Below are 72089 nucleotides of genomic sequence, written 5' to 3' on the forward strand. Positions count from 1 at the left end.
AGGCCGGACTTAGTACGCCGTATTAGTACGCTGAAAAAGTGCCGTGTGTGGGCAAGTAGCCCGTTCGGAAAGTCCGATGGACAGTCTGGCGGGAAGTCCGCCAGACTAAGTACGTCGGACAGACGGCTACGTGTGTACGCGGCTTTATATGCACATTGAATTTTGGTGGAAGATTTACGTTACTTATCTATGGACAATCACATTTAAAGTTTTTTTCTACACATTTGGAGTTATGGACAATCACATTTAAAACTTTCTTTTTTCACTTCTGTTTTTTATGGACGATCATATTTAAAACTTTTCTGTAGCGCTGCACTATTGGACTTTATTCAATAGCCAGTAGCCAATAGCCTCCATCTTGTAGTTGAATCTGAGCATGTGTGAGTTTTTGTGCATCGGAATTGCATACACACAAATGCATTTTCGGATAGGAACTTTTTCCGACCGAAAAATTTAGAATACGATCTCAATATTTTGCAGCCCGAAATTCGGCCAGCAAAATTCCGATGGAGCATACACACAATCACATTTCCAAACAAAGGCTCTCTTCAGTCTTTTCTTGGCCGAATTTCCAATCGTCCTTAGTGCATGTTTTACATTTTTCGGTCGGAAAAATTTCCTATCCGAAAATGCGTTCGTGTTTATGCATTTCCGACATGCAAAAACACACACATGCTCAGATTCAACTACGAGACGGAAGCTATTGGCTACTGGCTATTGAACTTCATTTTTCTAGTCCCATCGTACGTGTTGTACGTCATCGCGTTCTTGACGGTCGGAATTTGGTGTATGGTGTGACCGTGTGTATGCAAGACAGCTTGAGCGAAATCCCGTCGGAATTCCAATGGGAAAACCATCAGAGCTTTATCCGACCAAAATTCCGATCGTGTGTATGCGGCATTAGAGTCTTGGATGGGATGGGATCTCCAACCCTGTGTCCGGGGTCTTGTGTACAGCCAGCAGGGTGTGTGCCCAGGTGAACACAGCCAATATAATGAGGGGCTGGTGAGAGCAGAAGGTGGAGTGTAAGCAGCTTGCTGCTGATGTTTCAAGACAGACCCCTGTCAGGAAGACTGACTACCCTGTGGGAGACTGCAGCCCTTGTAAGGAGGATTGGGAAAGGTTGGCCAGCTTTGAGAGTCTGGGAGACTAAGGAAGCCAGTGAGTCCAGGGGGCTGGAAAAAATCATGTCTGTTGGGAGCAAGCAGAGGAACTGCTGACAAGAGAGAGTCTGGTGGCTCGATATGTTTTCATTTATGTTTGAATGAAGTTTAAACCCATGCGTGGGATTCCTGGATGGATTTGATTTATGTTTTTCTGTTTAGGCTGGGTTCACACTAGTGTGAATTGGATGTGGGTTCCCTGCCTTCAATTCACAATAGCAGGAGATTGCGCTTGGCTCTCTATGGAGCCGGTTCACATATCTCTGCTGAATGAATGAATGAAATACTTGTATAGCGCACAATGCGAACTGAATCGCCTCTAGGCGCTGCTGTGGCTCCAGTGTGAATTTGCACCGGTCCTGTGCTTTTTTTGGTCCATTTCAGGTCCGAATTCAGCCGAATTCAGGCTGAATTCGGACCTGAAATGGTGAAGGGGGATGCACCGGACCCCTGCTGTGGGCTGCATTCAGCTAAGATGTGAACCCAGCCTTAACCACTTATGGATAGAGCCTCGTTTTGAGATTTGGTGTTTACTGGTTTAAAACAGGTTTTTTAGCTAGAAAATTCCCAAACAATTTACATTCTTTTTTTCAAACACCCTAGAGAATAAAATGGCAGTCGTTGCAATACTTTCTGTCACACCGTATTTGTGCAGCGGTCTTACAAGCGCACTTTTTTTGAAAAAAATACACTTTTTTGAATATCAAAATAAGACAACAGTAAAGTTAGCCCAATTTTTTTTATATTGGAAAAGATGATGTTATGCCGACTAAATTGATACCCAACATCTCACACTTCAAAATCGCCCCCTCTCGTGGACAAATAAACTTTTACCCTTAAAAATCTCCATAGGTGATGTTTAAAAAATTCTACAGGTTGCATGTTTTGAGTTACAGAGGAGGTCTAGGGCTAGAATTATTGCTCTTGCTCTAACAATTGCGGTGACATGTGTGGTTTGTACACGGTTCACATATGCGGGCACTACTTGTGTATCACGTATCTTCTGCATGCAAGCTCGACGGGACAGGGCGCTTTAAAAAAATGTATTTTATTTTTTTCTTAATTATTTTACTTTTTATTCTTTCTTTTTTTTTATTGTGTCACTTTTATTCCTATTACAAGGAATGTAAACATCCCTTGTAATAACAAAAAACGCATGACAAGACCTCTTAAGTATGAAATCTGAGGTCAAAAAGATCTCAAATCTCATATTTACACTTAAATGCAATAATCAAAAAAAATTGCTTCTGCCCTGTAATGGTAAGGAGCCAGGTGGGGGCTCTCTGCCCCTCACTCGCATCCATACCAGACACGGAGAAGGATCCAATCGCCTCCGCCGCTACCGATAGCTCTGGTAACCAGAGGGCACCAGAAATTAAAGTGATCTTGCGGCAAATCTTAAAGTGGACCGACCGCTGAAGAAGAGGATATTAGGGTTATGGCAGCTAGTCACTTCTTAAAAGTGCTGATGTATAACGGCGGCGACGGTCGGCAAGTGGTTAATAAACGCGGGATACCAGGCTCTTAACTATAACGCCTGTCTGACGTGGACTCACCACACAAAAACTAAACACTCCCAATATCACAGTTTATATAATCAAATAGATGTACTCCAAATAATGAGATTGGCATTCTAATCAGCTTGTGCATGTAAGACAAATTGACTACACAACTGTTGAATGACATGCTGTGTCAGTTGCAGAACAACCTCTTCTGCCACACTTAAAAGATGCACTGTGTACTGGAACAGGAGAAATTATGTGAACTTATTTAGAAACATAGAGTGCTGTCTATGTCTGGGAACAAGTAGAAAAAGCTTTTAACATATTTTTAACAATGCTGAAGAAGACAGAGTATAAACCTGATTTAATTAGAACTTATGGAGCATCCTTTGCATTCTTGACATAACATAGTTTAGGGGTGGGCTGGTAAAGTTTAGTCTCATGGGCTATCTTTATCATCAGACCCAAATATGAGGTAGGATTAATGATTTTCTATAAGAATAGGACATGCCCAAAAGGAACTGTTTCAGGAGACTAAGCACCCAATAAAAAATTGATTGGCATACACAGATGTTCACTATGTGAATTCTCATGAAGGATATGTACAGTAAATGAAAACAATAAATCAGTAGGGGTTGATCAGAACAAGGTATAACTATCCATTTTAATCAGTTTTAAAGAATAGCCATTGGTTTCATTTGGTTAAAGTGCTACTAAACCCAGCACCCTGCATTCATTATATCTGGTCTCCCACAGTATGCAGAACATCAAAATGCAATAGTTTTAGTACATATAAACTCATAAATACCTTTTCTCATCAGCAGTAGTGTAGTCTTATGACTTGTATCATATTTGCTTCATCATCATCATATGCTTAAAGCTTGCAGAAGGAGTTTTCATTTTCCCCTGACCCTCTGTCTGGACAGCGTTGATGGGCCCTGTGCTGATCACATGCACTCTCCAAAGAAAACAAAAATCTCTCTAGCAATACCCACCAAATTGAGCATGTGCAGCCTGTCCCCTAATGCTCTGTTCTATCAGGAAATGGTCTGGAGTCAGTGGAAAAAGGGAGGATCAGAGAGACAGGATCGCACAGCCTTTTTACACAATGCGGAGGATTAACCCCTTAGTTTCCAAAGTGAGTATAACAAGCCTGCTTTACTGTATACACAGACTGATTTTACTCTTGCGGGTTTAGTAACACTTTAACATTCACAGGGACCACTCTAAAAGAAAATGTGTGTTTAGGTCCTGACATGCATATTAAAATTCATGCAACAATGAATAGTTTGGAGCGATGTTATAATAATGAATTCAACAACAGAAACTCATCTGAAAATATGGGCTCAATAGACTCTAGTGAATTCAACCTATGTACAAAAAGGGTAAGTGAAGCTTATCACAAAGCTTACAAATTTTATTGAACATGCAACATGCTAAAAACCCAGGTCAATGTTTAAAAATGTTCCACTGACCTGCTCTTATTGGTAGGAAAAATTGTATTTCAGCAAAATGTATCACATTCATAAATTGAGACATATGAACTCAAAGCCCCTGTACACACGGTCGGAGATTTCAACAACCAAATCCGTCGGATTTTGTCCGTCGGATTTTGTCCGTCGGATCTTGTCCGAAACTGTTGCATACACACGGTCGGACTAAGTTGTCGAAAAATCAGATCTTTCAGAACGTGATGACGTAATTTCGTTACGATGGGACTACATTCAGGCTAGTAGCCAATAGCTTTGATGTAGGAATTTGATCTGAACATGCGTGGCACTTGGTCCGATCAAAATTCGCTACACATGATCGGAGTATGTCCGAAAGGCCCAGATGGTCGGGAAATATTTCCAACATGTTGGAAAATTGGGTCGGACGGATATTCCGACGGAATCAGTCCGATGCATACCACACACAGTCGGATTATCCGACGACACGGTCCGATAGGACACATTCCGACGGATTCTCCGACCGTGTGTACAAGGGCAAAGGATTGCTGGTTACATCGACACCCTTTAAAATTATAGCCAGCTAATCATTTTACATAATGCATCAACATCCACAAATGTAGGACACTCAACATTAGAGGCAATGTATTCTTCCAAATCAAATACACTTCTGCACCCTAGTACTGACTAGTATTCACGTGTTTCTCTTCTTCCTCAGTTTTTCTCCATCACTCAGCTAATGTGACCCCAGAGCTGACAGAGAGAGGCAGGGGAAAATTAAACAAGGATGCTCTGCAAACAACCAGCATCCTCCTTTTCCACTGATGATGTCATTGGTTGTTAGGATGCCTGGCAGCTAGAATGTAGTAATGGTGCACAATGAAAACTTGTGGCTTTGTGTAACTAAAAGGCAGGCTTCATTCACCCGCTGGCTTATATATCATTTTTGGGCAATTTGTAGACATTTTACTAAGGCACCCCTGGTTGGGTTAAATAGTAGCACATGCAGCATGAAAGGTAGTAGCATATAGAACTGTGCTCAATATTGTACAGTATCACCCAAAGTCTACATCCAATATACTTTTTTGGGACTCAGTCATACATGGTTGTAGGTGGGGTGCAGCATGGTGTGGAGACAATAACTCACACAGGCAGATGCAGACAAAACTTGTATTAAAGTAATGCAGTAACAGTTCACAACAAACCTGGTGCGAAGGCCTCCCAGCCGGGTACAATCACAGATCCAGGAGCATGACAAGAGCAGATTCCAGCCGGATTGACAGCATCTGTTGAGGAAGGCAGAATGGGGCCTGGCTGTGCAGAGCCCAATCAGGAAGATGTCCAAAGAAGGGGAGACTCTACTCTTTCCCTCCTTGCCAGGAACCTTTCCCTTACTCTAGAACAGTCCTAATAGGCGTGGTATCTGTCCCCACTTTGTCTACTTGCAAAATGCGCACCAATCCAGGAGCTAGGGCCTTAAATAGGCTCTGCCTAACACAAGATGGCCACTTGAGTCAAATCCGATAGCAGCATCCAATAGGATAGCTCCCCCAGTGACACAGGAAACCATAGACAAACCTTGTTCCTCCTGACTCCCTCTCCAGCAACAGCACCCCTGAGGTGAGCGCCACCTGCTGTGGAGAAAATAGACTGCAACTGCCTACATACTGACACAAGAATGGCAGCACATTCCAATAATCCAACTGGAATACAATCCTTAGATTTAGACTTGTTACAGTTCAGCATCTAATTGAATTAAAATCCAATCTGGTCTGGCCAGCCGATGATGGCGGAATACATGACCATCAATGCCCCATGAGAAATCACAGTAATCCGAGGGGTAGAAGATATGGCAGACATACCAGAGAATAGCAAAGTACATATATCATTTCCATGTAATTCTGCAAATAATATATCCTGTATCTGCCAACACAAGTATCTTCAAACTGGTATCTGCTAACATAAGTATTTTTTAAGGTTTGCTTGACTCCATCATATCACCAAGTATGAACTCAACTTCTGAAAATAAAGTGTATACCTTCATGGATACATAGAGAAAGTAGCATGGATATCTCCCCCTAGAGAGCCACTGTTAAAGAGACACTGCAGTATACACTTGTTCCGATGGCAAGCACCAGTTATGTGATGAACTAAAGAGCATGAAAATTGTCTTCCAAGAATGGTTGTAATTCATGCAGCTGTCCCCAAATCGGTAAAGTATACTCGCAGCCACATTCATGGCACAATAGGGGTGAGTTACAACTTCATGTCTTGTAAGCAGACATTCATTGCCTCTGCTGAATCAATCACAGGTGTGTTGTCCATTCAACAAGTGTATATTGCAGGGGCTCCCTTGGAGAAATACCCATCCAATGTACCTAAGAAGGAACACATGTTGCTGGGGAGGGGCTTGAAAGTGAACCTATTACTTTTCACCTGCATGGGAAATGCAAAGGTTCACTTAAAAAAAACATCTAGAGGTCTGAGAAGTTCAGGAACCACGAAGTGGCTTTTGAAAGTGATAATTATTGTGCAATAATCTAGCACATTTTTTGCAGTCGTTCCACCACTTTTTAAAGCCTCATGCATACTGGACCCTTTGGCCACCTGTCCTAGACTCTTTTACTCCTAGCAGCAGCGTTTATGGCCAAAAAAACGCTTGACACTTGTAAACACATGTAATGCATTTAGGTGAATTTAGGTGCTTGGGCATCAATTCATTATTTTGGGAAGAATAATAGTTTATTCTGGTCATTGAAATGAATTAATGCTCAAGCACTAAACGTGCTTAGTGTTAACACACATTGGGATGCGTTAAGGAAGAAAAACAGTGTGAATTGACGAATGAGCTTTTTAAATATAAAAAAGTACGAAATTTTAAATCTGAAGAATACATCATCAAACTGACCATTTTACCCCTCAGTGTTAGCTGAGAGAGGAATGTGTCCTAAGCCAGGGTGTTAAGCAGCTTTCTATTATTGCATAGTGAACCCCACTCATCACATTAGGTATGATCAAGGAGGAATCTAGCTTTGCTTGAGGATGCCAGAACTCATACGTGTTAGCAGTGTATTTAGACTGCTTTAACGCTTGCAGCATGAAATATGGCAATGTACATATGCAGAGAAGTGTAAACAGCGTAGAGCGTCCCATGGCACTGGTTTTTATCAGGCCTGTGCTGTAAATCAAATTGCTTTTCCAAACTTTTCTAGCTGCCATTCTATAGAGTTTAGTAATTGTTCTGTATAACTTAATGTGATGTGAAAAACATTCCCTGTGAATAACATAAGATGTGGCTGCTCTCGGCACTTCAAAACAGGGCAAAGTTTTTATACCAGTATTAACCTTATCTAGTAAAAAACCGAAAAGTATTAAAGTTAATCTCTTGTAAAAGAAAATACTAGAAACCAGCTCATGCCTAAATAACAATATTGCCTGTTTAGTGCCCTCCTAGTAAAGTTGCTAGTTAAATTTAGTTTTGGCTTCTGTTGTAATCACACGAGCAGTGATTGTTTGGTTTGGTCTGCTCAGAGCTTCACAGTTTGAGAGTTTGATTACTCACCCCTGCCTATAGAAGAAGTTTCTTGTCAGAAACCATGAATCAGACCGAGACAGAAGTACAATTAAATAACAATTGTTTATTTAATAAAAATAAAAAGGTAAATAGAGAAAGTGTAGTCAAAGCATAGCCAGAGTCCAGTAACCGGATCGAGTAGTCAGCCAGGACAGAGTTCAATAACCAGATCGGGTAATCAGCTAGGCCAGAAGTCAGGGATCCAAGTGGAGCAACAGCAAGCAGGATATGGAGCCAGAAGGGATGTCAGCAAGCCAGTCTTTAAACAGAACGGCAGGAGATGGTTTCATGTGATGTGACCAAGGCGAAGTCAGAGATGAAGTGAGCTGGACAGCTTTAAGTAGGCAGGTCAGACAAGTAGAATCAGCAACAGCTGGTAACTGTGGAAAGAGATGAGAGCTGGCAATTAGTCGACAGCTGAGCAGCCAGCCCAGACAAGGAAGGGCTAAGCCAGCCCTGACATTTCTAGAGCTTAGGGCAGAAGGATTAAAATGTCCGGTCTGATTATTTAGCAGGGCCTACCCAATCCCTGTGAAGGTGTAACCAGATAGAGCTGGATTGCTGTTAAATAGTCTGGAGCCCTGTGGAGATTGTCCTTTTTTCCCCTGTGGGGATGGAACTGTAAGCTGAGAGGACAGAGGCTTCCAGACCCTGGAGCCCTATGGTCTCTCTGCATACCAGGATCCAGTGATTAACCCCCCTGGCGGTATTCCCGAGTCTGGCTTTGGGTGAAAATTCAGAACCATTAGCGGTAACCCTGAGCCAGACTCAGGATCGCATCGCAGGATCCAGGATGAGTATGCTTACCTTGTCCCCTGGATCCAGCGATATCTCCCCACAGTGTGAGCGGCTCATCCTCCGCTCGATCTATCACGGAGCCAAGCTCCGTTCGCTGCGACACACGGTGACGGAGAACGGCGCCAAATTCAAAAAGTGAAACATACACATTACATACAGTATAATGTAATTATTACAGATTACATTGCTGTATGTAATTATTTCACATCCCTTTTGTCCCTAGTGGTCTGCCCAGTGCCCTGCATGTAGTTTTATATTATAAAAACTGTTCTTTCTGTCTGGAAACTGAAGATTGTCCATAGCAACCAAAACTGTCCCTTTACATCAAAAGTGGTTTTGGACCAGCTAGAAAACAGCCATAATAAATTAGAATCACTCGCAGAATTGAGCGATAGTGATTTGTGGGGAGATCCGTCATCAAATACCGAAAAGAAAAGTAATGACAGGGACAATTCTGCAACTGAGCAAATTTCAGTGTTTTTTATTTGATTACATTATTGAATATTTTTTATTATTATTATATTATTATTTGGTATAATTATTTATAGTTATTTATTATATTTTAATTTATGATTTTGTTCTTAAAATTTTATCATACCCGGGATGTCTACTAGACTCTGGTTTGGACAGATTTAAGTGCGTTATTCCTAAGAATTACAGGCCTACAATATAAAACGCAAAATTTCCATGCAAAACATTGTACCGCTTTCAGCAACTAAAATCTGACATAATCATACCGCCAGGAAGGTTAAAGCCTTTACTTGTGCTCATGCTACTTCATGGTCCTTCATGGTCAATGATACACATTGAGGAAAGCCTTGCTGTGTGGGGTGCAGCCTTGCCAGAACTATTGCGATTGGTTGATGTTTTCTTTCATCTGACCACATGTGTAAGTTTAAAAAATTCCCAGCACCTCTTTGAATATGTTGTTTTGGATTATCTGCAAAGAGACCACTGTGCTTGCACAGAAGGCTAGAGTCCTTCTTTGCAGTATGCTGGCAGGGGATGGGCTTTCCTACACAGGTTATGGCTAATTTTAAACAAAGGAACTGTAGACTTTTTTTTACAATTTTATTTTGATGCACTTGGAATGTATTTAGCTAATTTAAGCTAAAAGTTTAGTTGAGCTTTAACGTGGTGTCAACAGACTGCTAGTGTTTGCTATTAACAGCATCTCCCTTTGTGGCTACTGCAGATAGCATGTGTCACAATGCAATAACAAAGTCTGCTAACTTAAATCCATAGCCAACCACAGAAAAGTCTGTCACATTTTATAAATACATCTGCTCATGTCTGGATTTTTTTTGCTAAGTTACTGTAGTGCCCCTGGAGCCCTAGTGAAAGGGAGGCTTGACTGTTGGAAACATTGCATTTTAAAGGGGTGTGCACACTTTATGGCTATTAAAGGCATTTACAAATAAAAATGATCTATTTAGAACTGGGGTGTGAGGGCTGGTGGGCCTGTAAGTCAATTTAGTGTATGTGCTGGGTGCATGCACTGGCCTTAAAGATTCACAGCCATCAGATGAATTTTCCACCCTCTCTAGAAAGCATTTGTTTGTCCCAACTTTACTGGTGATTGTTACCTGGCCAGCATTTGCGTTTATGCCCTCATGGTGAAGTATAATGCCTGTCCAGTATCAGGAATAAACATTAACGCTAGTATTTATTGTTCATATTTTACCTTGTGACTGGCACACATTTATGCTACTGGACATAATAAGCTGCATTGGGTTAAGATGGCCATAGATGGATCAAAATTTGAGCGGTACAACAAGGACGGACTGAATTTGGATCCGTGTATGGCCGTTCTCATTCAAGAGAAGTTGATCTAACGATCGACTTCTCTCTAGTGGGAATGTTGGAAATTTTTCATTTGATCAGTCCCTGCAGCCAATTGGCCAGCTTTTTACTGTTAATCTACGCAATTTTAATAAAGGTGTAGCCTTGCCATTAGGGGCGGACTGACAACTCATGGGGCTCCCAGGCAATAGGAGATTATGGGGCCCCCGGGTAATAGGAGAAGATTATGGGGCCCCTGGGCAATAGGAGATTATGGGGCCCCAAGGCAATAGAAGATTATGGGGCCACACAGTATACACACACACACATACAGTATACACACACAGACACACAATATACACACACAGTATACACACATACATACAGTATACACACACACAGACACACAATATACATACAGTATACACAAACAGAATACACATACACACACGAAAAGATACTGGAGAGGCAGGGCAGCTATAATCTTGGGATTTAAAAAAAAAAACACAGGTTTTTACATACTGCCCCTGGTTTTATTGAGGCTGGCAACCCTGATGGGGCCCCTTAGTGGCATGGGGCCCCTCGGGCAGTGCCCGAGTGCCCGAATGGCCAGTCCGCCCCTGCTTGCCATCCAAAAAGTGAACCTGTTTTTATGTAATTGTTGGGCATGGCTACTGTTGATGACAAGGTATCATGTTTATGTATCTCATTACTTACCTTTCTATATTTGATTCAATTTATTTTTTTATGTTTTAAATATGGATATTTTCTATGGTGGCTATTATTATTATCATTATTATACAGGATTTATATAGTGCAAACAGTTTGTGCAGCGCTTTACAATGTGAGGGCAGACAGTACAGTTAGAATACAATTCAACACAGGAGGAATCAGAGGGCCCTGCTTCTTAGAGCATACAATCTAAAAGTAGTTAATCACATTTAACTGGACCTGTTCTGTAATGTTGAAGATGTTACTCTGTTTATCCGTGAAGTTTCTGGGGTACCTTAAACGTCTGCTTGCATAACCAAGCAAACTTCTACAGAACATGTCCAGTTAAATGTGACCAACTGCTGCTATTTTCTGTATATCGCCATGACCTGGATAAATGAGAACCGTCACAGAGTTTTTTGCAGTGGCATCTTTGCAAAACTGTTCAGTGGAATTGTCTTTACCAATGCAAAAACTTTATTTTACATTAAAAAAAAATATTATCACTTAATTCCTTTTTTCTTTGTATTTTATATTCTCATGCAAAATAATAATAATATTATTGCAGTCATCACTCCCTACGGTATGTTGTTTTTAGTATTTTTTTTTTAATCATTTCTATTTTGACTTTTAAGATTAGCATATATTTTGGTGTGGAAATATATTTTATTTTCCAAGGAAATCATTTGTAATTATTTGATATTTACTCATGTTAGCCTATATAAATATATTTTTATGGGTGAAATTACCTGAATGACCTGATTTCACATGCAAAACCAATTTTATTATGCAGCTATTTCCCTTGTATTAAACTTTCCTAAGTCTATTTGGGTTCCCACAAATGAATTCCAGATACAGCTGGTTCCCTGTGAATTCCAGACTAAATTATTTACAGTGTAAATTCTTCAGCAAAGTCAAATAATGCGGTACCAACCTGTACCAGCAGTCCCATAGACCAGTAGAATCGGCTCTGTCTAAATATGGGACTCTGATAATGGCCTGTCATTGTTAGGGGGGAAATTAAACATGTGTTTGTGATCTTCTGAATGGATTCATTCACACATCAGTCTAAATTTACTTGAAGGAGTGTTGTACTCTCGGTTAAAAAAAATGTAGCAATAAATGTAAAAAAAAAAATAGCAAAAAAATAAATAAAAATAAAAAGTATAATGAATACATTTTTTGTTAGTCATTTAAATAGCTTAGGTAAGCATTTTAAAAGCCAAATTGTTCCTTTTTTTTTAGTTTGGATAGAGTAGAGAAGGGTTAATATTTCTGTCTCTGTTGTTGATTACGTCACTTCCTGCCTCTCTGGAACAGCAAGTGAAGGTAATTCTTTCCAAAGTATACACAGACCAGAATTGAAAACCCTTGTTTTAGTAGGAGAGAGTAAGATTAGGAGCTCTGTAAGGTTTCTCCATACTTTCTATCCTGAGGGAACCCTGTTATGTTAGAATTGGATGGGTTGTCATTTAAATAGTACATAAGGGAAAAATTGCCTCAAGGGAAACACAGCAATAAAAAAAAAAACCCATATGGCTGGACTTTAATTCAAAGACATCATTACCTAACCTATTTATGAGGAGCACAGGGCAGCAATTTGCAAAATACTGCCTTATAATTCTCACCATACATGTTACAATCATAGTTACATAGTTAGTCAAGTTAAAAAAAGACACACGTCCATTTAGTTCAACAAAAAGAACCCCCATACAATCCCATATACACAATCTTATCCACAGTTGATCCAGAGGAAGGTGAACAACCCCAGCAAAGCATGCTCCAATTTGCTACAGCAGGGGAAAAAAATTCTTCCTGATCCCCCGAGAGGCAATTAGATATTCCCTGGATCAACTTTACCTATAAATGTTAGTACCCAGTTATATTATGTACATTTAGAAAATAATCCAGGCATTTTTTAAAGCAATCTACTGAGCTGGCCAGAGCCACCTCTGGAGGGAGTCTATTCCACATTTTCACAGCTCTTACTGTGGAGAAACCTTTCCATATTCGGAGATGAAATTTTTTCTCCTCTAAACATAAAGAGTGCCCCGTTGTCCTCTGTCTTCAAAGACTTTGGCTTTCTGATGATGCGTGCATGTACAAAATGCATTGAAGTGCAGGCATGACATGCATTGACTGGAGCCATCCCTAGTGTCACTTCCTTTAGATGGAATGCACGCTGAGTCTAATCTCTGGATGACGGTGCAGGATCTATCGGCCGGGAAGCAGTACATGTCTTATGCCTATATCCCCTACGTGTACAGGTGAGTGGACACACTTGTGATTTTATTGTGTTATTTTGTTTTATATATGCTCCTCTCGTGGTCCATTTTAGAGCCTTTCATTAGGGCTCTTTCACACGGGTCGGATCAGTGATGATCCGCCCCATGGATATCCGCTTGAGCAGGAAGATGACAGGTCTGGCTCTACACACTGCGCAGGGATGGACCTGTCAGAGTGCTGCTCTCCCCTATGGGAGATCGGATGACGACGGACCGCACAGTCCGTCGTCACCCCATCCGATCCGATGACGGATGGAAAAGTAGGTTTTTCCTCCGTCACACTTTTTCGGATCGGAGCGAGTCAGATGTCAGTGGACATATCACCGCTGACATCCGACGCTCCATAGACCTCTATGGAGCATCCGTTCAGGTCCTCCAGAAAAACTGACAGGTGGACCTGAACGGATCGGCTGTGTGAAAGAGGCCTTACAGTGCACCAACTGGGGAAGAGGAGAGTGGATATCTATTGGAGGAACTGCCCTGCATCTGTAAGAAGGGGAATTTATTAAGATATATACCTAATGGTTACGTGGTGGCCGAATAGTTCTGGTGACCGCATATTGATTTGTTGCACTTTGGATGGAGCACTTTTTGAAGATTTTGGCACCTTTATACATTAAATTTTTTTTTTTTTTTTTTTTTTAGGAACACGGTGATTGGACACTTATTTCTGGATATATTTATATATTTTTTTCTTTTTTACCTTTTATTTATTTTTCTCTTTTATGTTCTCGCCTCACTAACATTGCTTTTTGTATACATTATGATGTGATATATTGTATTGATCTATGTGCACTTCGTTTTCACTCAATTATGTTGCAATTTGGAGGTAGTGCCCTTTGTTACTCCCTAATTAAATAAATAACATAATACAAAACACCACCATATACACAATCCTATACAAGAAAGGGACCTCACTCCAATAAAGAATGGGCCAATTTGATTCAGCAGAGGAAAAGTAAATTCCCTCCTTATCCCCCAGAAGGCAATTGGATATTCCCTGGACCAATCATCTCTGGTGTTATTACCTATAAATGTTATTATTCAGATACATTTTGTATATTTAGGATTCCATCCAGCTCCTTTTTGCAACAATTTACCAAGCTGGTCTTAACCAGTTCTTGAGGGAAAGCTGGACAAGGAGCCAATAGAATAGGCCGCTTTGACAGCTGCGTTGGAAGGCAAACTACTCTGAGCCTAGGTGTCAGAGGGTGAGGAGGATGGGTATGGCTTTGTTATCCATGCCACCAACTCTTCTGCATGTTGTGGCTCAATAACATGGCCAGCAGCAGAAAAAAAGGACAAGTGTGCCCCGCGGCCATTTGCAGAGGATGCACCATGTCCACGACCACCACTGTTGACTGTAGACACAGAGGATGCTTGCCCTCTTTTAGTGGTGTGTAAGCACCTGCCTCTCCTTGGTGGCCTTCTAGACAAGATGTATTTTTTGTTTTGCAACACCAAACTAAACTGTATTAGATACTGTGTACACCGCCTGAAGTGTATTAGAAACTGAACACACTGTATTAGATACTGTATACACCACCAGAAATGTAGTAGAAACTGTACACACTGAATTAGATATTGTGTACACCGCCTGCACTGTATTAGAAACTGTACAATGGCTGCACTGTATTTTATACTGTGTACACTACCAGAAGTGTAGTAGAAATTGTACACACTGTATTAGATACTGTGTGCACCGCCTGCACTGTATTAGAAACTGTACTTCGGCTGCACTGTATTGTTTACTGTGTAGACCACCAGAAGTGTAGTAGAAACTGTACACATTGTATTAGATACTGTGTACACCGCCTGCACTGTATTAAAAACTGTACGCACTGTATTAGATACTGTGTACACCGCCTGCACTGCATTAGAAGCTGTACAATGGCTGCACTGTATTGTATACTACGTACACCACCAGAAGTGTAGTAGAAACTGTACAAACTGTATTTGATACTGTGTACACCACCAGAAAAGTTGTAGAAACTGTACACACTGTATTAGATACTATGTACATTGCCTGCACTGTATTATAAACTGTATTACAGCTGCACTGTATTGTGTATTGTGTACAGCACTAGAAGTGTAGTAGAAACTGTACGCACTGCATTAGATACTGTTAACGCCGCCTGCACTGTATTCGAAATTGTACTACAGCAGCACTGTATTGCGTACTGTGTATACCACCAGAAGTGTAGTAGAAACTGTACACACTGTATTAGATACTGTGTAAACTGACTGAAGTTTATTAGAAACTGTACACACTGTATTAGATACTGCATACACCGCCTTCACTGTATTAGAAACTGTACAACAGCTGCACTGTATTGTATACTGTATACACCACCAGAAGTGTAGTAGAAACTGTACACACTGTACTAGATACTGTGTACACCCCCCAGAAAAGTAGTAGAAACTGTACTACAGCTGCACTGTATTGTGTACACCACCAGAGGTGTAGTAGAAATTGTACACACTGTATTAGATGCTGTGTACACCACCTGAAGGCATTAGAAAAAGTACACCACCAAATGCACTGTAGATATAGGCTACACTGGATGCAGGGTATATATATATATATATATATATATATATATATATATATATATATATATATATATATATATATATATAGTATCTCCCAAAAGTGAGTACACCCCTCACATTTTTGTAAATATTTTATTATATGTTATCTTTTCATGTGACAACATTGAAGAAATGACAGTTTGCTAAAATGTAAAGTAGTGAGCATACAGCTTGTATAACTGTAAATTTGCTGTCCCCTCAAAATAACTCAACACACAGCCATTAATGTCTAAACCACTGGAAACAAAAGTGAATACACCCCTAAGTGAAAATGTCCAAATTGGGCCCAACGTGTCAATATTTTGTGTGGCCACCATTATTTTTCAACACTGCCTTAACCCTCTTAGGCATGGAGTTCACCAGGGCATCACAGGTTGCCACTGGAGTCCTCTTCCACTCCACCATGACGACATTACGGAGCTGGTAGATGTTAGAGACCTTACGCTCCTCCACCTTCCATTTGAGGATGCCCCACAGATGCTCAATAGGGTTTAGTTATGAGACATGCTTGGCCAGTCCATCACCTTTACCCTCAGCTTCTTTAGCAAAGCAGTGGTCGTCTTGGAGGTGTGTTTGGGGTTGTTATCACGTTGGACTACTGCCCTGCAGCCCAGTCTTCGAAGGGAGGGGATCATGCTCTGCTTCACTATAGCTCCCTAGTGCTGGCAGCACTCATGCAGCCCCAGACCATGACATCCCCACCATGCTTGACTGTAGGCAAGACACACTTGTTTCTGTACTCCTCACCTGGTTGCTGCCACACACACTTGACACCATCTGAACCAAATACGTTTATCTTGTTCTCATCAGACCATAGACAAGGTTCCAATAATCCATGCCCTTAGTCTGCTTGTCTTCAGCAAACTGTTTGTGGGCTTTCTTGTGCATCATCTTTAGAAGAGGCTTCCTTCTGGGATTACAGCCATAAAGACCATTTTGATGCAGTGTGTGGCGTATGGTCTGAGCACTGGCAGGCTGACACCCTATCCCTATAACCTCTGCAGCAATGCTGGCAGCACTCATATGTCTTTTTCCCAAAGACAACCTCTGGATATGACGCTGAGCATGTGCACACAACTTCTTTAATCGACCATGCCGAGGCCTGTTCTGAGTGGAACCTGTCCTGTTAAACCACTGTATGGTCTTGGCCACCATGCTGCAGCTCAGTTTCAGGGTCTTGGCAATCGTCTTATAGCCTAGGCCATCTTTATGTAAAGCAACAATTCTTTGCCATGAGGTGCCATATTGAACTTCCAGTGTGAGAGAGTGAGAGCGATGGCACCAAATTTAACACACCTAACCCCCATTCACCCCATTCACACCTGGGGAGGGAAAAAGCTAATTGGGCCCAATTTAGATATTTTCACTTAGGGGTGTGCTCACTTTTGTTGCCAGTGGTTTAGACATTAATGGCTGTGTGTTGAGTTATTTTGAGGGGACAGCAAATTTACACTGTTAGACAAGCTGTACACTCACTACTTTACATTGTAGAAAAGTGTAATTTCTTCAGTGATGTCACAGGAAAAGATATAATTAAATATTTACAAAAATATGAGGGGTGTACTCACTTTTGGGAGATACTGTGTATATATAAAGATAAAAACAGTAAAAAAACTGTATATCAGCAAATAGGCTACACTGGATGCAGAGTATATCTATAGATCTATATCTATATCTATAGATCTATATCTATATCTATATATATATATATATATATATATATATATATATATATATATATATATATATATATATATATATAATATAGTATACAAGACTGTATATATATTTTGTATATTAATACACTGCCTGCACTGACTGAATATAGAGTAAACACTGGATATGTAGTCTATGCTAAATATATTATATATATATATATATATATATATATATATATATATATATATCAAACACACTGCTTGTAACTGTATAACCTGCTTGCTTAATCTAATTCAAGCTATCTCTCTCTGTCCACGCCAACAACACTACACACGGCTGCCATGTAAGCAGCCTTATATAGTTTGGGTCATGGACTTAGTCCCCCTGAGCCATGATTGCCATCATACAGCAACGCACTGATTGAATTTTAGATTGAATTTGAGTAGAACTTATGTTTGACCCGAACATCGAGCTCATCCCTACTTGTCTTCCCCAAAATAGTGTAAATAAGTACTCAACATGATCTCATACTTTGCCTGAACTAAACAAAATAGCAGGGTTGAGGGCCAAAGAAGGAGGAAGCATAGCCCTGTGCGGATTTGAACTCCATGAAAGTCAAATTTTGCACAGAAATATTTGGGCGCAGGGATGCTCTGGAAAGGCGAGTATGTGCTCCTTGTACAACCTGCTATCAAGGAACCTGTTGTCTCTTGTCTATCAGACATGGAACAGGTTCACTTAAAGTTGCACGGCAGCTGTCTATTCCACAGGGATTAATGGTTGACCATCTTATCAAGTCATTCATTTTCTTCACGTGGATCATTCAGGTTTTGGCATGTATAGAAGTTCTCTGGGTAATTTATCTAGACCTGAAAAACATGAAGACAACTAACAAGGTCTAACAGGCTTCAGGATCTTCAAATTGATGTGAACAAATTAACCTTGTACATTAAGAATTCATGAACGTTTATAATCAAAGCAGATTTAAAGTCAGAAAGAAGTCAGTAGAAAAACTACCAGTAAGGATCACTGATAAAGTGTATTTAAACCCTAAACAAGTATGTGTTGTATGAGATTTTTTAGGTGTCAAAAGTTTATCTCAACATTCAAGAATTCAGTCATAAAATGTTCTGAATATTTATTATATAAATATTTGAAAAACACATCATGGAAGACAAAAGAAATATGCAAAATAGTTATTCTATGAGTTTTTTGATATATTTACATAATAAATATTGAGAGTTTTTTTGACTGTTGTCTTGAATGCTGAGATTAATTGTGACACCTAAAAAATCTCATTCAACATGTCCTTTTATAGTTAATAAATCTTGGTTGGGATGGGGTGTTGAGACATGATCAATCTTTTCATTTTTTTTTTATATATTGAAACCCTAAAATAAAGTGTAGTTATACTTTAGGGGGAATTACCTTGTGCATAACGGAAATTGAAGCCTGAAATACTTAGATATTGTCCAAAAAAAATACTTCCTGCTTTGAAACATTACTTTCTCGTCAGAAAAATATTTTAAGCTTTCTGCCTTTTTTCACTATATACAGGGTTACGTGCATATAATGCCATTCTATGCAAATTATCTAGATTCAAGTTTTCTGTGGAAAGGTACTATATCACAGAACACGTGGGTAATTTTGCACGTGCCTCAAATTTCATTATACAATCAATGGCATTTGAATAAAACAATCAAATTTGCAACCAGCCGTACCTTCCCCTTCAATCAATTTAGGCTCAATTCTGTTAAAATTTGTTTAAACTGAGTTGAACAACCAGGTTGGAATATTACAGTATCAATTGTTTTTCACTGCTTGGCAGCGTAATGATATTTTGTTTATGAAATATGATAGCATTCCAATTAACCTGATTATGAGATTACATGTGATCTATATATATATATATATATATATATATATATATATATATATATATATATATGTATGTATGTATGTATATATATATATATATATGTATGTATATATATATATATATATATATATATATATATATATATATATATATATATATATATATATATATATGTATATATATATATATATATATATATATGTATATATATATATATATATATATATATATATATATATATATATATATATATATATATATGTATATACAGTGGTGTGAAAAAGTGTTTGCCCCCTTCCTCATTTCCTGTTCCTTTGCATGTTTGTCACACTTAAGTGTTTCGGAACATCAAACCAATTTAAACAATAGTCAAGGACAACACAATTAAACACAAAATGCAATTTGTAAATGAAGGTGTTTATTATTAAAGGTGAAAAAAAATCCAAACCATCATGGCCCTGTGTGAAAAAGTGATTGCCCCCTAAACCTAATAACTGGTTGGGCCACCCTTAGCAGTAACAACTGCAACCAAGCGTTTGTGATAACGTGCAATGAGGCTTTTACAGCGTCCTGGAGGAATTTTGGCCCACTCATCTTTGCAGAATTGTCCTAATTCAGTTACATTAGAGGGTTTTCGAGCATGAACGGCCTTTTTAAGGTCATACCACAACATCTCAATAGGATTCAGGTCAGGACTTTGGCTAAACCACTCCAAAGTCTTAATTTTGTTTTTCTTCAGCCATTCGGTGGTGGACTTGCTGGTGTGTTTAGGATCATTGTCCTGCTGCAGAACCCAAGTTCGTTTCAGCTTGAGTACACGAACAGATGGTCGGACATTCTCCTTCAGGATCTCTTGGTAGACAGCAGAATTCATAGTTCCTTTTATCACGGCAAGTCTTCCAGGTCCTGAAGCAGCAAAACAGCCCCAGACCATCACACTACCACCACCATATTTTACTGTTGGTATAATGTTCTTTTTATGAAATGCAGTGTTCCTTCTACGCCAGATATACTTGGACACACACCTTCCAAAGAGTTCCACTTTTGTCTCATCGGTCCACAGAATGTTGTCCCAAAAGTCTTGGGGATCATCAAGATGTGTTGTGGAGAAATTGAGACGAGCTTTGATGTTCTTTTTGCTCAGCAGTGATTTTCTCCTTGGAACTCTGCCATGCAGGCCATTTTTGCCCAGTCTTTTCCTGATGGTGGAGGCATGAACGCTGACCTTAACTGAGGCAAGTGAAGCCTGCAGTTCCTTGGACGTTGTTGTGGGGTCTTTTGTGACCTCTTGGATGAGTCGTCGCTGCGCTCTTGGGGTAATTTTGGACGGCCGGCCACTCCTGGGAAGGTTCACCACTGTTCCATGTCTTCGCCATTTGTGGATAATGGCTCTCACTGTGGTTCGCTGGATTCCCAAAGCTTTGGAAATGGCTTTATAACCCTTTCCAGACTGATAGATCTCAATTACTTTCTTTCTCAATTGTTCCTGAATTTCTTTGGGTCTAGGCATGATGTGTAGCTTTTAAGGATCTTCTGGTGGACCTTACTGTGTCAAGCAGCTCCTATTTAAGTGATGCCTTGATTGTGAACAGGTGTGGCAATAATCAGGCCTGGGTGTGGCTAGAGAAATTGAACTCAGGTGTGGACAACCACAGTTATAGTATGTTTTAACAAGGGGGGCAATCACTTTTGCACACAGGGCCATGATGGTTTGGATTTTTTTTTCACCTTTAATAATAAACACCTTCATTTACAAATTGCATTTTGTGTTTACTTGTGTTGTCCTTGACTATTGTTTAAATTGGTTTGATGTTCCGAAACACTTAAGTGTGACAAACATGCAAAGGAACAGGAAATGAGGAAGGGGGCAAACACTTTTTCACACCACTGTATATATATTATTTATATTGTAAAGCCGCGTACACACGGGGCGGACTGTCTGGCCAACTTAGTCCGTCAGACAATCCGACGGACAGTCCGTCATACTTTCGAATGAACGGACTTGCCCACACACGGCACTTTTTGAGCGGACTAATACGGCGTACTAAGTCCGCCATACTATCCGCCCTACTTTTGAAATGAACGGACTCGCCCACACACGCGGAGGAAAGTCCGCTCATTTCGAGCGCGTCTCCAGGTAGGCGGGGCCGCAAAGAAGACGTCGCTGACCCCGCCGCCTGGAATGGACTTAAAGGGGAACTCCAACGCCGAAAAAAATCGGCGTGGGGGTCCCCCCCCAGGTCCACAACAGACCCTTGTCCGAGCACGCTACCCGGCCGGCCAGGAAAGGGGGGCGAGCGAGCGCACCCCCTCCTGAGCCGTACCAGGCCGCGTGCCCTCAACATGGGGGGTGCCTTGGGGAAGGGGGGGCCGCGTGGCCCCCCCACCCCAAAGCACCTTGTCCCCATGTTGATGAGGACAAGGGCCTCTTCCGGACAACCCTGGCCGTTGGTTGTCGGGGTCTGCGGGCGGGGGCTTATCGGAATCCGGGAGCCCCCTTTAATAAGGGGGCCCCCGGATACCGGCCCCCCACCCTATGTGAATGAGTATGGGGTACAATGTACCCCTACCCATTCACCTGTGAAAAAAAGTACAAAAAAAACACAACACAGGGTTAAAATATTTTATTGCACAGCTCCGGGAGTCTTCCGTCTTCGGTGGTCTTCTCGCCGGACTCCCCTGCTATCTTCTTGTAGCTCTTTTGCTAGCAGGGGAGTCCGGCTTTCTTCCTCGCCGCCGGCCTCTTCTCCCGACTTCGGGGGTCTTGTCCCCCTCTTCGGTTCTTCTGCCGGGCCACCACGCCTTCTTATAGCTCTTTTACAGGCGGTGGCCCGGTCTTCTGTCGCCGCCGTCGCCGCCGCCGCCTTCCGTTCTTCTTCTTCTTCTTCTTCTTCTCCAGGAGATGTTGCCTCGACGATCTCTCCGGCCGGAATGCCAGGAGCTGTGCAATAAAATATTTTAACCCTGTGTTGTGTTTTTTTTGTACTTTTTTTCCACAGGTGAATGGGTAGGGGTACATTGTACCCCATACTCATTCACATAGGGTGGGGGGCCGGTATCCGGGGGCCCCCTTATTAAAGGGGGCTCCCGGATTTCGATAAGCACCCCGCCCGCAGACCCCGACAACCAACGGCCAGGGTTGTCGGGAAGAGGCCCTTGTCCTCATCAACATGGGGACAAGGTGCTTTGGGGTGGGGGGGGCGCGCGGCCCCCCTTTCCCCAAGGCACCTCCCCATGTTGAGGGTACATGGCCTGGTACGGCTCAGGAGGGGGGGCGCTCGCTCGCCCCCCTTTCCTGGCCGGCCAGGTAGCGTGCTCGGACAAGGGTCTGTTGTGGACTTGGGGGGGGCCCCCACGCCGATTTTTTTCGGCGTTGGGGTTCCCCTTTAAGTCCATACCAGGCGGCGGGGCCAGCGACGTCTCCTTCGCGGATACCCGCTCGAAATGATCGGACTTTTCTCCGGGCGGGAAAAGTCCGCTCATTTCAAAAGTACGGCGGACTGGCACACACACGGGCGGATTGTCCGCCGAAATGCGAGTCTGACGGACTGTATTACGGAAATTCCGAAATACTTAGTCCGCCAGACTGCACGCTGAAAAAGTCAGCTGAAGCCCACACACGAGCGGACTGTCCGCTCAAATGTGTTTCGGCGGACTAAGTAGGCCAGACAGTCCGCCCGTGTGTACGCGGCTTAAGAGATCGATCGGAAAAAAATTATCATTTATCAGAGCATGTATGGTCATCATAAGGGCTCGTTCATTCAGGCACTGGAAGCTGCCCTGTCTGCTGAGCCATTTTTTTCTGCACCTGCCTACAGAAGTGGATCGAGATGCAGCAGCTGCATGGACAGAGCCATATTTTACATTTTTGACAGGTGCACAGATCAGAATGCAGACAGTGTGCATTCATGTAACCGCTCCTGCACACATTTGCAATTTTGACATGTGGTTGTTTCTGTGCAGCCTGCTTCTGCATCCAATTCTATAAGCAGGTGCAGAAAAAAGCAGCTCAGCAGGTGGGACGGGTGCCATTGCTCATATGAATGAGCCCATGGGTGGTAATTTCCAGCTTTGCTGCATTCACAGGAATGCAGATTCATCATTTCTGTTCTATTCTCCTTGTGCCTATTTATCAAACTTTGTTGGGATTGAGATCTAATCGTCAGGGGTCCTGAACATTTTCAGTGCTGTTTGGTGCACAGAAATGCTATTTTGATGTCATTCTTTTTCCAGGTGTCATTAGATAGACCAGTTACATTGAATTCAATTGAAATAGATACACGTAGTAAGGTATAGAAGCAATAGAACACCTTCTCGTTTGTGCCAAAACTGCTTCTTGGGCCAGCTCATTGGTCAGAGGTGGTAATGCTGACTTATGGAGGCTGGAAAGATACTATTGGAATCTGAAATGCTAAATAAGAAGATGCATTGGTCAAAGTGGACATCTCAATAACTTTTGTTAGAAGTTCTGTATCTAGTCCTACAGAACAGACAATGCACAGTCCACATGGACTTTGCTGCTTAACTGCGAACAGGAACTTTATTCAAGACAAGACATAGAGTATAGTCATAGATAGAGTTACAAACTTATAAACCCTGCATCTACTGGTTGAAGAATATACAGTATCTCTACTGAATACTGATATTGATGTAGTTCAATTCTGTATTCCAACAACTTTTTAGTTCTGCTGCTGCATGAATAAATGTATGACATGGCACAATTAATAGCAATAAATAAATTATGATAATAAAATGATCATAAAATAGCCATCCTCGATCTCTGCCTGTGCCTAGGCCGAGATGCTGTTATCAGTCTGCTGTAGGATTTCTCCAGTCTCTCTAGTGATCAGTCTGCAATATTATACCTTCATAACAAGTCAAAAGGTGAGAGGCTGAATCAGGGGCAGATCTGTGTCATATATTTATAAGCACAGGGACCAGAACTTAAAGGGCTGTTTCATTGCTTAGCCAACATCTCAGTCCACAGGAAATAGATGGTGGCCCAGGGACAATGAGCAAATAAAGATGGCTTTATCATTCTGTGAGAAGAAATAAATACTTGGGATTCCTAAACTGTATTATTTATCATTCAAGCACCTAAAGTGGACCTTCACATCAAAAAATTATTTGTGCTATTATATTTTTTCTATTGTGCTTATTTACTTTTTCTGTTTTCTTCCTGCTCCTGCCTCCATTGTTCCTATTTATTTCACTCCTAGTGCCTCCAGGGGATATGCATGTCCTGATGATGTCAGAGAAGAAGACGGACACATGGGACCCAGCATATGGTCTCAGGCTAAAGGCAAAACTTTTTGTTTAATTTGTTTAGTCTTGGAAATAGTGGAGAAGGATTAGAACACCTGTCAGATTTTTATTGTTTATATATATATATATATTTATGGTGAAGAGCCCTCTGACCGATACGGACAAGGATGATAGACAAGGACAACATAAACTCGCTACCTGAAATGGACCTGAAAGTGTGCCCTGGTCTAACGTACGGTATACCAAAATAAGGGGGCATACCCTAAAATGAAATGAATATGAAATGGGTGAAATGAGTACTCATATGAGGAGTATGCTAGAGTGAAGGCCTGATAAAAGGGGACGGGTGGGCGGGTATCGCGCACCGGAACCGACAAGGAAGATGGGCGGACGGCAGGTTATATACACCACCGGGCTCCTCCCATAATTTCAGGCCACCATACTGGCCTTTCTATTTATGGTGAAGAGCCCTCTGACCGATACGGACAAGGATGATAGACAAGGACAACATAAACTCGCTACCTGAAATGGACCTGAAAGTGTGCCCTGGTCTAACGTACGGTATACCAAAATAAGGGGGCAAAACACTCAGGTAGGGGATGCATTTTATTGAACCAAGATTGTTACTGGGTAAGTTTGACAAAGGCCTGAGCCATCTCAACTTGCGGATTGGGTACATAACGGGCAAAACAGGAGGACTTCCATCTACCCAACTTTTTGATGACGTGGACCGGGACCCCTTGGCGGGAGGCTGTTGAAGCTGCCCCGATGCGAAACGAATGACCCGAGTAGTGCGCAGGATTGAGGTGAAGGATGCTCAGGAGTATCCTGACATGCTCCATGAACTGGGCTGCGTTGAGAGGTTTGGAGTGAAAGGGGAGAAGTGGGCCAGTCCCTGGTTGATCGGCCAAAAGGGTCAGCAAGCGGGTGAGGACAGCGACCGGACACCAGCGGTTGTGGGTCTTATAGAGATGTATGTCCGTACCTGGGCCAAGCTGCTGTGTCTTTGAGACCGCTAAATGTAGGATGAAATGGTCCTCAAACCTTACTAGATGGTGTTTGCACAGCATACGTGCCGAGGGGCTACTGCAGGTAAATTCGCCTGGCCGCAAGAAGCCGTAGAAGGCCAGGTGTATGGCTGCTTGCAGGACGACACTGACATGGAGACCGAAAGGTGAGGAGGCCAGAATGTCTGACATGTCCCTGAATACTTCGCCCGTGATAGGCAGCCGTTTGACGCTGGAAACCGGCCGACGTTTCTGAATGCCGCGCATGAGTGCCCGGACGGCGTGACAGGTGAATAAGGAGGGCTTAGTAGGGTCCTGGAGGGACGTGAAGTGTTGTACCCCGGCCAAGTACAATCGGATTGTGTTGAACGATAATGCCAAGTCCGAATGGCAGTAGGAAAGGAAGGCAAGGACTTGCTTGACCCGGGAGGTCTCTGTATTGTGGGACGATATGAAGCGAGTAAAGGCCCTCCAGGCCGACTGATAGGCCTTGCGGGTATTGTCTGAGAGGGAGTGATCAATAAGTTGAGTCGCTGCTGACAAGTGCGGGGCTAATCCAATGTCAGTTGAGACCAGTCCGGGATAGCTGCAGAAGTTGGTCCGGCTCCGGGTACCTGATCAAAAAACGAAACAAAGTTAAAGCGGGAGAGGGCATCCGCCGCCTGATTAAATTTGCCGGGGACAAAAGAACAATGAAGGTTGAACTGAAACAATAATGAGAGCTGGGTCAGTCGCCGCAGGAAGGACATAATCTGTAGAGATCTGGACCTGCCTTTATTGACAATCTCCGCAGTGGCCAGGTTATCTGTAGAAAAGACCACCGTCTGGCCTGACCAGCTGCGGCCCCAGGTGTGTGCAGCGGCTACAATGGGATATAGCTCAAACAGGGAGGACGTCTCAGTGAAGCCAGGAATAGCCAGTATCTGTGGAGGCCAGGGGGCTGCGAGCCAGAGGTTGCCAAAAATAGCCGCAAAGCCCGTGGAGGCCGCTGCGTCGGTCACCACCCGAGGTGACAGGGCGGACACGGAGGGGACGAACAGGGACACTCCGTTCCAGGAGGACAGGAATTCCTCCCACATGGCTAGGTCTGCAATAGCCGCGGAATCCAGGTTGAGTACTTGCTCCGGGTCCTGAGAGTGGGATAATAAGGCCAGCAGGCGTGACACGAACGAGCGCCCCTGGGGGATGATGCGCATAGCAAAATTGAGCATACCAAGGAGGGACTGGAGCTGTCTCTTGGTACAAGTCCTGGCATGAGTAAAGTCCCTCAGGACCGTCCTGATGCGGGTCAGTTTATCCGGGGGAAGGCTGGCCTGCATGGTGTTAGTGTCTAGGCTGACCCCGAGAAAGGTGATAGCCTGCGACGGACCCTCCACCTTGTGCTCCGCAATGGGGACATTAAGGTTACCGAAGACTCCCCTCAACTTAGCCAGATCTTGTGGGGGAGAGCCGGGCGGCTCTATCAGCAGGAAGTCATCCAGATAATGAATGACTTCCCGACACTGGGCTACATGTAACAAGATCCAAGCAAGAGCCTGTGCGAAGGTGTCGAAGAGCCAAGGACTACTCTTGGACCCGAACGTGAGCTTAGTGGCAAAGTAGTACTGCTGCCTCCACTTGATTCCATGCCAGCACCAGAGGGAAGGATGGATAGGAAGAAGTTTAAAAGCATTTGAGATGTCGGCCTTGGAGAGCCAGGTACCTGTACCTGTCTTAAGAATGGCCTGGATGGCCATGTCTACTGATGCATATTTAAGGGAGAACTCCTCAGAGGGAATAAGGGAATTGAGACTGGGGACCGTAGAGGAATGAGGCGCTGACAAATCATAAACCAATCTGAGTTTATTAGAGAACTTGCCCTTGACAAGCCCAATAGGGCTGACTCGCCAGGTGACGAATGGGGGCTGTATGAAAGGGCCGATGACAAAGTCCTGATCTAGTTCAGATTGCAGCAGTTGGTCGATGGCAAGCTCATCCGTGGCTGCTGAGCGGAGGTTCTGGCACTCGTGTGTGACGTGAGGGAGAGAGATGAGTCCAGTGTGAAAGCCTTCCGTGAAGCCCTGGACGAGGAAGGTGGACAGTGAGGGGGTAGGGTGGCTGGATAGGTAGACGCTAAGCCACGACACATTGAGCCGGCTTAGTCAGGACCTTTTGAGCTGCTTGATCTCACACATGAGCCGGGGGTGAGCTCTATGACATTGGGTGCACACATGGAGCAGCCTACACTGGCTGAAATTACACGACCCACTGTTATAATTATTGCAGATCGAAGCACCGCCCATGGTTTTAACTGGGCGCCCTAGCTTATCGGTCTGTGGCGGGCGAGCTGGCACTTGCAGGCCCTGAGCGGCCCCCGAGGTAGATGGGCCGACGAAGGGCGGGGCTGCCACTGAGGTAGCGCACCAGGCCGCAGTATGTGTTGCTGACTGGCAGATTGTACACAGAGGGGACCGAAGCCCCGCGAAGTGGCGGCAGAACAGTTCTGTGTCCATTGTGCTCCAATCCGTAGGGGTCTGGAACTGGGAAAGCCTGGCGGCTGCTTTAGCGGAGAAGGATCGGTGGTAGTCATAAAAAGAAGATCCGCCGTATTTGTAGCCCAGGTCAACTACCACATGGAGGTACCGATCCAGCTCCTCCCTCCTGCCAGGGGAGGCCGAGCAAATGATGTCCCTCATCATGCCAAAAGCTAAGGTAAACTCAGTAACTGAGAGCTTCCTATCTAATCTGGAGTCCTTAGCTTTGAGGACCACTGATACGTCCCCCCAAGTATAGGCTTTATTCTCTGCCAGCTCATGAATTGAGATCAGCAAGGAAGCCAAATTGACGTCCTTTCCCTCTAAAATGTCCTTCCTGATGTTTGCTGACACCATATGCGATGGGAACACTATCGGTGCAGCTCCGGGGATACCTGCAGGAGGGCTCACAACTGGTAGGGACGCTGGTACAGGCGGAGAGACAGAGGGTTGGGTCTCGAGGAGGGCTACTCGGCCCTGCAGATCTGTCATCGAGGTCGTGATAGATGACACCAGGGTGTGGAGCTGGGAGATAGAAGAGGCGATGGAGCCTAAGGAGGCCTGCTGAGTAGAAGCCTCCACCGCCGCGGGAGGAGGAAACAGGAGCCGGAAAAGCTCTGCCTTTCTGGCTGTTGCTGGGAAGGGGACACCCCTGCGTCTTAGCTCGGCTGTTAGCCTGGGAATGGTCCAAGCTCTGAAGGCCCTTTGGCTGCCATTCTCTGAACCGGATGGAGACAATGGAGCCGTGAGGTCCTCGCTGCCGGCCTGGGACATGGTGGCGGAAATTGGGTCTGACGAGGCCACAAGCCCTCTGATGCGATTCTTTCTCCTAATACGGACCTATAAGGGGTGAGATGGATTACAACTGGTTGGAGACTCCTAAAGAAATACCTGTTTCAAAGAAGGCAGCTTTGCTGAAGGGCATTTCCCGCTAGATGATTATGCTTACCTAAGAAGGCACCGTCTGACCAGGTGCAGGCTGGACCTACTGAACTCGACTGACCTGAGGAGATGAAGGTGAAGTTTGTTTGAGACTCCCACCTGACGAAGGCTAGCTAACAGTGGAAGTGAGACGTCACACACGAGATAAACGACACCAAGGAAGGAAATAAATTTTCCTCTTTCCCACCCCCCTGAATCGCCCCCCCCCCCCCCTTTTTTTTTTTTTTTCCCTTTTTTTTTTTTTTTTCCTTCCCCTCCTTTTTTTTTTTTTTTTTTTAGTGAAATGAGGCTGATGAGCAAGGCCCCCCGATAAGAATCCAACGTTGAAAAACCAACTGGACTAGAAGCGGGAAGTAACACGTGACCGTGAAATGAGTGAATCTGCCATGACAGAGATCCGAATCGCCATGCCACAAACTTGCGACCGAGCACGAAGCGGAACCTGGAGCATGTACTGAAATGAGGCCATTCCTGGGGCACGCCGGAACGAATTTGGTCCATGAACATGACTATTCGTACCGGAACGTGATAGGTGAAATGAAATGAAACCCATGACAAAGACTGGAATCAGACGACGAGCCCAAGCACCTAACAAATGAATCCCGTCTTTGGAGCATGTACTGAAATGAGGCGTAGCAGCTGGGCACACCGGAACGAATTGGTGCATCAAATAAATGCAACGAGATTCGAATCGGAGTGTAATAAGTGACAGAAATGATATCCCATGACAGAGACAAGATTCAACGACTGGACTGATGGTAGCAAATAATGAATCCGTCTCTGGCGCATGTACTGAAATGAGGCGTAGCAGCTGGGCACGCCAGAACGAATCGGTGCATAGTAACATGCGACAGGATTCGAATTGGAGTGTAATAAGTGACAGAAATGATATCCCATGACAGAGACAAGATTCAACGAGTGGACCGATGGTAGCAAATAATGAATCCGTCTCTGGCGCATGTACTGAAATGAGGCCATTCCTGGGGCACGCCGAGACGAATTGGTCCATGAACATGACTATTCGTACCGGAACGTGATAGGTGAAATGAAATGAAACCCATGACAAAGACTGGAATCAGAAGACGAGCCCATGCACCTAACAAATGAATCCCGTCTTTGGAGCATGTACTGAAATGAGGCGTAGCAGCTGGGCGCACCAGGACGAATCGGTGCATAGAGGAATGCGACAGGATTCGAATTGGAGCGTAATAAGTGACAGAAATGATATGCCATGACAAAGACAAGAATCAGGGACCGAGCGTGAACCTGCAAGTGATTCCGTCTCTGGAGCATGTACAGAAATGAGGCCGAACCCTGGGGCACTTCAAAGCGAATCGGTGCACCAGCGGTGCGACAGGATTCGCGACGGAGCGCGACTAGTGACAGAAATGATATTGGAGCAGCAGAAATGACTGGGACTGAAATGTTTGAACGAGGTGAAATGAGACACATAACATAATTGCAAGAAATGAAGAGACACATTCGAACTGGAGCAGAGCAGCGACACGTGCGGACTGATTGCCTTGTCGTAACAAGCAGTCGGCTGTGGGTCGAACGATTCGACCGCTACAATAGAAATGCACGGCAGTCGAACGGTTTCGAATGCCGTAGCTGCGAATGAATCGCCTGTCGTGGCGTAATCGAACGTGTCGAATGATGACAACGCCTACGTCGAAAGTAGCATACAGTGACAAGTGTACGAGGCCACCGAAACATTCGATATGACAGAACAGAGCGGCTTGTGCGTACAAGCAAAATAATGGTACATCGAAAACGTAATAAAAGAGGGTGCCGAAGCCCTACCTGCGACAGCCGGCCCGAGCGACAAATTCGATGGGTACAGCGACGACGAACCTACGGACGCTGATGGACGAGACGGGATTGTCGAATTGAAGACGAAAACGCGGGAACCGCCGAACAGGCTCGCTGCGTCTGATCTGGATAGTCGGCCCTTGATATCTGACGTGTCAGATATCGCGCACCGGAACCGACAAGGAAGATGGGCGGACGGCAGGTTATATACACCACCGGGCTCCTCCCATAATTTCAGGCCACCATACTGGCCTTTCTATATATACATAATCTAATGAGAACAACGGTCATAAATCTAAAAGTAAAAGGTGATAAATATACAAATTATTTTATGTTAAAAAAATGTATCTAAAAGTCCAAGGCTAAATATTTATTTTTACTTGTATATTCATTTTTATATTTATGACCTTTTACTTTTAGATGTGTGACCTTTGTGTTTGTACTTGCTTTGTAGCCCCGATGAAAGGGGAATGTGTTTGACCCCTGAAATGTGTTGGCTTTTCTCAGCTATAAATCTATTTTATCATTAAATATCCATGGACTCCTGGACAATTGGAGCTCTCATTGGATTATATGTATGTGGATTCTCAACTATAGGTAATTTCCTTGTTCCTGATGGTGGTCCCTGTTTGGATTGACAATGGGGTTGATTTACTAAAGGCAAATCCTGCACTGAAATTTCACTGAAACTGCACTTGGAAGTGTAGTCGCTGTAGAACCGAGGGGTACATGGAAGGAAAATAAAAAACAGCATTTGGATAATAAAAACAGCAGAGCTTCACCTCATTTCAGATCTACCCCTCAGATTTACAGCTACTAAACTTTCAATGCAATTTCAAGTGCACTTTGCACTTGTAGTTTGCACTTGTAGTGCAAAGTGGATTTGCATTTCGTAAAATAACCCACGTTATATAAATTATAAATTGGTAGTCACAATATATTTATTTTTTTTATATGAATTTTACATGGTATAAGGTCATATGTATTTATTTTTCTGTATATTATATATTATAGAAGAGATTTTGGAACACTTCCAATTTTTTATTCATTTTTATTTTGTGCTTTTTTTGAGAATAACACTGGTTTTGGTAGCTGCTGGATTGAGCACTAAGAAGGGAATTACATTGAGCAAAGGTGATTTATATATGATTATATTTATTGTACATGTATATTTATTTTAATATTCATAACCTCTCACTTTTAGATTTTTGACCTTTGTATTTGTATTTGTTTAGTAGTCCTGGTGAAAGGAAAGTGTGTCTTGCCCCAGAAAAGTGTTGGCATTATTCTTCTATGAATCAATTTTTATCTTTAAGATACCTTGGAATCTTGAACATTTGAGTCCTGTCTATTAAGGGTGCACTGGTGCTGCCCCCCCCCCATTCCATGCATCCGGCCCCCGATCTACATACAGGGCGCCGGACTATGGATTCCAACGGGGGGGTGGAGTCTTTTTTTGAAGCATGTAATTGTAGCCAGAGGCTCTAATAGGCTTCAAAAAAGGGTGGGTTTGGGGCTCAGAGCACTGTGCCCCAATCACACCCACTTTTGTCGGACTATTTTCACACTAAATCTCCTCCCCGCCAATCAGTAAGTGGGTCGTGAGACCCATTTCCCCATTGGTCAAAGTGTTTGGCAATCCTATTGGATGCCTAGCGCCTAGAAGGAGGAGCAAGGAAACGCACGGCAGATGGCATAGAGGAAGCCGCTCGACACTGGAGCCGCTGCCCGCAGCCCGCTACACTGGAGGACACCAGAGCCACTGCCTGCCACTGGTTGTTTGCTGCACCCCCCAAAAAAAACACCAGCCGCCATTGTTGGATTCTCAACTCTGGGACTAGGTCCTTTCCCTGTTCCTGAGGGTGCTCCCTATTTTATGGAATACTGATGAGCTGGAGGCAGTGTGCTCAGTGAAAATTTCAGTGACCCTTAGAAAATCTGAATCCAGCTCCCCTTTTGTTCTTGTGTTAGGTTTTTAATGCTGGCTTTCGCCCCATTAGGGAGATTTTACGCTCTCTAGCTATCCTTCACCATTATTACAGATACAGGTAAACGTAACAAATAGAGACGAAAGTGATAGAAATTCCTAAATGCTTGGTCCCCACTAATGATCAGTAGCTGGTGGGACTGGCTTACGATCATGTGACCACTGTGACAGTCAATCACAGTGGTCACGTGATCAGCCGATCTTTCGTGTCCCTCTGGGCATTCAGAACTTTTGCAAGGGACACCAGTCTGGGTGGAAAGGGGTTAATGGTGTATGTTGCTGTTGGCCCCAAATTTGCTTTAAATAACTTCATGAATAAACACGGATTGGGTCAATTTCTTGATTTTCCAGCTCAGTGGTAGGGGATTTGATTATCTCATTCACGCTAATATTTTTTTTTTTTAGCTAATTTAATTTTTTTTTTGTATTTAGGATACATTTAGAAGCAGATGTTTTGTCTCTAGCACTAAAAGAGGAAAGCCAGGTAGACACTGCTGTTTAATATTACCTCTGTTCTGTCATCACATATTTTTTTAATTTGGTGGGCGATGCATTGATCAGTAAAAAGAATGACAGCAGGGTTCGGTTTTACTGTGTGGAAGACAAATCTCTTATCTATGTTTTGGCTTGATAGAAACATGTCATAAAAATGCCAGTACTATGATACATACCAAAGTTTTCCTCTAATCTTCAGCCAAAGAGATAAGCTGTTTGAAGAACAAAGTGCTTGCTCAATTCCTGAAAAAAAATGGGGGTTTTGAAAAAGCAAGACATAATCTCATCTGTATTTCCAACTATGTGTTATTGTCTCCTAACACCAACATGAAGCTGTCAATCACACCTCCCCATTGCAGAGGATAACCTTTAGCAGCTCTGTCCTGTATTGTCTGGCTTTTAGGAAAATAGCCGAAATGATGTGGATGAGGTATGCTCCTTTCACATACATTGTCGTGTCTAACGTGCTGCAGCAAGAATGAGATTAGCAACACGTATCTTACCCCAAATCCTCTCACCTTGTCCCCATCTGACATCAAGAAAATTCCTAAAAAATTTGAGCAGATTAGAATTTACCTGCAATCCTTCATATTTGGCTGCATCTGGAATAAGGCCACTTTGAGTTTAGTTAATTAATCTCTCCCTTTTATAAGTTTTTACACTCTCAGGGGGATTTATCAATGGAAAATATATCAGTTTCGTGGTGAAAATATTTTCTGTGCACCAAATTAGCAATGTTATTGCAGGTGCCATGTTAAAAGTGCTATATGACAGTTTCTATACATGTCTGATGGCATGCACCATAATAATGAAGCAATTGTGTCAATGTTTTCATTTATACACAGTTTCAAAATATACACCGTTACCAGAAAGGTGTAACTACAGCGGAAAAGGTTTGTACACTTACACTGTAGTTTAGGATTAAAGCAGCCCCCAACTTTTTAGGCAGAAATTAGTGTAGCACTGACCTCCGAAGGAGCGGTTGATTATTTTTGGGCTTACCGTTACCTTCTTCACCTCGTGTATGTCTAGGGGTTTCCCGAGGTAGATGGCCCAATGAACTGCAGAGACTGACATTTGATCCACTTTAGGGATTTTTATTTGCAAAATTGCGTTAAACAAAACAGTCTCTCATTAGGGAATAGAGGGTATAGGTAGAAAAGATCGGGTACTCTTGGAACTGCTGACACTTGATTGTCTCTCTCTATGCAATCCAGGGAATAGCCATTCACAACTGGATATTATAACTATCTTGTTGAGCAGCCAGCCTTGTGCATGGCCCTCTTCTGAAGAGTCCTCCCCTGGTTGCGTTTTCAGTTGCTGGGTCTCTCCAAAACCGAGACGGCAACGGACCACCTTGGAACCCTCCTTCCAGTTACTGCGCCTCGGGCTAGGCAGCCCCGAGACTCGGAAACGGATGGATCTGCACCCCAGGCCATGAGGGTCTCCAGGGGCTGGTCAGGAGGACCAGGACCATGGAGTCAGAACATACTTCTGGACCGGAACCTCAAACCATGTGACATTCGCATCTTAAGTACCCTCTCCCAGAAGACACAGCAAGAGGGACACTCCCACTGGGCGGGCTCTGAGAGAAAGTAACCTTAAAGCACCCAACCAGACTGTGTTTCCATGCCTACCAAAGGAGTCAGCACCCCCTATGGCCAGGCCAAACACCCCATAGTCCAGTCAGACTGATGCTGAGGTCAAAATTTGGAATAATAATACCCAAACCAAACTGCAGTTTAGGTGTAACTTTAAATTTCAAAAACACATAGCGCGTGCTCTTCAGGAGCCGGCGCTACATTAGTATTATTATTATACAGGTTTTATATAGCGCCAACAGTTTGCACCGCGCTTACCAAAATAAAGGCAGACATTACAGTTACATTACAATTTGGTACAAGAGGAATCAGAGGGCCCTGCTGGTTGGAGCTTACAATCTAGAAATGTTCCGAAAGATAATTTTATAGTAAAAGACAATATAATGCCACTTTTATAAACCCTTTCATGACTAAAGCCCCATACACACAGTCGGAAATAATGACGGAAAAAGTCTAATCGGATTATGTTGTCGGAAAATCCGATCATGTGTGGGCTCTATCAGACTTTTTCCGTCGGAATTTCCAACGGAAAAAGTTTGAGAGCTGGATCTAAAATTTTCCGACAACACAATCCGATCTGACTTTTTCCGATCGTGTGTAGAGAATTCCGACGGACAAAGTGCCACGCATGCTCAGAATACATTACGAGACAAAATCTATTGGCTACTGGCCTCTTTATAGTCCCGTTGTACGTGATTTACGTCACCTCGTTCTGAGCGATCGGATTTTCCAACAACTTTGTGCGACCGAGTGTATGCAACACAAGTTTTGGCCAAAATCCGTCTGAAAAAATCCAGCAGATTTTGTGGTCGGAATGTCCGACCATGTATACAGGGCATAAGCCTATGTCTGACATTTGGTGTTTACGTTAAAATCCTTATTTGTTGCTAGAAAATTACTTAGAACCCCCAAACATTATATATATATATATATATATATATATATATATATTAGTAGAGAATCTAGAGAATAAAATGGCGATTGTTGCAATATTTTATGTCACACGGTATTTGTGCAGCAGTGTTTTAAATGCAATTTTTTTCAGAAAAGGGACACTTTCATGAATTAAATAAAAACAAAACAGTATAGTTATCAATTTTTTTTGTATAATGTGAAAGATGATGTCACGCTGAGTAAATAGATACCAAACATGTCACGCTTTATAATTGCACGCACTCGTGGAATGGCGAAAAACTTTGGTACCTAAAAATATGCGGGTGCAACTTCCGTATGCGCTTTCTTTGCTGCGCGAGCTCACAGTGACGGGGACGGTTTGAAAAAACTTTTTTTTTTCTTATTTATTTTTAGATTATTAAATTGTGTTTATTTTTTAAAAATGTATCACTTTTATTGCTGTCACAAGGAATGTAAACAACCCTTGTGACAGTAATAGGTGGTGACAGGTACTCTTTATGGAGGGATTGGGGGTCTAAAAGACCCCCAATCCCTCCTTTGCACTTCAAAGTATTCAGATCACTGAAAACGGGGTATCTGAATACTGTATATTTTTTTTTAAATCCGGCGACATTGGCAGCCGAGTAAACAGGAAGTGACGTTGTGACGTTGCTTCCGTGTTTACATCAAGGAGACTGGAACAAAACCAGATGAGCCGAATCGTTGATCAGCCCTCCCGTGCCACTGGGAGGCCCGGGAAGAGCAGTGGGAGGCGTCGGAAGGGGGGGATGTCCCCTCCCGCTCCTCTGGGATAACAACCGAGCGGCTTTTAGATACATCGGTTGTTATCCTCGGAAAGCCGATCGCCCGCTCTAAACAACGGAAATGGGATGATGCCTGCAGCTGCGGGCATCATCCTGGTATAATGCCCGAAAGCCGAGTACGCACATATGCATACGCTCGGCGGGAATGGGTGCTAATATGAAACATAAAAACTTGTTTATATATAGACATAGCCAACAAGGCAAATAATGTAAAACACACAGTACAGAATTCAAAAATATGGTGGTACATAAAAGATATTTGTCAAACCCAACAGAAGGCAAGTATGCCCTGTGCTGTCAGAGGCAAACTGTGGTTATTCTATACAGATTTCTTGCGTATAGCCCAACATGTTTCGGAATGAACAATGTGTATTCCTTCATCAGGGAATATTATGTCTGGATGACTTTAATTCTCATTGTCTGAAATGTAAACATAGTCGCATGGTAATCACACTGTACAGCACGATGTGAACAAAGCATGCAATATTATGCCTTGTACACACGGTCAGAATTCCCAACGGAAAAGGTCCGATCGGATCATGTTGTTGGAAAATCCGTCCATGTATGGGCTCCATCTGACTTTTTCCGTCTGAATTTCCGACCCACAAAGTTTGAGGGCTGGATCTCAAATTTTCCGACAACATGATCTGATTGCGTCAATTCTGATTGTCTGTAGCCTAGTCCGACGCACAAAGTGCCACGCATGCTCAGAATAAATTCTGAGACGGAAGCGCTCGGTCAGGTAAAACTAACGTTCGTAATGGATATAGCACATTCATCACGCTGCAATGTTAAAAATTGTTTAATGCAGCGCATTCTCTTTTTCTTTATAATGCTAGAAGAATGAAGTTGTTTTGCTGCTCATATTCATACAGACTTCTCCAAAACGTATTTCTTTATTCTTTTTCCTGATTTTATGAATAGAATATTTTTATTCGTCAGATCTCCCGAATCATTTTGGATTTTTCTTTCTTTTTTTTTTGGAAATTTTGTGGTTGCTTTTTTAATCAAGATCTCCTTTTTTTAACATTTTGCTCATCTTGCTGTAATTTTTTTGGTGTGTTTTGTGTGTCAACTTAGCACAACACCATTATTATCTTTTTATTTTATTGTTTTATTTTTTAATCTCGAGGAGGTTGTTTGGTGTTGGTGCCCCTTATTAATGTGACTTTGTATTTTTGAAATGTACCTGCCTACTCACAAATAAACTGTCCTTTTTGAAGTAAAACACATAGGCAAGTATTTCTTTAAACAAAAATAAACGTTTATTAGGTGTCATAATCAAATAAAGAGGGAGGCAACGCTGGAGAAACTGGGGAAATTGGCAAAGCCTTTGGCCCTCCAGGGCACACATCAATTATTTAATGGCAAAAATGGGTGGCCTGAGGAGTCCATATCTAAGGGAGAACAGTCTGGTCCAGAAGTCCAAGAGATCAGGAACAGCAGCAGATGACATCTATGTCCCCAGGCTGTGGTCATACAAGAGCCTGCATCTTCTGTCAGACCAGACTGAACCCAGGTCATCACTCTCTGGTCTTCCTTCCACGCTTCCTTCCGGGCTGTGGCTGTGGTGTTGTAGATGTGGCAGAAGGATGAGGAGCATGGTCCAAATCACACAGGTGTGTTTTTGGTGTCATTTGGCCCTTCACCCCTTTATTTGGTGTTTTGCAAATGATTTCCTCATACATGAGGCATTGCCCCTACTCCATTTCATGCAGTTTACAGGCAGCCAAGGCAGCAAAAGCCTCTTGATAAGAGGGAGTGGCTTTGAGGGCCGCAGAAGCCTCCCCAATCAGCCTGAGAGCTGACTCCTCCACATTCCCCCCTTTCTGGCCCTTTTGGTTGGAAGGCGGAGGGGAGGGCTCTGCGATTTAGTCAGGCTCCTAGGCCTGCCCACATCTTGGCTGCCACTAACCCCTGCCTCCTCCTGGCTGCCACATTCCACAGCCACCTCCTGGCTGCCACATTCCACACCCTACTGGCTGAGGTCTACCTGTGTATGAAAAATACATAGTTTTAGTTTTCGGTTCATCAAACACACACAATTTTCAGCTCTTGACTGTTGCAAATTGAATGTTAACAAATAGAAAAGACTATCATTCTGAGCCCAGCATTTTTCATTCTTGTGCCAAATATTTTGTAAAACACTTCAAAAATCAGCAATTAGTGAGCAAAAATAACATCATTCATTTTTACTCCAAAAATATGTAGAACAATACTATACCTGGCTCAAGCTGGGCCTTCCAGCCAGGAAGAAGTGGAGGAGCCCAGCTTGAGCCAGGTATAGTATTGTTCTACATATTTTTGGAGTAAAAATGAATGATGTTATTTTTATGGGCATCGGAAGCCTCAGCAGGGGTGGAACGAAGCATAAAAGGAAGCGTGGAGGGAAGAGTGGGGAGTGATTCCCTGACCTCAGTCTGGTCTGACAGAAAATGCAGCCTCTCATAGTACCACAGCCTGGGGACATAAACATCATCTGCTGCAGCTCCAGATTTCATGGACTCCTGGACCTTCTTGCACTCCCTCAGGTATGTACTCCTCAGGCCACCAATTTTTGCTTTTAAATAGGTGATGTCTGCCCTGGGGACCACCGGCTTCACGAACTCCAGAAGTTTCTCCAGCGCTGCTTGCCTCTTTAATTTGTTGCTCTAATGTGGGTGTTTTGTTTGCCATAGACAGGGCAGCTCCCTGTACTTGTCTATGAATAGGGGGAGGAAACTATGGTCGTTGAACCCATCCATATTCTCTGCAAGACACAATACAAGACAAACCCTAATGTCAGGCTAAACTCTCCTAATCTTGTCCCAATATAAACCTCAATCTAGAAGCAGTATAGGCTAGTGAAGTACCAAGTTACAATTGTACCTTTTCGGTTGAACGATCGGTGCTTCAGTTCCTCCTTCCTCCGCTCACAGATCGTACGTACGATGCATGCGTGTTACGTTTTATATACAGTGCTCATGCGTGAAACCCCGCCTGCCCCTGACGTTCTTTCTAGTCTATTCCCCGCCCCTTCTCTTTCGGCGGAGTGGGGAGAGCACATGGCGGAGACACAGAAGGTGCACACTAATGTCCAGAGCCAGAAACGTTCCGATCCTGGAGGAGAAGATTTAAGGCCTCAAATATGTCTTTTGGAGAGATGTTGGAGATGGTGGACATATTGAAGAGGAACGACTATGATGGAAAGTATGGACCTTACCCAAACCCAAATGTCAGAAAGGCCAAGATCATGACTAAAGTCGTGAAGAGTCTTCAGAAGAATTTTGGGTTACGACCATCCAAGGATCAACTAAGAAAACGCTGGTCAGACCTGCAACTGAGGGAGCACGATCAGTACAGAAGGATCAAGCGAGTTCTTCAAAAAAGTAAGTAGTTGTCATGTGTTCATATTATTATTATTATTATTATTGCTTGCATACTGCTCCATGTGCTTTTATTTAATGTTGTACAGTTTAAAATGGCCACTTTTATGTTCATGGGTTCAATCGCTCGTAGTAAACATTGTTCGTTCGCCAAAAGAAGGTTGTTGTCTAGAGGGGTTTGTAATAGAATGAAATGCAAACTTGATTCAGTGTAAAGGAGAGGACACTCAGTAGCTGTTTACACATCTGGACTCAGGCGCACTAGTGTGGGACACCAGAACACCCTTCTTATTAGGGTGTCCCACACACATGCTCCAGTGGATACTATAGGGGTGTCTCCATCTGACAAACTTGCACAAAACAGGTAAGTATTCCAATTTTTGAAAGTGTCAAAAATAATGTTTTCAGCTTTGAACTCTGCTAAAAAAAGACAATTATTCGACACTTGCCAAGCAATGTTTTATATTCCTATTTCTGCCCTCAAATATCAGTGTGCTAAGTATTCCTTGTTTACATTCTTATAGGGCAGAGAAAACTCGGGACGTCTGAGGACACCAGGGACCCCATGCCTCACAAAGAAGGGGAAATCCCAAAAGCACAAGCAGAGGAGGAGGAGGAAGGAGAGATTGTTGAAATTGGTGAAATTGGCACCACAACAGGTGAATGTCTGAGACCACAGATTCAGGTAAAACACCCAAAACTAGCTAGCATCCATTTTCTTTTTTTAAAAACAGTTTTATATTTTTTGAAAAGCCAAATTTGGAAGATGCACAAAGTGTGTCAACATGTGCTATCTCCCATCATGGGCGATCAATGTATGCGTTTTGTGGGTGCAACCCCTTCCTTGCTACTAAAGTGGCTGAGATGAAGGTTGCACCTCCAAAACACGTACATTGATCCCCCATGATGGGAGATAGCACATGTTGACATTAGGCATGGGATCAGAAGGAAAATGTAGTTTAATTCACAATTTGTGTGCATCTTCCAAATTTGGCTTTTACAGGGGTGACACCCCATGTGATGAAGGCAATATCAACACAGTTTGGACATACTAATGACTGATATTGTTTTCACAGTTGAACTTTGTAAGTTCCTCTGTTCTGTATGTTATGCTTTGATACATGCCTGTTTACACAAAAATGGCAAGTTATATTAATGTTACACCAAATATGTTGGTTTGTTGTAAAACCCTTTTATAAACGTACATGTGACTGTGCTTTGAGTAAAAAGTTTAATCATCACCAATGTGTGGCTTCCTTTTTCAATGTGCAAAAGCAATATTTGTAGTAAAGATGTTTTTTTCTGTGACAATGGGGGTTAATTACTAAAGGCAAATCCACTTTGCACTCCAAGTGCAGTTTCAGGTGTACTTTTGCAGTGCACTTTTAGTGCATAGTGGATTTGCCTTTAGTAAATAACACCCACAGTGCTTTATAATTTTCCCCAATCATGCCATTTTCATGACTCCACACATTTCTGTCATGGTGCTGAAAATGAGCAATATTTTTGTCAGTAATGCACTACATACATTAATAACAAAAACAAGATGTGTATGTAGCAGACCCACAACATAATAATATTATCTGAAGAAGAGACTGTGACCTCATCTCGCCCAGAAATTTGGTTTGCACTGTTGAACAAAAAGGCCCAAAAAAATAAATAAAAAAGAAAGCTAGGAGACACCTAAAACAAACCCAAGCAGTAAATGAAAACAAATATTATTGCAGCTTGAAAGTGAAATTTATTTAAAAAAATGCCTCAGACATTGTCTGGCATATCAATGGCCCCCCTACCCGCAAAGTACTCCATGTATCGGTTTCTGACCTCATGGGTGCTTTGGGTGGGCAAGCCAGGACGGCCAGCTTCAAGGGCCGTCAGGTTGGCATGTTCGGGTAAGTCTGCGTCAGGCCCAACTGAGGCCACATAGTTCGGAAAGTACTTTTTTTTAAAATTGTGCAGAATGCAGCAGGAAAGCACAATATGGTTCAGTTTATATTCCGCCATGTGGATGGGTGTCAAAAATAGGCAGAACTGGCTGGCCATTATCCCAAAAGTGTTCTCCACTACTCTTCTGGCTCTGGCCAGTCAGAAATTAAAAACCCTCTGGTCCGGGGTGAGGGTCCTCATGGGAATGGCCGCACAAGATGGTCCCCCAGTGCAAAGGCTTCATCTGTGATGAAGACGAAGGGGAGTCCTTCCACATTCTCCTCTGGAGGCGGCAAGCCAAACTGCCACTCTGGAGATGCCAGTAGAACTCCGTCTGCATGATCACTCCACCATCTGGCCATTTTTCCCCACATCCACATACAGGAAGTCGCATGTTGCTGTCACCACCGCAACATCACAATACTATTATACTCCTTGTAATTATAATAGTAGGACCCTGAGTTGGGGGGTGGGACGATGTGGACGTGTTTCCCATCAATTGCACCTCCACAATTGGTAAAGTCCCAATGGGTGGCAAAGTGGGAGGCCGCAGTCTGCCATTCCTGTGGCGTTGAAAGAAACTGTGGAGTCAAACAAGGAAAAAAAATTGGCATTTTGCACATCAAAATTGCAAGCAGATTAGACACAAACATTTTTGGCCAAGATCAGTATAACATTTTTGGAAATGAGTATTTAAAGCCAAAAGTATAAGGTCCCCTTATCAGATTCCTCACCCCATCTGATGGCCCATTGCAAAAAATTAGTGGGGGGGGGGGGTGTTTTGGACAGGTAACCCTCTACACTTCATTGAGAGCTGAATGCATAAATAATATGTGATACTTTGGCCAGCCCCTTCTTACGTACACTATTGGCAGCCCACTGGACAGGTAAGAATTGTCATAATACAAAAAAAAAATACACACTGAACAAATGGATGCACATTTTTACATTCTGCTATTACCTATCAAGATAATAATAGGAGAAAAAAACTTTTTTTTTTTTTTTTTTTTTTTTAATAATTTTTATTAGGAAAATAAAGAAAATACAAAGACATATGATCAGGCACAATCATTAAAGACAAGATACATATCCAGGTCATACCCTGGGGTGAAAGAGAGCCACAAAGCATAGAACGTTCCATGACAGTGAGAATACGAAAAACCTAAGCAATAATGACCAGACTGGATAAGTCAGCTACTGTTTTGGACCTTAAATAGTACAGGCAGTAACAATAAAAACCAGTACCCCAGGGGCCAAATGCCTAACTGCAACTTAGAAAGCAATGTGTTGACAGAAATAAAGGGGAAAGAGAGAACAGGGAGGGACATGGATGGGGGGGAGGGGGGGGGGTTCAATGGTGAAGTCCAGAAGAGGGTTCCTGGCGTGGGAGAGAACTGAGGAGAGGTTTGAGGAGAGTCTTGAGGGGGAGGGTGTCGGCCTCTGCATAAGAGACTCACATTGGTATCAGGAAAGGAGCGGATCCTTGTAGATAAAAGAGAGTTGATCCAATTCGCGTTGGTCCTGTATAGACATGTTTGTGGTCATGAATAGTTGCCACCTGGCAAGGAAGTCTGCTTTTTGTTTACAATGCGAGAAGTCTGTCGTGAGCCTCTCTGTGTGTAGGAGAGATAGAAGGTCTTTGCGGAGTTGGGAGGCTGGAGGGCCAGAGGGCAGGAGCCAGAATCGTAGTATGAGACGGCGGGCCAACAGTAAGCACAACAGGGTCCAGTCCACTGTAGCTCGCGTGGGATGAGATCCTGAAGAGGGTCTAGTGCTTGCTGAGGTGGACCAAGGTAGCAGGATGGGATCCCAATAGCCAAAGATTAGGAGAAGAGGTTCTTTAGGTAGTTTCATCAAGGTTACATCAAAAATGAAGGCCAAGACCTGGTCCCAAAAGGTAGAGATAACGGGACAAGACCATAAACGATGAGCGAGGGGTGGCTTCGGGAGATGACAATGTGGGCAGGAGGCCCCATCTGATTTTGATTTGGAGGAAAGAAAAGGAATGTAGGCCCTGTGGGCAATCTTAAGCTGAGTTTCCCTCCAGGTTTCATTAGGCGTCAGGTTGAGAACTTTGTTTAGACCGAGCAAAATTTTATGAACAAGATCTGTGTCCGGGAAGGCAGATGACCATTTTGCAATAGAGGTAGAGGATGCAGGTGGCTGTGATCGTTGCAGAAGCGGCTTGTAGATATCCGAGATTTTAAAAGATTCGTTGCATATCAGCTGATCCAGGAAGCTTGGTTGAAATCGACGGGAGTCCTCCTTACAAGTGTGAGTAATGTAGCTGATGCATTGTTGGTAATGGAAGAAATGAGAGGTGGGAATCAGGAATGCGTCCATCACTTTCTGAAAGGGGAGCGGTTTGCCAGTATTCGGGTCGCATAGGGAAGAAAGAAGGGACAGGCCCCGTGCTGACCATTCCGAGAAGGCCTTACAGTGGAGACCTGGAGTAAAGCATGGGTTTCCTTGAATAGGTAAATGAATAGATAAGAAAGGCGTAAGTCCGGCCAATTTTCTGGATTCTCTCCACGCTATTGCTGTGTCTCTGAAGACTAGATTGTGTTGGTGGGGGAGGGGTACCGATTTCCAGCGGCAGTGTAACAGGGCAGACAATGAGAAAGGGCGAGCCATAGCGGATTCCAAATCAAAATTAGAGTATCTGGACGAGCGTGTGATCCAGTCTAGGCTCGTTCTGAGTAAACAGGCTAGATTATACAACCTAATATTAGGTAGACTTATACCCCCATCGCCCCTGGGAAGGTGTAATTTTTTACACGGCATTTCCTCCATTCAGCCGTCCCGTGAGACGATCGCGGGGATGCCGCGGCGATCGAGTCCGCGGGTCCCGCGACCGGACTCACGGGGGTCCTGGCCAGCGCGGGAGCGCGCCGCCGGCGGCGCGCTCCCGATGGCAGGGCGGCATTGAAGATTGGACGTACCTGTACGCCAATATGCCTGCCCGTGCCATTCTGTCGACGTACATCATCGTGTGCTGGTCGGGAACCGGTTAATATAGTCCTTCTGCAGGACCTGAATGATGGCAGAACAGGTCTCTGGCATAATGATCTCCAGAGCCTGGGGGGGGGGGGGGGAGATGCCTGTGGAGAACTTGAGGTCCTGCGGGACCGCAACGTGCAACTAGCCTCTGCTCCGGAGTGATGGCTTGCCTCATGTAGGTATCCTGCCTGCTGATATAAGGGGTCAGCAAAGCCAACAGACGGTGAAAAACGGGGTCCGTCATCCTGAGATAATTCCTGAAATCATCAGGATTATTCTCCCTGATCTCACAAAGCAAAGGCATATGCGAGAATTGGTCACGCTGGTTCAGCTTCGTAGCAGGTCCGGTGCGTTTTGCTCAATTCGGCAATGGTGTGAACCCAGCCTAAATTTCAAATTTCACATTCAGTGAGGTATATGATTTTCTAGAAGATACTGTTTCTCCTCAAGGAGCTGCTGTCACTCCATGGTGATACTGAAGGAAAGAACACACGTTATCTCCTTCCCTTCTAAGCTTTTTGGTCCAACCTCTTCAAAATCATCTTTAGGCTACTTTCACACTGGGGTGAGGGCGTTAGCAGTAAAGCGGCGCTAGTTTTAGCGGCACTTTACTGCCATTTTAGCAGCACTTTTTGGCCACTAGGGGAGCACTTTTAACCCCCGCTAGTGGCCAAAAAAGGGTTAAAAGCATTTCCTGTTCTTTGGTATCTATCTAAAGCTCCTTGGGAGAGGCTTCTATTACTCTGCTGATGTATGCTTTCTACCCTATGAGTCTGTGTCTGGCCAGCCCTGATTGTGCTGTAAAACCAAAAAAAAAACTGTTTCAGAATTTTCAGAGCAATTCAAATTACATTATACATATTATTATCATTATTATTATTATTATACAAGATTTATATAGCGCCAACAGTTTGTGCAGCACTTAACAAAATGAAGGCAGAAATTACAGTTACATTACAATTTGGTACAAGAGGAATCAGAGGGCCCTGCTCGCTAGAGCTTACAATCTAGGAGGGATTGGATAACTGCTTTATAGCTCCCAAAAAATCCTTATTGACCACCAAATGCGTATTTTATCTGCAATAATATGAGTTGAGTTGAGTTGAGAGGACTCTTAATATAGCGTGGTCTTGCCCCAAAGGGTCCCGACGCATATAGCAAAGATCCTGGAAAGAAAGGGCCCAGGGACCAGAAGCAGCACAGAGCGGCAGAAGGGTAGAATATGATGTAGGTGGAGTCAAAGATTATTGACACTAGCTTTCATTTTGTTCAGATGGCATCTGTATTCAAGGCTCTCTTTTACTTTACAGGTATTAGCAATTACATATGATATATTTTAAACTGATTTATATAAAAACTAAGCACTTGTGAATTTCGTAGTGGATGTGATCAATCAGCATACTATATCCCTCTGCCATAGTGTTTAGCAATAGGAGGACAAGGAGGAGGAGGGAGGGGAGTCTAATTGACCACTGTGTATATGCCCACGTGTGTGACTCTATAGACATATGGGCTGCTCAGGTAAGAAAAAGAATGAAATGAAGACCTTAGAAGAGAACTGAAATTGAGCATGCTCTGTAGAGGACACCAGCTGGTCTATACAATCTAAGTCTGCAATGGAGACACAGAGAAGATGAGAGGGACAGCTGAAGGCAAGCTCAACCAGGTATATTTCACTCTACATAAAACAAATACTTTAGTGGCTTTGGGAATATGCACACTCTTTTATATAGCATGTAATGAGAGTTTTTCATAGTCTGGGTTTAATGACACTTTACATTCATTCGTGCTGGTGCTGGAGAGAAAAGGTGTCAGAAGTTCACTAACATCACATCAACATACGAATAACCTCCAGTTTTAACTCTTTCAGGACTAAAATAAAATATGTTTGTTGATCAGTTAGGTTATCCAGGTGGATCATGCAGAGCAGATATGTAGCTGGCTCATAAGCAATGTGCAGCATTTACTAGAGGTTTGTGCAATTTGTGCAATCCACAAAACCATCACAATTTAAAAAGAACTAAGAAATACTACAAAAACATTATTTTTGTAGATTTTTTTTAATTAAACCTTGGTGCTGGCTCAGCGTTATTGGTTTCTTGTCTTGATGACATTTGCTGATTGCTTATAAGGGTGTATTTTTCAGTAACAGGTAAAATGCTGCCTAGGTGAACCATGCTGCACTTTCCTAAGGCTCAACTCTTTCAGTGAGATTTCAGCAGTTTGCAATTGTTTCCAGCATCTAGCTAGAAAGTTGACCTGTTTCCACCATTTATACAATTATAATAGCTGTTCTTGGTGAACTCTTTAGATTGAACTAAGTCCCTTGTTATTTTTGGCTTAAAAAAAAAGTTCATATCAGCCATGGAGTTCCCCTACTCCAGACTTCTGTTGCAGATAAGCTGTAGCCAGCCTGAGCTATGAGTGCTGTTGTTTCTGTATTTTTTGAGTTCAGAATTTTATTTATTTCTGCCTGTTGTGAAGGAAAAAAATGGGGGACAAGATTGACCAAGAATAAACAATATTGCTGAGCTATGAATATATATATATAAATGATTACATTACTAGGTCTATTGTCAGTGAAGCATGCTGCTGGGGAAGGATATAAATAGTTGGAGTGATCTTGGGAGAGGGGCCTTGTCTAATGAGCTGCGGTCACAGAAGGAAGTGTTGCTGGAAGTCCATGCCTTCAGGACTGTTACCTGGGAAGGGCCTTTGCTGAAAGAGGGGCCTGAGCCTGGGTCTAGGAAATGTATGCCTCCTGATGGAGGGTCCATCCAGAAGTGGAGAAGGAAGATGTTCACCCAAGTGGAGCCACCTCTGCTTAATAGTGTCATGGAGATCTGATTATTCCAGGACATTCTAGCTGTATATTCTAGAAGGTACCTGTTCTACCTAGTTGTGCTCAGTGGTACCCATATACAGGTTGATGTTCATAGTTTAATGACCTATAGCCTGTGCTGATCATTACTAAAAGGTCTGAGATGTTTTTACTGTCTGTTTTGGGGTATCATTTGCACTAACCCTGTCTGTTTAAAATGTTTTAAAGTGTCTGGTGCCCAATTTCCTGTTTGCTTCCTAACAAGCCAAGGATTCTTCTCCAAGAGTTGAAATGTTAGTCCACTGAGCTGCTTGGAGAACCGTCTTCACCACCCAGGGGGTAGCTGTATTCACCACCCAGGCATAAGAGGGTGCTACACAGCCAAATTGAATATGTGTATTTTAAAGATGTCCTGTCACCACCTGCTATGCTGCAAACTATACACACACAAGTGGAAAATTTGTATTATGCCGCGTACACACGAGCGGACTTTTCAACATCCAAAGTCCGAAGGACTGAGTCCGTCAGACTATCCGATCGTGTGTGGGCTGCAACGGACTTTTGACTCGCCAAAGTCCGAAGGACTTTAGAATATGGAACATGCTTCAAATTTTCCCGAAGGAACTCTGCCGGACCCGGTCCCCTTTGAAAACTCCGCTCGTGTGTATGCTACTCCGACGGGCTAAAACCGACGCTAGGGCAGCTATTGGCTACTGGCTATGAACTTCCTTATTCGAGTCGGGTCGTACGTCATCACGTTCGAATCCGTCGGAGTTTAGTGTGATTGTGTGTGGCCAAGTCCGTTCGGCCGAAAAGTCTGTCAGAACTCCGTCGGAATTCCAGCAGAACTCCGACGGAACTCCTTTGGAAGTCTGTCGGACATAAGTCCGCTCGTGTGTACGGGGCTTTAGTAGTACTTCTAGAAAGCTTGCCCTCACTAGCAATTTGACTTTGTTAAACATAAATAATAGTATTGTTATAGGTTGGATTTGTTGTCTATTTGCTTAGTATTTTGTTTACATGCTTAATTTTGTTTATATGAAAATCTTTAATAAATTCAGATTGAAAATATAGATTTTAGAGTGGTAAACCTATTTCAAAATGGTGACATTTGGGAAATGTTGGATAGAGAGCCTCGTCTTTTCCCACTGACTCTTATCTCCTTGGAATAGAATATGAAAACTCTCAAAAGATCCAAATGAAAAATCTCTGCATAGCAATCCTGCTGTCATTGTTGCTATGTAGATTCTTCTAGTGCTGATCTTATTAGATTAGGTTGCCACTTGTGGTTGGGGGCAGTAAAAACACATGTTTGAGTTGTGTTTTTAGCACCTTCTCCCAACTGCTGCCCCTTAACCTGCAAAAGCAGCAGATGGAGAAAGCTACCTATCACAACAAGGTGCTTTTATTTCTTGCTTTGTGCTCTGATATGTCCAGTTGCTTGGCTGTCATGCTGCTGCTTACATTTGAACACTTTCTCAACCTTAAAATGGAAACAAATATAGTGCTCACATTTATTTTATTTTAATTAGCTGCAGGTCTGTGATTCAAAAGCATTTTTACATTTTCAGAAGGTGACTATCAATGGTAGCCCCATATGTCTCTCTTGATACCTCCACTTTAGATCCAAAGTAATCTGGATGGCAGAATGATTAGTTATATTTTTACCAAGCTCCTTGAAAATCGTACAAAGTCAATATTGCTGGGATTCCCAGCAGTGTTGTCCTTAAGCTCGGTTTTAAAAAAAGTCTAGGAGCTCAGTGCTTTGCTGAATCATTGACAATTGGAGAATGATATATTTCGTAATACTAAGATTCTAAATGCTCCGAGCAAACCATAAAAACATCTGTGAAATACACATGACGTCTTTCCTTCTCATCTTATATTTCTACAGTCGTTTTTTTTTTTTCTTCCCTCTTTTTCATCCTGTCTACCATTTCAGTTGATCTTATAGATTAAGTAGAGAGAGACGGAAACTTGTGTTAAAGTATTATGGAAAAAATATGGACCTGCCCGCTGGCTTAAACTTAGGGAGGAGGAAGGGAAAATAATGTAGCTTGGTAAAAAAAAAAAAGGAAATCCTAGAGAATTGCTGCTTTCTACCCAGGCATGACCCCCAAAGTGCATTCGCTATGATTTAAGCACTTTGTGGCAGGAATAATCAGCGGTAGATATTACTGAGACGCACTTTTCATTTCTTAAGTTGTCTGAGGAATTGGAACTGTATGTTACATATTGCAGAAATAGCAATAAAAAAAGGCATGCTAGTGTAAGAGGGGATTTTCTATTATTCTTTTTTATTTTCTGTAAGTATCATGGGAGCTGTGTATTTTTTAACATGTACAAGAAACTCTGAGAACACGCAAATAATTATTAATAAGTTTACAGTGTCTATAAACTGTAACAATGGCCTTCTTTTATTTTCTACCTTTTGGTCTATTAAAAATTTTATGAAAGTGTTTTTAAATACTGGTTCAATAAGTGCAAAAAAATACTTAAGCTGGCTAGAATGTTAAGATTTCTCTCTTATAGCCAGATCTTGATTCTTCCATTCATGCTAAACAGTGTAGATTGACAACAATTCTATATTGACAATTTCATTTTGACAACCAGCACTCATGGCTGTCAGAATACCTGAACAGTGCCTGCATTGATGCAGGCACTGTTCAGCCAGGAATTTTCCACCCAGGTCTTTTAACAAAAAAAAATCAACTTTTGCCAAGCCTGTGGTGCTGACAGGGCCACCCACAAAATTTTATTTGATCTGTGTGTATTTAACTATATTTACCCTCCTAGTTCTTAGCTTGGGCTATAGACTATTGTGGAGTTGATTTACTAGTTGACTGTGCACTTCATAAACTGAAGTTGCACTCTGTAGTGCAGTTGCTCCAGAGCTTAGTAAATGTAAACCTTACCTTTGCAAAGAATACCCAATTACGTGCAAGGACAATTAAAAAAAACCCAGCATATTTGCTTGCACATGATTGGATGATTGAAGTCAGCAGAATTTCTGCTGATTTACTAAGCTCCAGGGGCGGACTGACAACTCATGGGGCCCCCGGACAATAGGAGATCCTGGGGCCCCTTGTCCCCGCCCATGTGTTCCCACACACACTCAAGCCACACCCACACAAATCCCCACAAACATATTGCACTGCCCACACTACATACGTTCGTGTTTGTAAAGACTCTTTTTTTTTTAAAATAACATACTTACCTCCACTGTGCCATTCGTTTTGCACAGAGTGGCCCTGATCCTTGTCTTCTGGGGTCTGGCAGTGGCCCTCGCGGCTCCTCCCTGCATCAGATAACCTCCTACAAGAAGCAATCTCCTGGGGAGTACCTAGCGGGTGCGCTCCTGAGTCCAGCATTTTCGTCTATAGACACATATTTAGATACATGTGCTCATCCTACATAAAGCTTTTCATATAGAGCGTGTGCGGAGGTCATGGGTGTGCTTTACATTTTATTTTATTTTTTATCATTTTTATTTACTTTATAGAATTTTCACTGACCACCAATGTAAGGAGCATTCTTCTCACTGACCACCAATGTAAGGAGCATTATTTTCGCTGACCACCAATGTAAGGAACATTCTTCCCGCTGACCAACAATGTAAGAAGCATTCTTCTCACTGACCACCAATGTAAGGAACATTCTTCTTACTGACCACCAATGTAAGGAGCATTCTTCTCACTGACCACCAATGTAAGGAACATTCTTCTTACTGACCACCAATGTAAGGAACATTCTTTCCACTGATCACCAATGTAAGGAACATTCTGCTGATCACCAATATAAGGGTCATTCTTCTCACTGATCGTTCTTTCCGCTGAAGTGTACAGATATATCAGTGTTGTATATAAGGAATAGCTCTCAGTATACAGATATCAGTGTTAGGGAAAGCACTCAGTGTATTGATGTCAGTGTAACACATAAGTGCTATTCTCTATAAATAACTGACATCTATACACTGAGTGCTTTCCCTAACACTGATATCTGTAAACTGAGAGCTATTCCTTATATACAACGCTGATATATCTGTACACTGAGGGGCACTCAGTGCACAGATATCAGTGTACCAGGGAATAGCACCTGGTAAATGGGCATTGGGTAAGAAGGAACACACAGTCAGCCTGGCTGGTGATCAGAGACATGCTGTGATTACACACTGACCTGCTGCTGCACACAAGGTAGGTCAGCTGACTGTCCCTGACATGATGACTCCACTCTGTCCTCACTCTGCAGCCTCCAGCTCTCTCACTGGCTTTCCCCCGCGGCATGGATGTACACTGTGGCCCCGCCCCTCTGCTGAGTTCCCCAGGAGGAGAAGTGGCCAGAGAGCCTATTACTTCTATCATTCTCATTTCTCCACGATCGCTCTGTAATCGGCCAGCACCCCAGTCCTCTCATATAGCCTCACTAACTGCAGGCGGGGATGACATTGCTCACTATCTCCACGGTGCATAAACTTCCCCAATCCTTCATAATAAGCTGTGGGCACATCCAAGGACAGACTGAGCAGCTCATGGGGCCCCCCTGACTCCGGGGCCCTCGGTTGGCGACCAAGTGACCGAATGGTCAGTCCGCCCCTGCTAAGCTCTGGAGCAACTGCACTTGCAGGGTGCAACTGCACTTTGCAAAATGCGCATTCTATTACTGTATATTCAATTCTGGAACAGAATAGTGGATGAGTTTGAGTACTTTACCAAAAGACAAATGGGCAGTGCTGACACAACTCAGTCAATAGAAATACTGTGTGTTGAACAACCACAACAGGGCTTAGGAGTTAAGTGCATTTCTGGCACATGTCCATCAAGTTAAAAATACACGTATTTATTGAAGCCCAATTGAAGTCTCAAATGTTTTGTACTCTGCGAGGTTGATTTACTAAAGGCAAATGGACTGTAAACTGTAAACTGTAAACCTTCACTTTGTACAGAATACCAAATCATGTGCAAGGAAAATTTAAAAAAATGCATTTTTCTTGCACATGATTGGATGATGGAAGTCAGTAGAGCCTCTGCTCATTTACTAAGCTCTGGAGCAATTGCGCTTGCAGAGTGCAACTGGACTTTGCAACGTGTACATGCTATTTGCCTTTAGTAAATCCACCCCTTTGTGTGCGGTACTGCTGTATAATTTGTAACATTTTTTTTTTCACATGGAAATACTATAATACATATTTCTCTTAGTAGAAATGTGCTTCCTGCCCTCACACTACAGTAATCTATGCTGGTTCTCTTTACAAGCATCCTCATGTACACTTGTAGCACTGACGGTAGCGGGTGTGTCTGACCAGTCATGTTTGATTTCAGAGTTCACTGGACAGCATGACCAAATTCTGGTGGAAATGGGGCTTTGTAGTCACATTTTTTTTAAATCAAATAAGTTTTTATTGCAAAACATATATGGTACAAACCAAACATAGACAGGAAATACAGTCGTACAGCAGTATTGGTTTTTACGTCTAAAGGAGTACTGGAAATACAAAGTACAAATTGACCCGGTTTGTAGACCGCTGAGACATAGGAAATGTCATTAAAACTGAAAAATAATAAAAATAAACCAAGAACATAAACAAAAGTGGCATTCTCTCTGAGACCATATTGCATTTTGGGACAGCTATATAAGTACAGTGTTATGCACAACGTCCAGCATCCCTCTACCCAGTCCTGCTGGTCCCTCCTCTTACCCCTCATAAATGCCGGGTGAGGGAGAGACATAGAATTAGCCCCATGAAGAGATTAAGATTGTCTATGTGCCTCCATGCACATGCCCCTGGACCCACATTCAGCCCTGTAAAAGTCTGTCCTGTATAAGTTGGTGGGGGGCTAGCCCCGGAACCTCGAGCCATCCCTGCCACATAGCATTAAATTTGTGCGGTGCGTTTCTGTGTTGGTATGTTATTTTTTCCCTGATCAGCATCTGGTTCACTTGGTCCGTCCATTGCTGCCTGGTGGGAACCCTGTGTGTTATCCACAATCGTGCTATTAATTTCCTGGCTACATATAATAACCGAATAATGGCAGTATGAGCCGAAGGCGTTAACGATTCTTCGTCTAGGGCCCCCAACAGGCAGACCAATGGACACCGCGGAATACTAACAGAGAATACAGAAGAGATAGTGTCAAGGATCTTATCCCAATACCTTTTTAGTTTTGGGCACCTCCAGAACATATGCAGGAGATCCCCATGGTCCCGCATACATTTTGGGCAAAGGGGGGACCCCCTAACACCCCAGCTGTGCAGTTTAACTGGCGTCCTATAAACCCTATGCAGTAGATATAGATGGGAGAGTTTATGGGAGGCCGATACCGACACCAACGGAGCGGAGGACAAGCAAAGGTTCCAGGTCTCCGCGTCCATAGGCCCCAGGTCCGCCTCCCACTTCTGCCGACATGGGAGATGTGCCGGGTCTTGCATTGCATCAAGAAGCATGTCATACCCCCTAGATATCATACCCTTTCGTTCAGTTTGCATGAATATCCCATGTACTACAGCATGATCCGTCAGGCAAAGCTGCATACCGCGGGCTTGCGCCTGTAGCGCATGTCGTAACTGTAAGTATTTAAAAAAGTCCCTACGCGGTATGCCAGACTCAGCCTGTATTTCCATGAAGGACTTCAGCACCCGGCCACTATACAGCTGCGAGAGGTACCGGAGGCCGCTCCTTCTCCAGTTACCAAATTCCTTGAGCTTAAAAAGCTCACCATAGTTAGCGTTCCGCCAAATAGGGGTGAGACCAAGGAAACCACATATTTGTAGCAGTCGTTTAACATGGGACCATAGGGTATTCAGTAATATAATAGTTGGGGAACTCCTGTCCATATGAGGGAAGCCTGCTTCCAACCTGGACAATGCTGTGTCCAGGGCGACAGTGTCATCAAGTATCCTACGTATCGGGTCCAGGGGATCATCTGACCCCCAACCACCCAAGTGTTGAAGCTGCGAAGCCAAGAAATACAATCTAGCATGTGGTAGTGCCAACCCCCCCTCGTCCTTTTTATATTGCAGGGTAAGTAAACTAAGCCTGGCCGTCTTCCTACACATATTAATTCCCTAAACTGAGAGTCAATTTTATCGAACCAACGTTTCGGAATCCAGGTCGGCGAGTTATGACAAGCGTAGAGCAATTGTGGAGCCCATACCATTTTGATGAGATTCACCCTTCCCACTACCGATAGCGGTAGTTTGCACCAAGTTTTACATTTGTAGTCACATTTACATTGTGTATCTACTTAAACTTGAAAGATTAGGTAAGACTATAAAATTAAAGGTTTTTAGTACAACCCCCCTGCGACTAATGTGACTTTAAGTGGTTTCCGAGAATGTCTTAACATGGAGCATAGATACGTGCTGAACAAATCTGGGACTATATTAACATATACAGGTACTATTTTGCTAATAATATAACCATTGACAAACCAAAGATCATACAGTGAAAATTGTCCCTTCTACAATATGTTTATAGCCACAATAAATGTCCAAACAATGAAGTCCACATGATATAAAGAAAGTCAATCAACTCAGATCCACCACTCAGTCACTCTCAAAAGATCCAGATGACTGCTACCACCATCAGGGATAGATGTACCCTCCGGTTTTGACCCTCTGTGTAAAGAGAAGTCAAAAAGTGCTTGTGTTAAATATGCCCAGGTCATACCACTTTTCACCACTTGCATTTGGTGCATCCAATCCAGCCTCCAAGTACATGGGGTCCAAAGAAGCTTTATTCCGGTGTCTTGTAAAATAGTGTCCTCCATCAGATGGTGTCCCCTGCGTACTGCGCATGCGCAGTACACAGGAACACAGATTCCGAAAATTGCCGAGGACTCACGGCGCAGGCGCCGTGAGTCCAGGTTCTATCCCCACTATCCAAGTGGACATAGAGTTAGAATAAAAAAGAGCCGAGCGGAGCGAGGCCGAGCCCGAAGCGTGGCGAGCGAAGCTCGCCCGCGAGGGGCCCTCTAAAATTTTCAACCCTATGTCCACTTGGATAGTGGGGCTACCTCCTCCACTCACGGCGCAGGCGCCGTTCAGCTTCGGAGTTGCGCAGTACGGAGCGGACAGCATTTGATAGGCGGACTCTATTAGGCAGAACACCGGTTCCACTCACATAGCTGTTCCCCGTGTCGGTATATAAACTCAGAGGGAACATAACAAGCTTCACAAAGTGTAAAATGTTTAAAGACAACTTCAATACTGAAACAATTCTTGGCAACTAAAGTTTTCCTCCTTTTCCATGTAATTGAGATATGTGGACATACAGTTTATCTGAACATTACTTCATATCTTTTCCTATTCATGAAGATTTGCAATAGGCTCCTGATACAGCGGGCCTCGCAACCCTAGACAAAGGATCGCTATATTGGATAGAGACTGTATGTTAGGCTTGCCTTGTCATATATACATTTTTACAATAAGGCCATTGAACACTTCAGAGGGTGCGTCCTCTTGTTGACATTTATTTTGATTATTGTATATGTTTATTTTAAAACATGATGTTTAAAAAAAAATGATTGAAAGAGAAAAACAACTTGAAAATGCTTGTATTGCACTCACATTTAGGTATATACAAATGAGCATTAAAAAAAACAAAAAAACAATCTGGCCGGCATATAAGCCTAAACTTCATCACTTCCAGTTGCGCGATGACGTCAGCATGAGAAATGTGGGACTAAGACGATCTTAGATCATGCAGCTTATTTTAAGCATAGGGGAGAAGGAGGCCTGTTGTGGGAAGACTCCTACATAGTGTCCACCTGTCTCAGCTACTAACCTCTACTACATAATCCAACTGGGACCAAATATGGATATCTGCTAAATAATCTGCCTTTACCTTAACCCCCCTGACGGTATTCCCGAGTCTGGCTCGGGGTGGAATCTTTATACCAAGAGCGGTAACCCCGAGCCAGACTCGGGACTGCATCGCTGGATCCAGGAGGAGGTTTACTTACCTTCTCCCCCGGATCCAGCGTTGTCTCCCCGCTGTACGAGCGAGACGTGTCTCGCTCGATCTATCACGGAGCCGATCTCCGTTCCCTGCGAGCGTTGCAACGCATGGGGACGGAGATCGGCGCCAAATTCAAAAAGTGAAACACACAGTATACATACAGTATAATGTAATCTTACAGATTACATTGCTGTATGTAAATATTTCACATCCCCTTTGTTCCTAGTTGTCTGTCCAGTGCTCTGCATGCAGTTTTATATAATAAAAACTGTTCTTTATGCCTGGAAACTGGAGATTGTCCATAGCAACCAAAACTGACCCTTTACATCAAAAATGGTTTTAGACCAGCTAGAAAACAGCGATAATAAATTGTAATCACTCGCAGAATTGAGCGATATCGATTTGTGGGGAGATCCGTCATCAAATACTGAAAAGTAATGACAGTGAGAATTCTGCAACTGAGCAAATTTCAGTGTTTTTGATTTGATTACATTATTGAATAATTTTTATTATTGTTATATTATTATTTGGTACAATTATTTATAGTTATTTATTATATTATAATTTATGATTTTTTGCTGACACATAATTCCCATACAGAATCTGAATCTCTAAAATTATGTTGTTATAATAGTGTGACCTTACATCTCAGGGATGGGTGTGCAGTTATTTACTTGTATTCTGCCAGTCAGAGCAGAATAGGTTAGGCTGTAAGGGCCTCCCAGAGACTGGCCTCAGTGTCGGGACAAGGTAATTTCGTCCTGGGCTCTAAATTACCTTGTCCCAACACTGAGGCCAGTCTCTGGGAGGCCCTTACAGCCTGACATATTCTGCTCTAACGGGGGGGGGGGGGGGGGGGGAATACAAGTAAATAACTGCACACCCTATGCCTGAGATATAAGACCACACTATTATAACAACATAATTAGAGAGATTCAGATTCTTACAAATTGCCATTCCTAAGCAAGGCATGCATTATACAATTGTCTTTCCTTCAACCAGGGGTTAAAGGAAAGAAAATTGCTGGACTGTGACTGTGTTGATGGGGAATCCCTCTCGCAGAGCTATTGTATTCTGACAGCGGGAGGTTTCCACACCATCAGAATACAATGATGACTACTGACAGCTATAACAGGCTATCGACTTCAGTAAACCCAACCTGCTCATAGATGGATTGAAATTCATCCGGTTCAGGAGGAACTGGCTGAATTTCAATCCATCTATGGGCAGGCTGGTTGTTCTGAAGTCAATCAGAATATAATGATCACTGCAGGCAACTATTTTTTTTTAAATTAATTTCTCTTTATTTATTATTTCAATTTATCATATCAATATCCAAATATACTTTAAACAGCCGTACACATCATAGGTAAAAACATGATACAATAGGATTTGCTATCTGACATGTCCAATTTCTTATCTCCCCAGCCCTCCCTCCCCTCCCCTTCCCCCAGTCACCACCTCTGTACCAGTTAAACACCACACAATCTCCATAACTATCACTATTTCAGGACTCAACTGTTAATGGGAATTAACCTCTATTTACTCTTATCCTCGTACGGTAATACTAATCCGTTGGGTGCTCCATTTCCTTCCACCAAGGGGCCCATATTTTCTCAAACCCTTTGAGGTTTCCCCTACGTATATATACCGTCCTTTCCTTCCACACCAGCTCATTAATAACTTGGGTTCATTCACTCGAAAGAGGTGCTCCCACCGCTTGCCACCTTTGCGCTATCAATTTCCGCGCTTGGAACAAACACCGTGTAACTACAGTTGTTATATTCCACCCTTCCCCCGAGGTTCTCCTATAACCCAGTATACATGTATCTGGGTCTAGGTCCAGCCTTGTCCCAAAAATTCTGTTTATAATTTCAACTATTTCCTCCTAGTACCGGAATAGCTTTGGACACCTCCACACCATGTGTATGAGGTTTCCAAAGCCACCACATCTAGGACAATTAGCATCTGTCCTCTTACCAAACTTAAACAACTTCTTGGGGGTGAAATAGGCTCGGTGTATCAACATTAGATGCAATATTTTTTGTGATGGGGACACCGAAGTTAGTGGTCCAAGCTCCAATACTCTCCTCCACTGTTCATCAGACATTACCCCTATGTCTTCCTCTCATTTCTCCTTTTGCTTGACCAGGTCGATTTCCCCATTAGGACTTTTACATAGTGATTCATACATGGTGGAAATAAACCCCCTGGACTTATCCACCGAGTGTATCTTCTGTGCTAGAGATGTCCTATCCAATACAGGTGTCTGGGAGCCAAATTGTGCTTCCAGGGTATGCCTGAGTTGTAGATATAGAAAAAATGTCTGTTGTGGTATACTATATTCCTTTTTTAAGTCCATGAATGACTTCAAAGTTCCGCCCTCGTATAATTGACCCAATCTTGTTATCCCCTTCTTCTCCCATATATTAATTTTTCCTACTGATAGTACCTCCTGCAAGTTCTTATTATCCCATAGAGGCGTGTATTCTGACCATTCCCTACACCCTGTCAGTTTTTTTACCGTTATCCATATTTTCCACATCATTACTATTGTAGGGACCTTATACTTAAAGGAATTTGCCTCTAGTGCATCGGTCAGGATTTCATGTGGGGCTTCTATCAACCCCCCCCCCCCCCCTATTTAAACTACCCACCTCTTTCTGATCACTATCCGCCATATGTTGCAGCTGCGCTGCTAGGTAGTAATTCCTAGGGCAGGGTACCGCCACTCCCCCTCTGTCTGTTGGTAACTGCAGCGCCTGGAGCCGGATTCTCGCCCCTCCCTTTTTCCAAATTAACTCCCGGAAGAGAGTTTCAATTTTTCTAAACCACCTCTTACATATCCAAACTGGTGCATTATGCAGGACGTATAACAATTGTGGCAGCCATATCATCTTGATCAGGCTGCATCGGCCTGCCACTGACAGGGGAAGCCGGCTCCAGGCGTCACAGCTCTTCTTAAATTTGCTCAACAACAGACCCAAGTTCCTACCCACATACTGGCTGACATCTATTGTTAAATATATACCTAGATATTTCAATGCCCCTACTACCTCCATTTGTGGAATCCCCGATGCGGTCACAACCCTCGGGCTATCAACTTGGAGCAGTTCTGATTTCTCCCAGTTTATTAATAAACCTGTAAAACCTCCAAACTTTTCTACCAATTTGATTACTTTCTCCAGAGATCTCCCAGTGTCTCCCAAAAAGAGGAGAACATCGTCCGCGTATAGGACGATCCTCTCCTCTCTACCCCCCTCCCTTTGAAACCCAGTGATCTCAGAGTGTGACCTGACAGCTATTGCCAGCGGCTCCATCGCCAAAGCAAAGAGCAACGGGGAAAGTGGGCATCCCTGCCGTGTGCCTCTACTCATTTCAAGTTTTCCGGATTGGTTCCCATTAATCCTTATTTTTGCACTAGGTGCGCCATACATCATTTTAATCCACTCAATAAATATGGGTCCAAATCCACACCCTTCCAGGATGCGCCATAGGTACCTCCACTCTAAGCTATCGAAAGCCTTAGCCATATCTAAGGACAAAATGGCCCTCGAACCCTCTCTCACCACTGGAGTTTGTATATTCAAAAATGCCCTTCTTATGTTCATACTAGTTGATCTACCCTTTATAAATCCTGTCTGGTGTATAAGCCTATCAATAACTTTGTTCAATCTGTTAGAGAGCACCTTGGCTATTATTTTAATATCGGAACATAAAAGCGATATTGGCCTATATGACGCTACATCCCGGGGGTCCTTCCCTTTTTTAGGAATCACGATAATAATCGCCTCCATCATAGATGCAGGTAGTCTCCCCGCTAGTTTTGTCCCTTCCAAGGTTCTGAGCAACTCCGGAAGTAGGGTCTCACTGTATTTCTTATATACCTCCACCGGGAGTCCATCTGGTCCTGGGGATTTTTGGGAGGCCATTCCGGCCACCGCCTGGCGTAGTTCACCTAAAGTTATAGGGGCCTCTAGATCCTCTCTCTCTTCTTGGGTAAGAGTTGGGGGCATCGCTTTCTCCAGGAAGGATAACATATCTTCTTCCTTCCTTTGATCCCGTGTTCTCTATAGGTCCTCATAGTAGGCCCTAAAAATCTCAACTATCTCCTTCCCATTGGTGGTAACTGTCCCATCCATGGACTTAATAATTGAGATGGTAGAGGGGGGGAGTTGGCTTTCACTAAATGAGCCAACATTCTCCCTACCCCCTCTCCCTCTCCAAAGCGACACTGTTTCTGAAAAATGCGTTTATTTTCTTCTCTTTTAATAATCACAGATTTTTACCCTTGTTGTTTATTTAACCATATTGCCTGTTTCTCGGATGTTGGATCCTTAACATAGTTAACCTCTGCCTCTATTACTTCTTTCCTAATTCTTTCCTCCCAACTCCTAGATTTTTGTTTAATTTTGGCCACCTGTTGAATCAATATCCCTCTAACAAATGCTTTTAATGCGTCCCAGGTTATATCAATTGGGGCCGTTTTTGTATTAAACATTATAAACTCTTTTATTTTCTTTAAAACTTCTTCTACATCTTTCATTAACTCGAGCCAGAATGGACTAATTCTCCAGCTCCCCGTCCTCCCTTCCCTCCTACCAATACTCAGTGCTATTATCAAGGGACGAGTGGTCCGATAACCCTCTGGGCATATACTCGATCTTCCTCACACTTTGTAGTGCTTCTTCATTCCCTAAAACCAAGTCTATCCTGGAGAGTGTTGAGTACGAACTCGAACAGCAAGAATATTGCTTAGCGTTCGCATTCCCCACCCTCCACAAGTCCATTAGTGCGATCTCCTTCAGGAATTGACTTAATCTCGTTATCCCTGCCCCTTGGGTCCTAATAGGGAATCTATCTATCCGACTGTCTAGTACTTCATTGAAGTCTCGTATTATTATGACTGGTACATCCTCCTTATCCACCAAGAAATCTGTGAGCTTATACACCACCTCCATTTTAAACGGGGGCGGTATATAAACCCCCACCATACAGTCTATCCTCCAAAGTACAATACAAAAAAACGTAACAACCCAATTCATCAATACTAGCCTGCCTGCAGGAGAATCTCACCCCCGTTCCTATTATCACACTCACTCCTCTCGAATAGGAAGTGTAAGTAGAGTGATACTGAACCTGGTACCTCCTATTTTTAAGTTGCGATGTTGTTATTTTAGTTAAATTTTAGTTAAATGTGTCTCCTGCAGGCAGGCCAGTCTGATCCCATATCTCTCCAGCGTGGAAAAGACTGCCGCTCTTTTAACTGGGCTACCCAGGCCTCTGACATTCCAGGAGGCCATATTAAGTATTTTATCCTGCATTACTTAACATAAACACAATAACAAAATTAATGGAAAATAACCGAAGTGCAAACACATAAATTACCGGCAAATAGCCCCTATAGTGTTTCATTCCTCTTGTGCTCATTCTACTCTCACTTAAAGTGAAAATTCTTACAAAATTCCTTACTCTTTTATAATAAGTCCCATACCTTCCCTTTGAATTAGTATTTGTGTGCAAACTATATTAACTTCAACATTAACACTCTTGTGGTTTTCCAATCTTTTTTTAACCTTAGAGATTTTCAGGATCATTGGTCTAGGGCGTCCCCTGGGGGGAGGGGCTTTAAAGGGGACTCGGTGGGCCCGTTCTATTGAGAAAAAAGGTGAAAAACTCTCTCTTCCAAACAGTTCACTAAACCAGGATTCTAAGAACTTTATCTGATCGGAGCCCTCACATCTCTCAGGGAGTCCCAACAGCCGGATGTTATCCCTCCGAAGCCTATTTTCTATTTCATCCATTCTGGCATTTTGATTATACAGTTGCTTTCGCATGTTGTTGACCTCTTCTCTCAGTGGGTGTAAATCATCTTCTATTTGATTTACCCTTGTCTCCAACTCTGCCATTCTTTCCCCTGTTCTCTGTATATCCTGCCTAATCAATGACAATTCCTCCTGCATGCTTTTAAATTGCCCACAAAGTTCTCCCAGCGAGGTTTTACACACATTTACAGCTTGTAGAACATCCCTTAATGTAGGGTCCTCCTCAGTCGGGGGGCTACTCCTAGTAACAACATCACTTTCACTCTGAGCCACCCCATGACGCCTACTTGCGCTCTTTTGACCTGATACAGCGGTCATAGTTGGGCCTATGTGTCCTTGGCTCTTCCTGTCCACCACCCCCCCGATGAGATTTTACTTGCGATGGCTGCCTCTGTTGCAGCGTCTGTGTCAGCTGTTCCCCCTTCGTCTGGGACTGACCTGGAGTGCGGGCGTACCGTTCTAACTTAGTTGCAGCGGCCTGTGCTGCCTGGATGTTTTTTTCCTTAGAGGAGCTGAGCTGTTGTGCCCCCCCATTTTCCTGTACTACCTTCTCCTCTCCTCGCCGTCTTGACATCTTTCTAGGGGTCACTGTATATATGAGCAGGCGGTATCAGCAGGTCGGGCTTATACTCAGAGCTTATAGCTATAAACCGAGAAGTGGGGGTGGGAAAAAAGAGGGGGGGAGAGTTCTTACACTGGATGCGCCAAGTGTGTATAGACAAGTCAGCTTTCCATCATCCTCCTAACAATGAAAAACACCCCACAGCGCCAGTATCTTATTTGCAGGAGGGGGGGAGAAGAAAGAAAAAAAAGGTCACTGATGTTCCTGAGACCTCTGTTATGTGAAGGGGCAACCAAGATTTTTAAATACACAGTCCTCAGTCCAGGTGTCCCTTATGTCAGCGTTTAATAACATAGGCTTATACAAGGGAGTTTTGCAAATCACCGTTCTCAATCCTTTGTGGCTCCACCGTACTGTGCTTCTACCCCCCACAGATATTTCTCATACCTCATGCCTCATGACTCATGTCTCGGTACCGTCCTTAACAGCTCTCGGGTGCCAGGTATCATACAGGCGCTTTTCCTGTGAGTGATTCTCCTCTTCCCAGCCTCTCTCCTCCTCCCTCCCCACAGACGCTGTTCGGGGCCGTGTAGCACTGTCTATTCGTCCACGCCGGGACCCGTCCGCCTCTCACTACTTCCGGGTACCTCGGCGGGGCTCAGCGGTGATCGGCGATGTTCGGCCGTTTCCGAAGGTTTCCGTCGTTCCTCGGCTCCTCGGCCCTTCCCGACGTCCTCCAGCTTCACCCAGCAAGCCTACATCAGCGAGTACAGCATCAACACACGGGGTAGGAGTCTGCCGGAGAGCCGCTCACATCGCAAACCTTTCCATGCTCACCTCGCCAGGCACTCCTCCCTCTCACATCCGGTCACTCCCCCCACTGCAGGCAACTATAGCTGATAAAAAATATCTGATAGTCTGGTTGTACTGAAGTCAATTGATGGTTTGACTTCAGTACAAATAGTCTGCTCACAAATGGATCGAAACTTGAATTTCAATATGTCTGTGGTCAGCTGTTTACATTTAAATGTAAATGTTTTTCAAGCAGTTCAATGTAGATTTTGTTTGTACAATTTTTTTTGTTATGTAACTTATGGTATTTGACGAAACAAATCATTATTTTATTATATAATTATGCAATTCATAAGTCAAAACAAGGTTTGTAGATTATATAGCCACTTGCTGTCCACAATACATATATAGGCTGTGGGTTGGAAGTGGCATACAGGGGTTATGTAGATATCAGCCATAACCCCTGAACGTTTTTTTTTTTTTTTAGCTGGTGGCTGGCTTTCTCATGAAAGTGGTCCGAGTGGCTCATTAGCCACTGGATCGCTTCCAGAAGCTCGCTGGTGTTTCTTGGGCTTACCATTTTTACTGGCACACCGAGAAATAATCCAATGTTGCGGCCGGCTGGTTACAGAGGTGAACAAAGACCAGATCGTCTTTAATGACCTCTATGGTCGGGAGAACTGGAGTGACATCATGACGTCACTTCTGGTCCAGGATGGAAGTAAACATTTTTTTTGTTTATCTTTTGCTTTTAAAGGTAAATACGTCTTTTTGACCCCAGATCTCTCCATAAAGGGGACCTGTCATCCTTATTTCTATTACAAGGGATGCTTACATTCCTTATAATAGAAATAAAAGTGATAAAAAAGGAAATGAAAGGGACAGTGTAAAAAAAAAAATAAGAAAAAAAAAAATGTAAGTGCCCCCATCCCTCTGTGCTCGTGCGCATATGTAAACAGTGTTTGCACCACACATGTGAGGTATTGCCATGAATGTTAGCAATGATTCTAGTGCTAGACCTCTTGTGTAGCTCTAAACAGATAACCTGTAAACATTTTTAAAGTGTTACCAATGGAGATTTTTAAGTGCAAAAGTTTGTCGACATTTCCAGAGCCTGCGCATTTTTGACATGATAGGTATCTATTTATTCAGCGTACCATCTTTCATTCTTTACAAAAAATTGGGCATATATTGTGTTTTTTTGTTTTTTATTCATTAATGTGTATTTTTTCCCCCAAAAATTGCTTTTGAAAAAAACGCTGCGCAAATACCATGTGACATAAAAAATTGCAACGATTGACATTTTATTCTCTTTTTAGTCTCTGCTAAAAAATATATATTGTTTGGGGGTTATAAGTAATTTTCTAGCAAAAAATACTGATTTAAACTTGTAAACAAAAAGTGCCAGAAAAGGCCTGGTCTTCAAGAGGATAGTAGTATATAAAATGAATATAAATACTCACAAAGAGAGACGACTATCTTGTGATGACTATTAACACCATGGGTTTTCAAAATGCTGAGTAAAAATGTACTTTATCTTTTTTTGGCTGAATTTAAAAGAAAATAGTTGTATAAATGTGCATTTAAAAGTATTGTGATTTGGTACCTTCATGTGCATAAACTTCCCATCTGGACTTTCTGAAAATAACGTAGTTATGTATGGCTCAGATTTTTTGGTAGCGCAATTATAATTATATTTTGGTAAATTTATTGAAATGTCATCAGTCATTACTAATAGGGTATGTATTTGTAAACTGAACAAAAACAAGAACCCCTAGTTAAATGTAGCTTGCCACATGAAATAAGGCAACAATTAAAAAAACACACCTTGTGATGCATGTGAATACCTCTACTACATCATATATTGTTTCCTGTGCAGCTTGGCAACCCTATCAAGGCTAAGCCTTACTTTCCACTCCTCAACAATAGTATGCAGCAGGCAGGCTGGTGATGGTTAAGCAAACCAGAGTCGTGTCAGACTGGGATCGCAGCAGGAGCAGGAACCAGATGCGATTTGCAGAGCAGAGCCGTGGCAGGCTGGATGAGCAGGTTCAGGGTCAGACAGGCCAGGTTGGTAATGTTCAGGCAGAAAAGCAGAGCAGCAGGCAGAAGAGAAGTCCAAAACAAGCCGGGGTCACTGTATCAAGCGGACAGCGTTAGTGGGAACAAGCCGGATCAAGATCAGAGGTCAGCAAAGGTAACTGGTCAGAACACACAGAAGCTGCAGACCAAACAGCAAAGAGTCCTTGGTGCACTCAGTTTAAATAGCCCCATTGACGCCAGTGTTAGTGACAGGTATGCGTGTGCATGCGTTCCGACACGTGGTGAGCATGTGTGCATGTCATGCAATTCCTGCTGCACGGACATGCCTTTCCTGACAGCAACCAAATAGCTAATAGCTTTCCTTTTTAAAAGCTTAAAGTGGTTCTGCACCTAAAAAAAAAATATTAAAAGCCAGCAGCTACTAATATTGCAGCTGCTGACTTTTAATAAAATCACACTTACCTGTCCCAGGGTCCAGCGATGTCGGCGGCAGATGACGAGCGATCGCTCGTTTTGCTGCTGCCCCCCCCACCATCCTCTGTCAGGGAATCGGGAAGTGAAGCATCGCGGCTTCACTGCCCAGTTCCCTAATGCGCATGCGCGAGTCGCGCTGCGCGTCTCTTCTGGTCCCCCGCTGTGTCCTGGGAAATGTGTGTTTCCCAGAACACCACGGGGGGGGGGGCGGGGCGTCTGCGGGGGTCTGCGGCGGTCTGCCTGGAAGTGGGTGCAGATACCTGGATTATCCAGGTAACTGCACCCCCTCCCCCCTGAAAGGTGCCGATTGTGGCACCGGAGGGGGGGGATCAGATTAGCGGAACTTCCCCTTTAGGGTGAAGAACCGCTTTAACTGAACAAGCTGAAGATATTTAATTGGTTGTTATGTACAGCTGCTCCAGATTCTGTCTACACCAGTTTTGATAAACTCCCTGCAGTCCAGACTAAGTACATAACATTTTTCCTTAAGGTCAGCAGTGTGAAGAAGAGTAAATGTAATTGAACCATTTTATTTTATTGACATGAGTGTACTGAGGTTTATATGTGTCTGTTACATACTTGCGTGTGGCTCTGTCATTAAAAAATATTTTGCAGTAAAATACCTGTAGTTTATATGTGTTGAGTATAGGGAGGTTGTATTTACTATGCCTTTTTAAGCTTCTTCCACTGTTAATGCAATTTGACCACACAATTTATTTGGCCAATATTCTTTGGGAAACAAAAGGAGGGGTTTGGGACTTTAAATGTGGTGTGTGGGATCACACATCTCCATCTCACACCAGATGCAGTTCCATGCAGTTCCGTGCAGTTCAGTTTTTTCTGCACCAATACAGTCGTTCCGGTCAGTTTCTGCACCAGAAACTAACCGGAAACTGACTGCATGGTGTGAACTAGAGCCATTGGAATACATGGAAAACACTGTGCATGCATTTTTAGTGCAGAAAAAAAGCAAACGGAACTGCGTCTGGTGTGAACTGGCCCTAAGGGCCAGTTCACACCACATGCAGTCCAGTACATTTTTTTTCTGCATCAAAAATGCATGGAAAGTAAGTTATATGGTTTTCAATGGCATAGTTCACACCAGTGCATTCAGTTCCAGTGCGTTCCAGTTCCAGAAAAAAAGTAGAACATGCTGCATTTTTTCTGCACTGGACTGTACTGGAACGCTGTAAAACGCATCAAAAATGCACCAGAACGCACCTAAATGTTTCTGGTCAGTTTACGGTCGGTATCTGGTGCAGAAACTGAACTGAACTGACTGTATTGGTGCAGAAAAAACAGAACTGCATGGAACTGCATCTGGTGTGAACTGGCCCTTAGAAAAAATAGGAGGGAAAAGCACTGAACTGCATCAAAAACGCACCAAAAACGCACTGGAACATATCAAAAATGCGCATTCAGAAAAGCACCTGGAACGCATCCGGACTGCGTTTCTATGGTGTGAACTGGCCCTAAAAGATTATTCCAGTTTTGAGCACACATCCACGCTGTTGGTGTCCCCATCGCATCTCCGATGATCTCCAGGTGGATCGCGCACGTGCGGAAGCTACGTGTGCACAGTAACCATCCACATTGGCTGCGCTGCTTGGAATGCTTGACATCAGCAGCAGCAGCTATCCACCCCCCCCCCCCCCCGGAGAAGCCGGGGAGGGAATTGAGTGCCAAGGGGGATCAATTTGAGTGGTATCAACTCGGGGTGATTATGCAGGCTTGCATTACAACACATAAACATAGAGTGCCCTCCCTTTCCACATTCAGACAGTGCAGTCCATATCGTCAAGCCATGCTGAATTTGAGTGTGAAAACCCCTTTATTTTAATAGACCTAAGCTTTGAGTGTCTTCATATGGCTTCCCTTTTTCTTTGTTTGACTATAGGGCTTTACAGAAGGTTGCTTTCCTCTTGTTGTTGTTGCGTACTATCTAACTTATACATTTTGTGGCCTCTCATGCCTCAATTGGGTATGTTCAATTTCTGTATTGCTATGTTTAATACATTTAATTGGATGTTTGTTTTTAAATATACACAATATTACATATATACGCTGCGCTTTCCAAAGTCATACACTATACCAGTGTAAAAAGAAACATGTAGAAAACCTCCATTAGTGAAAGAAATTGTCTTTCCTAACAGTGGAAAGTGACAATAGTGCAATAAATGAACACATATATTAAAAATAAATATAAATATTACACATCTATTAAAAATAAAAGATGTGTATATAAAAGCATAAACAATGATGATAATAGATATAAAGTGCTACTGTCCAAAGAGGTGCAATTCCTACTTGTATGATCCTGTATAGATTATCAGTGACCCACTAATGCATAAAAAAAGTTCTCATGTGCATAGCATCCAGTATTTTATTAGTATATCAATATTGCATTGCTGGGTTGTTCAAAGAAGTGCTCCTGTACAAGTATATGGAATCCAAAAAGAGTCTATCCAGATGTAACAAAGTTCATGCGATTATAAATTTCATGCGATTATAAAACCACTAAGTGCAATAAAGTTCATGTGATTATACAATCCAGAACATGCCGTGGTGTTCCTCACTCTGGGGCTCCCCTTAGGTATTTAATGTTTACCTCTATCCAGATGTAACCAAGTTCATGCGATTATAAATTTCATGCGATTATAAAACCGCTAAGTGCAATAAAGTTAATGCGAATTTACAATCCAGAACATGCCGTGGTGTTCCTCACTCTGGGGCTCCCCTTAGGTATTTAATGTTTACCTCAGAGCGTGCAACCTTGCAACTAAACGCAGTCAAAACATGCATATGAACCACCTCTGGGCTCTTGAAGTTACACCGGAATCCTGGTCTCGTCAGTATGGTACCTCGGTGAGTGTATACTGGGACTTGATAGTGTAATAGAGTTCTAATGGTGTAATAAACAGAAAGCAAAAAAGGCCCCCAACTGGGGTACTCACATAGATTAGGTGCGCCAGTGCACCGCTCTATATCAGGTAAAACAATGGTAAACACCGGACTGGTATTGGGATAGTATGTTGTTCCTCTCTATCAGATCACCTGTGCAAACATGCCCTCCTGTCCCCTTCCCCTACGCGTCTCGATACAGGGGTTTGTTCAGATATTTCCCCCTTAAGAAGATAAAGAAACCCTTGTATCAAGACTAAATCAATGGGCATCGCTTTTCGGGCGCATTTAGCCTTTTTGTGGGATTAAAAGCGCCCCCACTAGCGGCCGAATAGTGCCGCTAAAATGACGGTAAAGAGCTACTAAAACTAGCGGCACTTTACCACAAAGATTGAGCCCTATTAGTGTGAAAGGGGTCTTACTGAAGGCCAGGAATACTGGTATCATTATACCCCAGGCACTCTAATAGAAGTAATGATGCTTTCTCACACAGCCGCAACTCTGTCCACCCATCCCATCCGCTTTCCATTCACACAAGGCTTTGTATTTTCTGAATGGTTTAGCATAGTGCATAGCACTCTGACTGGGCAAGCGGAAAAGAGGGGCAGGCAGAGCGGTTGCAGAAGCTGAGGCCTGAAGGTCCAGCATCGGAGCAGCAGAATTACAGCTATAGCTGTACATGTGGCGTTCAGTATAAATGTAAACTGTAAATTAAAGAGATAAGTCTGCGAGGTGCCATACCAAAAATAGGGTTTTCAGCGTTTTGCTAATAAAAAAAGATGCCGATAATGACGATAAAGTGATTTTGCTGCAAAATTTTACTGTGCCTATGGTGTGTTTTTCATGTGACTTAAAAACTTCCGCAAAAACGCAACACGGGTGCATTTTTGATGTGTTCTTGCTGCGTTTTCAATAAATTTCAATGAGGAGGTGCGTTTTTGTTTTTTATTAACAGTTTTTATTAACAGACCAAAAATGCAGCAAGCAGGATATACATTTAAATTTATGATATTAATTAAAAATTCAAATATAACAATTATATATAAAAAATATATATTTTTAAAAACTGTCAATTTCTGTTTTGACCAAGTACATCCTGAATTTTTGGTTTGGCACTTGAATTTTCATTTTGGTGCACCACTACTTTAACCACCTCCCGTCTGCCGTATAAGGAAATGATGGCGGCGGGGTTGTCCGGTTGTTCTGAGACAATGTCATGTGACGTCGCCCCACTCTCGGCGCTCATCTACCGGTGGTGTGCTGTGTCCCTGGGACATGGCACATCCCAGATCTGGATAAGGAGCCAATGACCCGGCTCGTTACCCATGTGATTAGCTGTGTCCAATCAGAGCTGATCACATTTAACCAAGGAAATGCCGGTTATCAGCTTTCCTTGCCTCACACTGACAGGGTGTGAGGTGAGGAGAGCCGATCAATGGCATTTCCTCACAGGGGAGATCTGTACAGATAATCAGTGCCATGATTATCAGTGCAGCCCCAACTGTGCCCATTAGTGATGCCAGTCAGTACCAATCAGTGATGGCAATCAGTGCCCATCAGTGATGACAATCATTGCTGCCTTTCAGTGCCACCTATCAGTGCTCATCAGTGCTGCATATTAATGCCGCCTATCAATGCTGCATATTAGTGTCTCCTCATCAGTGTCCATCAATGCAGCCTATCAGTGCCCCCTCATTGGTGCCCATCAACGCAGCCTATCAGTGCCTATAAATGCAGCCCCAGCATTGCACATCAGTGAAGAAGAAAAATTACTTCTTTACAAAATTTCATAACAGAAACTAAGAAAACCTTTTTTTTTTCCTACATTTTCACATTTTCAGTCTTTTCTAGTTTTTTTTTAGCAAAAAAATAAAAACCCAGTGGTGATTGAATACCACCAAAAGAAATCTCTATCTATATATATATATATATATATATATATATATATATATATATATTTATATATATATATATCATTCTTTTTATTTAATTTTTGTTTAGGTAGCTGTGACACCTGCTTTTTGATCAAACTTTAATAGGCTTACTTGAACTGCCAGATAGAATTGGCCAGTAGTTCTCTGAGGCAGCCCTGTGCCTGTTAATAGAAACTGGCCAGTGGCAGGACAATGATGTCTTTAGGAAATATGAGACTGCAGATGTTCAGTGTAAAATTGGCTGGCAGCAGAACATTTTTAATGATGGTAAATTGGGCAAAATGTAGTAGGGGGAAAAAAAGGACAGGCATGCATTTTATAACAGGAATTATGGGACAGCAGATGACACAGAAGTATAAAACTGGCCAGCATCAGGACCATTATACATGCAAATAGCAGGCTAGGCCCAAATTTACTAAAGACAAAGAGCACAGGCTTTGGCTTTACTAAAATAATTAAGATATTGCAGAGGATACAGCAGTGTAAATTGACCAGCAGCAGGGCACTTTTAACGGGAATAAAGGCCTGATGTATGCCTGACTTTTTATTTTATCTATGGAGGTAGGGGGGGGTGCAGTAAAAGTAAGTGACTAAGACTGGCTATAGACAGTTCAAATCTCGGTTGGTTCAGCAGGAACCAGCCGTATTCGAACCATGTATGGGCAGGCTGAATGTACCAAGTTGGTCGCTCGATCGATCAATTTGTGTAAACCAGCCTGCCAGATCTTACATGCATGCGATTATCGCTACTGGCTGG

The sequence above is a fragment of the Lithobates pipiens genome, unplaced genomic scaffold (genome assembly GCF_037356315.1).
Source record: "Lithobates pipiens isolate NorthernLeopardFrog02 unplaced genomic scaffold, aLitPip1_a1.2 Scaffold_22, whole genome shotgun sequence".
Classification (NCBI taxonomy): Eukaryota; Metazoa; Chordata; class Amphibia; order Anura; family Ranidae; genus Lithobates; species Lithobates pipiens.